This window comes from Amblyomma mixtum, chromosome 1 (genome assembly GCF_055824585.1).
Source record: "Amblyomma mixtum isolate Tamu chromosome 1, ASM5582458v1, whole genome shotgun sequence".
In the NCBI taxonomy this organism is placed as follows: domain Eukaryota; kingdom Metazoa; phylum Arthropoda; class Arachnida; order Ixodida; family Ixodidae; genus Amblyomma; species Amblyomma mixtum.
Window position 1 is genome coordinate 169,149,362 of NC_143012.1, and position 72,089 is coordinate 169,221,450.

Here is a 72,089-nt window from a genome sequence, read left to right on the forward strand (position 1 = left end):
AGCATCAATCTCGGATGGTTGTAAATAAGGCTTCGCGTAAAGAAAAAGCAAAAGCAAAAAGAAACGAGTAGAATTTCTATTCGCAGCCACTTTCGAGGCGTTTATTAAATAAAGGTGGTGTTTATATGCGAAAACATGTGCAAGAGCTATGCCTAAATATACTCACAAACACAGTAAAATGCAGATGAACAATTTACAGCATTAAGAAAAGCTAGCAACCTTGCCTTCGCTGCTCGAAAAGGCAGATGTTTTTTCAGTTTATTTTTTTTTTACCTGTGAGCTATATCCCTCCTTTGTTTCTCGTTACCTGCCTTTAATGCAACAAATGTACAGCAAGTGATCACGTCTTCATATGTTCGTTTGCAATCAAACGTAAATCACGCTTTTTTTTCCATCGTCTATTTCTTGAACGAAGGATTAAAAAAAAAACATGGCGCACCAGAGCTGGGTGCCACCAGCGACATATTTTTCTGTCCTGCGGTGCTCCTCAGAGAAATTTCAGTTCTACTTATTTAGTTAATTAGCTAATATTAATTGCTCAATGGGGTCGAAATTTCCGGAGCCCTTCACTACGGCGTCTCTCATAGCCTTGGTCGCTTTGGGACGTTAAACCCCATAAACCAAACCAAACCCAATTTCCTAGTTTTTTATATTGAGATTAATGACGGAAAAGCAACTAAGATTATGATGCGCCATAAAGGGTTACAGTGTTTCGTGTTAAAGGTGAAGCTTATGATACAGTTTGTTAAACACGGGTCTAAGTGAGAAACTTGGAAATACATGGCAAGTCAACACTTGCTTGATCACCTTGAAGCAACGTGGGGCGTAGTAGCATGAATTCTGTGCAAACTGTTTTTTGTTCGTAATTCTAGTTTAATCCACTAAATTACATTGTGGTTTAAAATTACTGCACCACCACTAACATCATAGAGACGTTTCTCTTGTTGTATTAGTAAAACATTTCTGTGAAAGATGTGTGTGTCGATTGCGTAGACGACATAAACAACTTCAGTAAAACGATCTTGATGTCTACATGACTTCAGTTCCTCTGAAATGGGCCTTAATGAATGCTGTTTGTTGTGTACCTCGTAATCCGATGCAGCCTCCCACTTATTTCTGAGTTTACTATACGTTAGCTACAAAAAATGCCTTTGCGGTATGCTCACGTGTTGTATTTGACCAAATCGTGCTTGTGCAGCGCAAGTATCTGCCTTTTCCTTCCGACAGTTCCGACATAGCTAGGGACCGAGCGGAATTTAATGTTATATTTTTGTGTGGGGCTTAAATTATATGTGTATGATGTTTCCTATTAAGGGTTACAGGAAATCCGCAGAAATGATACTGTTTTATTGTTCTTTTTGACTATATGAGGTGCAGCCACAAAGATAGCTTAATTTTTTCACTTTTGCCTTCAACGACTGTGCTTCCAAAAATTCATTTCTTTTTTGGAGCCATCAGTGTAAAATTCAGTATAGGTGGCATATTTTTCTTGCAGTGTGCTGAATTCTTGTAGTGGGAACTCCTTGGGCGTTTGCTTTTTGTGTAAAAGTGTTAATGGGAAGTGAAATACGGCAAGGAGGCTGTACTATGGCGGCAAACATTCATCCGTTTGTGCATGTTGGGTAGAACATCTAGTACAGCTAACATCGCATTTATGTTCAAAGTGCAGCACTATGGGCCTGATGAAATGGCATGGCAGAGATGTTTCAGGAGATAACGAATTTTTAGGACGTATGTGAATGTAAGCGCAGCTGATTCTTACGGTGGGCTCATTAGCTTCAACGTAAAGGCTGTTAAGCGGCGATGTTCTGTAGGATCGAAATGACAGGCGCAGGAGAAGATCATAAACAGGGTCTACTCGTCTCAAATGGGATGACTTTGCTGAACCAAACACTAAGCACCTGCAATCTAGCTTAGTGCGCGCCGGAGAGTGATACGTTTGCAAAAGGAAGCCTCTATCAGGCGCCACTGGTTTCTTGAAAGCATTTTTACAACATTACGGGCTTGAGAGGCTTTCTTTTTAAGGTTGTTTGTCCGCGGTAGAAATGCGAGTTTCTTTTTTAAAGTGACGCCTAAAATTTATGTTCTCGTTCAGGTATAGATAGGGTGCAGTTGTAGTGCCGTCTCAATCAGAAAATGACACCTGCTGGTTTTTGAGGGGAAAACTAAAGTCGCTTTCTGGCTGCTAACGTAGCCAGTGTATTTAGTGTCATTTGTATCTTTCTCTGAAAGACAGATATCCTGGAGGCGTGCATGCTATTTGCAGATCATCAATATAAATCGAATACCTTATCGACTTGAGGAATATTTTAGGTAATGAATTCATTTTTACTATAAATAGTGTTGTGCTTAGAATACATTCCCGGGGTACGCAAGGCGGCCGCGGAATGTGTGGTTAGCCAGGAAGTCATTGAAGCAGTTCAGCATCCTGCCGAAGATACCTAGCTTAGTAGATGAAGGAGGACACCGAATCTCCACGTGGTATCATAGGACTTCTCCAGGTCGAAGCAAACCCCGATAGAATGCTGCTTTTGGATGACTGCCTTCCGTATGGTGCTTTCTAGGAAAACGAGAAGGTGATCATTAGCTTAACATGTTTTTCAAAATCAACATTGACGTATGTTTAAAAGTCGCCGGGATTAGGGTAAGAAAATTCACACTTCCGAATCATTTTGATACATCTCTCGCGTGAAATAGTTTTGTAATGTCTCAGGATATTCTCATGTTCTGGACCAAGATTGTTTCCCTGAAAAATAAAAGTATAGGCAACTTTGACCCTAGAATATGTGTTGAATCACTGCCATTCCTCACCAGTCTTTTACAGTTGTATTCAAGAAAAAATGATATTTATTTGCTATTCGGCGTGATTTGATGGGATTTACTTTTTTTTCTGGGCCCGTTATTAGGGCCCTGTCTTTTGTCTGCACAACAGAGCTGTTCAGCCTCTGCAAAAACAGGCGGACTGGGGTTTCGATCCGTTACCTCACTAGAAGCGCTGAAGAACCACGCACAAGCAGCGGCTGCGTAGGTTACAGGCCTCTCCAGGCTGCCTGGGTGTCGATGGCCCTACCTTAGGCTCGGCGAAGTTGGTCTGTACAGGTGCCAAGTGCTCTGAGGTTCACCGCTTCTGCTTGCCACATCAGCGAAGCTTCTGTTTGCTGAGTGGAAAGTGTTCGTCGCGTGCCGTTGTGCTTCCTTAGAAGTGACATTTTGTTTTGTTGTCGTTGTTAGCTTTTGAAAAGATGGGACATACCCACACTAGAGGATCGGCCAAGGATCGGAGGTAAACGTTGCTATTCACCTGTACATACTAAGGGCGGAAGAAAAGCACACGGGAGAGCAACACCGGGGGAGTCTACCACAAGGAGGGCAGGGAGTGAAAAAAGGCAGGAGTTTGGATTGGAGAGAGAGAGAGAAAGAGAAAGAGCGAGAAAAAAAAGAGTAATTCGAAATATAATAAAGCATAGAAAAGAAAATACTGGAAGCTTTAGTCAGGCAGTCGATGAGATTCCAGCAAGAAATTTTGAATAGCGTCACAAGCAGACCTGTGACTGAACCCGAGCGTGGTGGCGCCAAATGATAGCTAGAGTGGGCTGCTCAAAGTAAGGCCAAAATGCTGTAAGTGCAACTCCAGCAGTCCTCTTCTCAAGGAGGTGAAACGACGACAATGGTTCCACAAATGATCGATGGATTCAGGCTGACGGCAAAATGCACAGAGGGGAGATAACGCATAACCAGACCTGTGCAGATAGAAATTTAGAAGGGGGATACGGCAGCGCAACCTCGTCAGAGATACTTCTAGCTGCCGGGATTGACAAATTTTCCTGCTCCAGGAATATTGCAGATGCTGATATTCTGCCGATGTTAAACGTACTGTCTTGAACGCTTAATAACGCTCGTCGCCGGAACATAGATGATGTGGTATACGCTGTAGCCGGGATGATGGGCAACACGGGGCCGCCCAGGGTAGCCTCTGCGAGGTTATCCGCGATCTCATTTACTGTCACGCTGCTGTGACCGGTACCCATATCGAATGAACAAGGCTCAAATGCGAAGGAAAGAGCGATAAAAAAGTGCTTAAAGTGGAACAGTCAACATGCGATGCGTCGGACGAACACAAAGGTAAAGAATCGGTAATGACTGCCACTGCAGTAATAGAAGGATCAAGCTTGCGTAGAGCAAGTACTACTGCCAGAAACTCTGCTTGAAAAATAGGGGTGAAATCCGGAAGGCGCAGCGAAAAGGACCAGTCTAAACTCGGGCAGAAAATTCCCACACCTGCCTTTTCGTTGCATTGAGAGGCGTCAGTTGCTATTGCAATTATTGTAGGTAGGGATCTTAAATGATCTTCTAATAGTCCACTTAGAATATGGGGTTTTAAAAGTTTCGCGTTTTGCGGGAAAATGTTGTCAAAAACATTGTGGACAGAGAACCCACTGCGTAGTGCTGGAAGGATATTGTAAATTGGCACGTTTAAAGGCTCAATTCGTCTGCACGAACACACCTTGTGGGGTATGAAAACGAGGCTAGTGGACACCAAAAAAGGGAGTCGGCTGGCAACAGAAAATGCTTGGCGAACGGTAAAAATGGGATTCATAGGTTTTATGGAAAATCTGCACGGTTAGAAAGTTAAATCGGGATAACAGAGGGGGAATGCGGGCCTCAAGGTACAGCACATTGGTAGCCACAAATTTGGGAACGCCAAGGCACATCCGAAGCACCTCCTTCCCCAAATGATGAGAGGACGAAAGTTTGTATGAAGCCGAGGCTGAATGCAACACAGAGCCAAATTATAAAATTGGCCTGACATACATTATGTAAATTATTAGGAGCGTATCCCTTCGCATAACGTACCTGTGACTGCATAACCTGCGTAGCATGCCTGCGGCACGAGCCCATTTCAATGTGAGACCGCCAGGTGAGTTTGTCGTCATAAATGACGCCTAGGTAATTTAGGGATTGAACCTGAAATATTGGTTGAAATTTACATGTAAGAGAGACCACAACAGGATCCTGTAGAGGAAAAACAAGGACGGAGAACTCGTTTACATTTAACCTGAGGTGCAAACCGCTCAACCAGAGCTCAAGAGAACTCAAATGTGATTGCATTGATCACAGAGGGAATGTACATCCGGCGCAGTAGCAACAAAATGCAATGTCGTCCGCATAGACGTAAGTGCGAACATGAAGGTGTAGAGGAATGGAGCTCAGCAAAATATTAAACTGCACAGGTGAAAGGACAGCTCCTTGCGGAACACCTCTCGTCTGTTTGTACCTCTCGGATTGTACATCATTATGGACGCAGAAGAATTCCCTATTATAGAGAAATGCAGATATCCAAGCAACGAAATATTCTGGAAAGTGAAGGAACTGTAACCTATGTATTAGGATCGAATGCTCTACACTGTCGTAAGCTTGAGAGACGTCGAGCGTAACCAAAGCAGTATAAAGGCGTTGACGACGAGCACGGAGAATACGACTCTCATGATCTACATGTGCATTCCATATGGAATATCGTGGCCGGAAGCCGAGTTGACACGGGCTGAGAATAGTCCTCGGGTCCACGAAGGCAGAAAACCGAATTAGTAACACACTTTCTATTAACTTTAGCAAGTTTGATTTTAAAGAAACAGGCCTAATATTTTCCAATTCATCGCCGCCACCCTGGTTTTTTAAGTAAAGGAATCACCTTATCCAGCTTCCACTCAGAAGGGATCCAAGCGTGTGTGATAGTATAGTTGACCAGGTGTAACAAGGAGTCGGGAGACGCCTCAAATAGAATTTGAGCATCTTTGAAGTGACACCATCTGGAGCGGGAGCAGAAGGTGGTAATCTCTGAACAAGTTGGGAAGCTCCGATATATTAACTTTAGCGAAATAATTATGAGACCAACATGTGACGTAAAGGTAATAGAGACGAGAACCACTTATGGAGGCCCGCGGTAGTTACTTCAACCGCGTCGATGGCTTCCTTAGGTGACATAACTAATGATTTTAAATTACTAGAGGGCAGGACCTGTTTTCTAGACCGTAAGAAACCAAATATATAGTGCACGTCGGTTGCCCGACTTTGAAGGATAATCGAAATGTTCTGAGTCATATATTTCTCTGTTGCACGAGAAACTGTGCGTTTAAAGGTGGCTGCTATGAATTTATAATATTTCCAGTTATTTGGGCATTGGTTATAAAAAAGCTTTTTCCATGCTGTCTTCCTCCGCCTGTAACCTCTCGTACTGTCCGCGTTCGACCAATAATTAGAGGAATTCTTTTTTGAGGACCGCACCCGGAACTGCGACTTTTTACGGCATTCCTCTATAAGGAACGAAACAGCGCAACTAAAACGAAGGACCAAGAAAAAGAGAGACACGAACAGCGCGTGTTCGTGTCTCTCTTTTTCTTGGTCCTTCGTTTTAGTTGCGCTGTTTCGTTCCTTAAAGATGCAATACCAACTCGCCCACTATGCTATATTCCTCTATAGCCAGACATATGCGTGTTTACTGGTGGTCCTCGGCGATTTTAGAAACTGAGGCAAAGGCAGAGCGCAACATCGTCTGATATTTTTCATAATTTGCACGCGACCGCAACGGACAAGACGCAGGTGTTACATGACATATGATATTGTTACGTAGCCGTTGGGGCTCGTAACCGAAAGGCGGTGACGTGGACGGCACCGGAGAACAAGCCAAGAGCACCCAGAGAAGTCCGGAACCGATCTTCTTCTTCTTTCACTCGGCGGTGCACGCGACTTGCGAAGAGCAGCCGCCTAGTGGCTGCTTGTGGAAACGTGGCATTACCCCCCTCCCTAAAAAAACATCGACCCGATGCATGCGCAAGAAAAGAAGGTAAGAAAAGCAGTTCACAAGAACATGGCAGAAAATAAGCAGTTCGTAAGCTAGCGGTGCTCGCGCGAAAAGTACGGCTTCATTCGCACGACGTGGACGACTTCGGGCTTCTGCTGGCGGCGATGAGAAGTAGAAGAGCCGGCTGGAAGAAGTTCGTATGTGACGTCACAGAGCTGACGGACCACTCTGTAGGGACCGAAGTACTGCTTTAGCAGTTTCTCGGAAAGCCCTCGGCGTCGAATCGGAGTCCACACCCACAGCATGTCGTCCGGTTCGAAGGTCACTACTCGGTGGCGGGGATTGTAACGCCGAGCGTCTCGGCCTTGCTGGTTCCGGATGCGCGGTCGCGCAAGCTCCCGTGCTTCTTCGGCGCGCTGAGTAAATTCCTCGGTACCAGCTTCGGGGTCATGACCGTTAAGGGGCAACATGGCCTCTAGCATGGTCGACACCTCGCGGCCATACAACAGAGAGAAGGGCGTCATGCGCGTGGTCTCTTGTTGTGCCGTATTGTACGCGAATGTGACGTACGGTAGGATGTCATCCCAAGACCGATGTTCAACGTCCACGTACATAGACAGCATGTCGGCGAGAGTTTTGTTGTAACGTTCGGTCAGGCCATTCGTCTGTGGATGGTAGGCGGTGGATTTACGGTGGGTAGTACCACTCAGCTGCATGACGGATTCCAGCAGCTTGGCCGTGAAAGCTGTGCCTCGGTCCGTTATGACAACTGACGGGGCGCCGTGCCTGAGGACGATGCGCTCGACGAAAAATTTCGCTGCTTCGGCTGCCGTGCCTCGTTCGAGGGCCTTTGTTTCAGCATAGCGCGTGAGGTAATCGGTAGCGACTATTATCCACCGGTTGCCCAAGGAGGAAGTTGGAAAAGGGCCCAACAAGTCCATGCCAACCTGCTCGAATGGAAGTCTGGGCACTTGGACAGGCTGCAGTAAACAAGCTGGCCTTACAGACGGTATTTTCCGTCGCTGGAAATCATGGCACGTTCGTACATAGTGGCGCACTGCCGCCGCAAGTTTGGGCCAGTAAAAACTCTTCTGAATGCGAGCCAAAGTTCGAGCATAGCCGAGATGACCGGCGGTGGGCTCATCATGACATGCCTGCAAGACTTCGTCGCGGAGAGTGTCTGGCACGACGAGGAGATAATCCCTTCCCGTGGGAGAAAAGTTGATCTTGTAGAGCACGTCGTTTAGGAGACAAAACGAGGAGTGCGTTCTGGTGAAGGGACGGGGTACTTCCGTAGTACGCGCTTTCAGGAAGTCGATGAGTAGAGCGAGTCCCGGGTCCTCACGTTGGCGCTGCGAAACAGTGACTGCGTCGACAGTTGCGATAAGAGGGAAGTCGGGCTCTTCGTCTTCGTTCGCCGACTGGATAGGCGAACGGGACAAGCAGTCGGCGTCGTTGTGCTGGCGTCCGGACTTATACACGATGGTCATGTCGAACTCTTGTAGACGTAAACTCCAACGTGCAAGGCGTCCGGAGGGATCACGCAAGTTCGTCAACCAACAAAGAGAATGATGGTCGCTTACGACCTGGAAGCGGCGGCCATAAAGATACGGGCGAAATTTCATCACTGCCCAGACAACAGCGAGGCACTCTTTCTCGGTGGTGGAATAATTGGTTTCAGCACGAGACAAAATCCGGCTAGCGTACGCGATGACTCGCTCAGCGCCATCCTGCCACTGGACGAGCACAGCGCCGAGACCTACGTTGCTTGCATCCGTGTGAACCAGGGTCTCGGCAAGGGCATCGAAGTGGGCAAGCACAGGCGTTGTTTGCAAGCGGTGCCGTAATTCATCGAATGCCTTTTGCTGTTCGTCTGTCCAGGCGAAGGTGACATCATCTCGGGTGAGACGCGTCAACGGGGCAGCAATTCGTGAAAAGTTTGCAATGAATCGGCGGTAATAGGCGCAGAGTCCCAAAAAACGCCGGACTGTCTTCTTGTCGGATGGAGTAGGGAAGTTGGCGACAGCTGCAGTTTTGGCGGGATCGGGCTGAACACCTCGACGGCTGACGACGTGGCCCAGGAACAGGAGCTCTTCGTAACCGAAGTGGCACTTTTCAGGTTTTAAAGTGAGGCCGGCAGATCTTATAGCCCGTAGCACGGTGGAAAGGCGTTGGAGGTGTTCCTCGAACGTTGGGGAAAACACAATAACGTCGTCCAGATATACTAAACAAGTTTGCCATTTAAGGCCGGATAAGACTGCGTCCATCATTCGCTGGAATGTCGCTGGAGCGGAGCACAATCCAAACGGTAGGACCTTGAACTCGTAAAGTCCATCCGGCGTGACAAACGCAGTCTTCTCACGATCCCGTTCGTCTACTTCGATCAGCCAATAACCGCTTTTGAGATCGAGCGAGGAGAAGTAGCGCGCATGGCGCAGCCGGTCCAAGGAGTCATCAATGCGTGGTAGCGGGTAGACGTCTTTTTTTGTGACCTGGTGGAGTTTGCGGTAGTCAACACAGAATCTCAGACTGCCGTCTTTATTCTTAACCAAGACGACAGGTGAAGCCCAGGGACTCCTCGATGGCTGTATGACACCGTCATTCAGCATTTCGTCTACCTGCTGAGCGATGACTTCGCGTTCTCGCGGTGACACTAGGTATGGGTTCTGTCGGACTAGTCGGATACGTTCGTTGGTTATTATGCGGTGCTTGGTGAGGGGCGTCTGCTTGACCGCGGAGGCAGACGAGAAACAGTCTTGAAACTGACAGAGCAGCCCGACAAGTCGATCCTTCTCGGTAGGTGATAGAGCGGGGTTCACATCAAGGGCGAATTGGGCCGTTCGGCTGGCAGATGTCCCGGTCTGGAGTGCGATGCAATCAGAAGTTTCGGCGATATCTTTCAAGTAGGCAACCGTGGTCCCCTTAGCGATGCGTTGTCGCTCATTGCCGAAGTTGGCAAGGAGTACATCCGCGAGGCCGTTGGTCGGATGGACGATACCGCGGGCAACACAGACGCCGTGATGGAGCAGAAGCTCAGTGTTCTGTTCGGCCACCCCTGCAGCACTCGACTGGTGATCGCACCTGACGGTAACGAGAGTACATGAGCGTGGCGGCACGGTTACATCCGCGTCAAGGATGCGCAAAGGTGCGTGGCGTCGTTCGGCGTCTGCGGAAGTCGGCGCAGGCGGTGAAAACGTGACCAAACGGCGAGGAACGTTAATGATGGCACCATGCTGTCGTAAAAGGTCAAGACCGAGGATGAGGTCCTTGCAACAGTTGGGCAGAATAACGAAAACCGCAACAAACACGGAGTCGGCAATGGTGACTCGTGCAGTGCAACGCCCTAAAGGTGTCATAAGGTGGCCACCAGCAGTACGAATTTGGGGTCCAGGCCATTCGGTCCTAACTTTTGCGAGCCGATCCGCGAAATTCTTGCTGATTATTGAGAAGTCTGCTCCTGTATCTACTAAAGCAGTCACTGGGTGCCCGTCAACAAGCACGGGAAAGCACGAGCTGATGGGCGAGTTGGTTGTACATGATATGATTGAAACAGCGCATATGATTGAAACAGCGATATGATTGAAACAGCGTGCCAAATAAATGTCAGTTGCTAGTTCAGCGCTGTGTTGTCCTTTTCCTCCTTTCCTCTGCTCTCTTTTTGGCCTTCGGCCTTGCGCTGTTTCAATCATATCAAGCACGGGAAGGTCGGCGCGCTAGCTGTGTCATCGGTATGAGGGAAGCTCGGAGTCACAGAATCACGCTGCGGCGGCATCGCTGTCACGGAATCACGCTGCGTCGTCACGGGGGGGTCTTCGGGACGTCGGTTTCGTTTTTCAGCAACCTGCCCCCCTGAGGTCGCCGCCTTCAGTTTCCCCGGCGTGGGCTTGGCGACCGCCCCCTCATCGTATCGCTGAAAGTACGACGGCTAGGTGACGAGTAGCGGACGGGAGAAGGTGACCGTTGGCGGCCGTTCGGTGAAGTCTGCTGGGCAGCAAGGTATTCCTCGATTTCTCGAGGTCGCTCACCGAACCGTGGGCGCGGGGCGTGACGTGAAAATCCCTGAAGCCCGAGTTCACGGTAGGGGCAGCGCCGATACGGGTGGCCGGCTTCCCCGCAGTGGAAGCAGAGCGGCCGCTGACGAGGAGTGCGCCAGATGTCGGCCTTCCGGACAGGTGGTTGCATGGCGAGTCCCTGCTGCGGTGGCCGCTGGTAGGAAGGTGGCGGCAGAACGGACGGCGGCTGCGATGAACGGGCGTAGACACCAGCGGGAGTCGGTCGGGACTCGCTGAACCGCTGCGAGAAGAGGTCCGGGACATGGGATCTTGAATGCACCTCCACAAGTGTTACGTAGCCGTTGGGGCTCGTAACCGAAAGGCTTTAATGGGGGGTGACGTGGACGGCACCGGAGAACAAGCCAAGAGCACCCAGAGAAGGCCGGAACCGATCTTCTTTCACTCGGCGGTGCACGCGACTTGCGAAGAGCAGCCGCCTAGTGGCTGCTTGTGGAAACGTGGCATTGTGGAAACGTGGCTTGTGGAAACGTGGAAACGTCGGCCCCGTGTACCGACGAGTTTCCATGGCGCTCCTGCTGAAGACGTCGACGACTGGCTTGAACAGTTTGAACGTGTGGCCAACTTTAATCAGTGGAGTTCTGCCATGATGCTGCGCAACGTATACTTCGCGCTGGAAGACGGCGCCAAAACCTGGTACGAGAACCGGGAGACCGGTCTTCAAAGCTGGGATGCCTTCCGCCAGCAGCTGCGCGATACATTTTCCAGCCCCGACCGCCGCGACCGAGCGCGCCGCCTCCTGGAAGCCCGTATCCAAAAGCCCAACGAGAGCGTCGCCATGTTTGCCGAGGACGTGACCCGTCTTTGTCGGCGGGCTGATCCCGACATGACGGAGGCCGCGAAGTTGCGCCACCTGATGCAGGGAGTAAAAGAACATCTTTTCGCTGGTTTGGTGCGGAATCCCCCCCAGACCGTTGCCGACTTCATCAGTGAAGCAACCCTCATTGAGCGAGCCCTGCAGCAACGTTCCCGACGAAACGAGTGTGCGTGCGTTCAGCCCTTCAGCTCAGTGGCCGCTTCGTGCAGCGCCAGTGAACATTCCTCTTTGCGAGAGTTGATCCGAGACGTAGTTCGCGAGGAGCTCCGGAAACTCCACATCATCTCGCCTGATCCCACAGCCGCTGCCCTCACTGAAGTCGTGCGCGAGGAGATCCGGCAAGCTTTTGCACCGCCTCAGTTGCTGCCCGAGCCACGCCCTCTGAGTTATGCAGCAGCTGTCCGTCAGCCCGCGGTGCCTCCCGCGCAGCCTATCCCGTTCGACTCGCAGCCGCCTAGTGGCTGCTTGTGGAAACGTGGCAATATCAGAACGAATAGGTATATGGTCACTCGAGCAGCCGCAATCAACTGTCTACAAATTCATTGCGGCAATTCCAGGACTGGTGAATGTAAGATCTAAAAGAGATTTAAACCTAAGGTAAGAAGCGAAGGTAAGTGGGCGATCCAGTATTTGAACACATAAGGCTGTTATCTGAAACCCAGTCCCAAAGGTGCTTCCCACATAGATTTGTACGATAGCCCCACGACATATGGTGTCAATTGTGAATCGCCAGTCATGAGAACTGGGTTTCTACAGCCAGCGAGAAGCGAATCTAGCGGTCTAGTATCCTGGACTCCATAGTGGAAATAAATATTCACTGAGGAGAATGGAGAGCACCAAGAAGAACAGAGTCTAAAGCCAAAACCTCACAGTCAGGGGACATTTCCTGAAAAGATAACTTAGCCCTGTGGCAAAGTTTTGGAGAAACTAAAGTTAGCAAACCCCCTCCTCGCGACTGACGATCTAGACGAAATGAACGATAATTTTTAAAATGAAAATGTTTGCCGGCTGAAAGCCACGTTCCTTGAAGAATTATGATATCCGGAGTAGGCCGACAAGAAATACTGTGTAAATCTGTTGAAGATGGAAAAATAGAGCGACAGTTCCACTGTAGAACTCGCAACGACGCTATGGTTTCGAAAGCAGAGCAGCAGTAACTGCCTCCTCTAAAATGGTGTCCTTCGGCTTAGTGCCAAGCTGCTGCTTCTTTGATTTGGCCTGCGGACGCGGAGAAGTAGATGAATGAGACACCAGGGACCCGCTGCGCTTGAGAGCCTGCGCATCAGACTCCATCATCTCAGAATCATAGATAATTCCAGCGTCACTGGAAGTACCCGAAGCAAGTGCAGTGTTGGGGCAGCACTTTGTTCCTGGGGCTGTGATGTTTCAGATAGTGTAGAACGGGCTAGAGGAGGAGGAATTACAGTCGATAGAGAGGCCAAACCGGCCTGCGCAGCATTGGTAAGCTGGGAGGCGAGAACGTTAGTGAGGAGGGGGCAGAAAGTTAGGTGGGCGGATGAGATTAAGAAATTTGCGGGAATACGGTGGCCGCAGCTGGCGAAGGAAAGGTTAATTGGAAGACATGGACGAGGCCTTTGCCCTGCAGTGGGCATAGCCTGATGATGATGATGAGGATGATGCGCATCTTACCATGTGCCAGTCTGTGACACCGACACGTGTCACAACACTGCACTCTGCTTATAGAACCCTCCTTGCCTGGTCGTTCGAATGTAGCTAAACTTCTGCCCTTCACGGAGCGGCTATTCCTTCTGTCTCTCAATTTCTTCAGAACGCTGACCTTTTGGAGCAAGAGAGGGCATGGAGAAGTGATGGTGACGTGGAAGGACAACAGTGGCATGCAAGAGTGGAGAAGCCCAGACTTGCTTGCTGTTGCCTTTGCACCCTTTCCAGCCACGCGATAGACAGGGGTAGAAGGATGTAGTGGGCACTTTTAGAGGCGAATAAGGCTCTATGGCGCCCCTGCCGTTCTTAGGGAGAGTACACATTGAAACGAATATCTGCAGTCTGACTCGAAGTCTTCTTTTTTAGCCACATATCAATAGTGTCCTAACTCCGGAAGGATCGTGAAGCCAATGTTTCCGTGCAGTAGAGGCAATACAGGCAGAATAGTCGGCACTCATTGCACTTCCACAAACAAAGTAGCAGTAGCGTCAGAGGTTACAGAGTCACATGGGCAAAAAGAGAAAATACGATGTGAGGTGCATTTGCTCTTATTTCGCGCATATTAGAGAACACAGAACAGCGAATACAGTAAAAAAAAATATAATAGAAGCACACATGACCCACAAATATATCATTTCTTTAGTGTGAGCAGGAGGCGTGGGATCAAAGGTTCCGGTGTAGTGACGGTGATTTTATTCCCCATACATGCACATTTGGCTGAGCTAATATGCCCCTGATGTTAATAAAAGTATGATCTCTGCACCTGCTTTCCGCGTGAGTGGTCGTTCTTTACACACTTGAATAAATAACATGTGTGTTCACCTGGTGACGCAGCAGGCGGCAGCTTTGCGATATGTGCTCAAGTAAACAAGGTGTCGTGAACTAAAAAAAAACAGCGTCAGAAGAATAATGGCTCCAAGAGTCCGAGAAGGTACAGGCGATCCGGATAACGTCGTTTTCTCAATTTTCGAGAAAAAATTTGCTTTTTCACTTCAGCGATCACGTGGCGCGTTTCCCTATATAGTGTGAGAGCTCCACTCAGGAGTGAACTGATCATCGTAGGTCAGCACAAGCATTTTCTGCAACGTTACTTAGGCTCGGCTAATCGAGAAGATTCGCATCTCTGGTACTTTCAAGTCCTGTGTATTACTGGGTGAAGAGATATGCATCTTTTTGAGGTATGAAAGCTCTAAATGCCTGTAACGATATTTTTTTCTGTTGAAGCTATTGTTTATATTCCAGGCATCTTTTTTCCTCTCCCGCTGCAGAACTGCACGGACTGCAGTGACTGGCTGAAAATTTCCGCGTTACCCCTACGCGGTGACATGATGCTATTGCGTTCGGGTGAAAAGCCAAAGGTTATAGGCTAGATCTCCAGTCGCGGCAACTTCGTTTTGATGGACATCATGCGCTGAGGGATGTCGGTGGAGTTTGTGAATCTTCGGGTGCCAAAAGCAATTCATTACGGAGTCACTCATAGATTACGTCGAGCTTCCGAATGTTAAATCCCTGACTAGCACGATAACTTAGCGTACATAAAATCTGTGGTCAAATCTGCTCCCAAATTTTTCTGGACAAAACTTTCTCTCCACCTGTTTGCATCGATCTTTGTCAGCAGCGGGTGAAATAAATTGGCGGGGTGTGTATGTAGAACAGGCGGAAAAAGCTGGATATGGGAATATGCGGTCATGCTGTTAAGATGAACTTCTTGAGGTGGAAACATTACGCCTGGGTGCTGTGAAACAGCTGCGGCGTTCAACGGCACACAATCAACGGATTCTGTAGCCCAGGTGAATCTGGCTGCATGTAGTAGGAGATTTGTTCAATCCAGTGTACTGAATAATGCAGCATTTAGTCTACTAGCACTAGACGCTGGGACAGAAAAACGTTGTCCATTCTCCAGTTGAAGCCTCAATCTGCCAGCTGTCCCATGCCACAGCCGGAGTGGAATTGCCTCTAGCACAAGGTGGGTCACTAAGAAAAAAACCGTTTTTTGTACTGGTGAAGCCTCCCTCTGCCACGATTGGCAGGTGGTAAACGGGGAGAGAAGTCTCTCCGCTTTCAGAGGAGAGGGAAATGCAAGTAGTAAGGGATGGTGAACACAGGGTGACAGGCGATGGGTGGAGGGTGTAAAAATCAGAAAGAGGGAAATTGCATTTTCCTTCTCGTGCTCTAGCAAAAGGTGGGCAACTACCGAAAAAGCCGTTACGTTTCCTTGTGCCTGGAGGTGTTTCGATGAAGGAAAAAAACTAGTTTAGCGGCAGCTGCCGCCGTTTGCAAACGCACAAACCGGGTCGGGGTAGCTGCCGCTTACAGTGTGTGTAAACCGCTCATAAGTCCTTTATGCAGGGCTTCATATACTGTGTTAGCTCAGCAGCCTTCACTTCAGTTTAACGAAGTAAATAAGGGGTTAATTCCTGAAAGCGATAACGTTAACGCCCACATTTCGCAGAAAAGCCGGCATTGGCGTCGGTGGTCGCGAGCGAAAAATGCACGAAAAATCCTCAGAGCCGCATTGGCAGGTAGGCCACTTTGGTCACATGTGAGCTAACTACCCACAGTGGCAGGTGACCGTTAAACTAATTTTTCTTTGCTACAGATTTCTCGGGAAAAGCAACCTGTGGTAGCACCTTCCATGGCGTGGTAGTGGCGCATCGTTTAACCGCTACTTCCATGTAGCAGGAGTAGCATGGCGATCCCAGGAATCTAGTAGACATATCAAGTACAGAATGACCAATTTCGAATATATGGGCATTAAAAAAACCCACTAGCCCTATCCCGTCATACACTTGAGGTGGAGGCTAAGTTTCTCCTGCGAAAAATTTCTTCCGAAAAGCAGAACCATCCTGGCATGCCACCATCGAAATCAGCACCATTTCTTCAAAGTTACAAATAACGCTGGCTTTCGTTTGTAGTTGCACGGTAGCGTTCAGTCAGATTTCAATGGAAAAAGTTTACAAGATAGTGTTCTGCTATTTAATTCGCAGTTCTGTATGAACTTTGTGTTTCTTCTTTGCAGCAGAAAGGTGCTCTTTTCAGGTCTATTCTTCTCTTTCGTAAGCTCGCTTATGTAACTTACTGCCGCAGCATCTTCCAGAGGAGTCCTCTGTTGAAATCCTCCACGAGAATTTTCTTCAGCTACTGTGTAGATATATGGAAGCTTGGAGGCATTCATTCTTCTAAAGGAGCAAAGAAGTCAAGGATGCTGGCATAGATTTATCATAGGGCTCAATATGAGCTTGAAAGCGCCCGATGTGACCCAACTGAGGTTGCGTCTTTATAGTATATCAAAAGGCCTTTACAGAGATCATAATTTGGCCAAACGTACAGTGCAGTCTGTTCTTTTAGAGCGCAGCTCTTTGGCGTCCGTTCCTGGGTTTCGCGTCGTCGTCGGCGTCGGTCTCGTAACCAGCTCCGCCCCCAATGTCACGCTTTTCAATTGGTCGAAATGCTCGTGACGTCACAGTGCGCGAATTTCAAATGGGGCCAATTGTACTTTGGCTAGTAACCATGCAACCAATCAAAGGGATCGTATAGTGATGCTGCAACTAAGTTGGACTGAGTTTAGTTAATTGCTTAATTAATCAATTAGCCTAATTAATATAGAGGAGAATGAAGAGGTCAGAAGAAAAGAAAAGCAAGACGCGCGCCGCAGCGACAACAGCGTCCGCGGAAGGAGACGCTGCTGAAAAAAACAGATAAGTACGAAGCCGCGTTCCCTCCACCACCACACACTTCCCCACTCAGTAAGACGTTGCTCGTTTCATATACGTTGTGTCGAACATCCTAGACAGTTCCAACAATTGACAGGTTAATGACAGAACACGATGGATAGAAATGCAAGAATATAAATATGAAATAGCCTAATTAACCTTTCTAGTTAGACCGCATAAATCAATAAAACCGAGAACGAAATTGGTCGAGTTGGGGAATCGAACCAGGGTCTCCGGAGTGCGATACGAGCACGCTAGCCACTCCGTAATGCCAGCTGAATGGTTTGGAATGAACAAAGGCGCGTCTAGCTAATACGGCGTCTTCATTCACTCCCATCTTCCCCCTTTCCCTTGCGGCGAGGTGCAGGTGTCCACCCAGATATGCGAGAGAGATACATTTCCTTTCCTCAAATAATAAATTTACCGTCCAGCAAGGCGTACAGCCGAATTGGCGATGGCGTTCTGTGGACTCCCTGGCAGCGTTGCAAGACGCTGTCGCGTTCCACTCTTACAGGCGAAGCTTAACATGTTAACCACACATCAGTAACACACGCAGACAGCCAATGGACGCGTCATTCGCTGGCAGCACTTGATTCATCATTCACAACCACATTCTTAACGTACGCTCCCTTGCCGCACATGCCAAGGACGTACACCACGATCACATTCTGCGCCATTCCTCTGTACTTTGCTTTGCTGAAACCTGGATGGATCCCGAAGAGCCTCTCGAAATCATAGATTTCCTATACTGCTGTGGTGCTCGCAGAGACCACAACAGAGCGGCGGGAGTCGCTATCTACTTGCGCTCAGGTCTCTCTGCAATACCAGTCGAAATGTTTGGCACGTCACATGAAGTTGGCGAACTGTGCGCCGCAAAGTTGCCCAACGGCTTGCTGGTAGTAGCTGCCTACTTCGCCCCTACCGCACTCACGAAAGACGTCGTGCACTTCCTGCAACTCGCATTAACCGTCCATCGATCCACACCGATGTTAGTAGTGGGGGACTTTAATGTTGACATAAAGACAAACAGCAATTTCCTAACACTTATGCGGGAGAACATCCCGTTCCTCTCGCTCGTAACGCGTCCCACGGCTGTGAGAACCTCGCGAGGCACTTGTATAGATCTCGTCTTTGAGAATCAAGCATTGGTGTACCAAGTCGAACATATATCAGTCTATTTCTCCGACCACAAAGCTTCCTTCATGACTGTCAAGAACTGTTAGTGGAGTCTTTGTTAAAGGAATACGTGTGAAAAAAAAAAAAAATTCTGTGATAGCGCAAACATGTGTTGCTCGATTTCTTTGCCTCAATCTATCGAAAAGGTGAAACAGCTTATTTGCTGCGCTCAAATTTCGCATTAGGAAGTAACGTAATCGTCGGTAATTTTTTTATTAGCCAGTAAGTGGACCCGTGTACACCACCGCAGTATTCTTGTAATTTCGAGAATTTAACTCATGCCAAATCCTGTGCGCCGCACCTGATATTGAGCGCAGTACTACACGCGGCGCTCTAGACTGACGATGGCGCTAAGGTACTTTTAAATGGTAAACTATTCGTGAGCGTAAGTTTTGTTCTTGGCGCGTTGTCTTGTTTTCATCTTTTGAGAATGTTCGATGATTAGATAGGGATGGTAGCAAGTGTTATGCGTTAGCTGAATCTAATACGTTTGCGATACATGGCGGGATGTTTATATTGGATTCTAAACAAACTTTTAGTTATGATTGCTCTAAAAATATGCAGTAAATAGGTTCCTGAACTTTCATGTTTAAAATTTTCCAATAATACCTTACTTAAAGCATGGTTAAAGCTCGTATCAAACACGTGAAAATATATGTTTGCGACTTTTGCACCTCACCAATGTATTAAAAGTGTACTTTCCTAAATATGAATTAAATAGATTCCTGAAATTTTATGCTTAAAATTTTCACAAATACCTTGCTTAAATCATGGTTCGATCTCGTATCAAACACGTGAAAATATACCCAGTAGCAAAAACGGGACGGGGCTCTGAATTGCGGGCCCTCGTGGGCCCGGCACGGGCTGCTCAAGGGGGCCTAAAGTGGGATATGTGCTTTATTTGAAACTCAGCATCGCTCGCGACCCACAAGGGCAGCCCAGTAGGCTTGCTACATAGCAGGGGACCCCTATGTCTGCATGTATAGAAACAATAAAGGGGGCATTCCTCGGTGCCTTGTGGGACCCAGAGCCGCTAAGGTATCAGTGCAGCAGAGACCCACTTGGGCTTTTTGTTTTGTTCTTTATTGCCCGTAGGCCACAAAGGGTGGTAATTTCAGGCGTGTTTGAGGGGCACCCATTGAACGCGTGGTGGGGTGCATGACTTAGTAACCTGTGTTTGGGACGTGTTCTGGTCTAACAGTAATGAAAACAAATAATCAAATATTGCGGGGCTAACTACGCGTCAGAAATTGGACGGAATGAAAACGAGGATTTATGATGTTTCACTGTACTCAAAACAAATGGTGTGTATGTGTAGAAGTGGCGCAGTATGCCGTGCACTGTAGGCTAGATAGTGACTGATGATCGGTAATCAATAATTGGGATTGTAATCGACGATAATGATCGGTAATGTGATTGTGGATTGGCAATCGCTACGAAATAAGAAAAGGAAAAAAAGAGGAAAAAGAGGAGTAGACGCTACCGAGAACCTCATGCAGCAGATGTTGTACGCCACTTTACTTAAAAAGTGAGAATGCGCACAAAAGACGACAGGATGAAATGAAAGGCACGGACAAGACAGGCGTCTCATGACACCTGGCAATGCTCAGTGCGGTGAAATCACCGCACCCCTTTCGTAGTTGCCCTAATAACGTTTTGCGAATCTGTGTCATAGCGTTTAGAAGAACTTATGTTGGGGCTAGATGGTTCATTGTACTCGAGAAATCAAAAACTTGTTCTTCCCCAAGTCGTTCTTCAGCTGTGTGTGTTTTTCTTCGGCACTACTGTTTTTCCTGTTTTGTAACAATGGTGTTTTGTAAAGAGGTTGCTCGGACGGTTACAATGCTTGTGGGGTCATCCCGCTTTATTTACGGCACATTCCGCAGCATCGCGTCGATGCGCGATGTTTGTTCACGGCCTTGAGCCGCTCCCCCACAAGACGCTTATCGCTGATTGCTCTCGCACGTATACACCATATGCCTCTGTAAAGAAAGAATAAAAAACACAAAACTAATTTTAGTCATATTACCATGAAGGACAAGTAATTTCAGTATGTAACTGAGAGAAAATTTTGCGGTATTGTTTTCATCTGTGCTGTGCAGTCTACAAATGGCTGGTTAAAAAAAGACACTGAACAATTTGAAAGTTTCCATTGACGCCGAGCATAAAACCGACACGGAGGCAGTACTTAGAAAACAGAGTGATTTCAAATGCGTACTTACGACCTAGCAGCACGACGTCGGCGTCCTAAAATCCTCCGTAACCGCCGTGGCTTTCACCGCTAAAACGTCAGTAAATGTTACTGTTCACCACTCACGTCTTTCGGAGCGAAGTCATTCATCACTGAGACAGGGACGATAGGGTTCCACCATTCTTGCACTCGACGTACGCGTAGGAAGGCAGTGTCATCTTCGATCGTGGATTGAATAAGGAAACACGGTTAAATGCGCAAAGCACTCTATGATACAAAGTGAACGAAGACAGGCGAGTGTCAGCGCGTCTTTTCGCGGCTTCCTTCGTCGCTTCGCGCTAAAGGCTCCCAAAGCATCGCCGGGTGGCGCTGCTGGATGGATGGATGGATGGATAGGAGCGCCCCCTTTGAAACGGGGTGGTGGCAAATGCCACCATGCTCAGCTTTTCATCTTCTTTTTTTTGTTTACTGTGTTGGCAATTCTCATTAAGAATGGCCACCATCTTTTCCTACGGTTTCCTACAATTCTAACCCTATGCCACATCTCTGCTTTTCAGCCACCAATCCTCCAATCGCTTTTTGCTGACTTCCACTGCAGATTTATTTACATGACCATTGTTATCGTTAAACCCTAGGGCCTCAGGAAGAGTGACTGCGCCTGCATCAACATCCGGATGGATACCGTCACATTTGATTATGAGGTGTTCAATTGTTTCCACAGATCTACCACACACTGCACATGTGTCATCTTCGTCGTTAAATTTCTTTTTGTAGCTGCGCGTTCTAAGACACCCTGACCTAGCTTCAAAAAGTAGGGCACTGCCTCTTGAGTTATCATAGAAAAATTCTTTCCTGATCTGCCTTTTCCAGCATCGATATAGTTCTACACTATGTTTCCTTTCCATTGAATGCATCCAATTTTTAAACTTCCGCGTTTTTAACCTGTCGTTTAATGCTCTTTCTTTCTCCGTCCTCATGACCTGCATACTTACTGGTTAGTTTTCTAGTTCTTTTCCGCCACTGTGAGTCAACGCTCTTTCTGTATAAATATTTAAATACCTTAGCTGCCCACCTGTTATCGTCCAATTTCCTCAGGCGTTCTTCATATAGTATTTTACTCTTAGCTTCCCGTGCTTCGAACGATGCCCAGCCCATATCCCCTTGTACTGCCTCGTTTGTTGTTTTGCCGTGGGCACCTAGTGCTAATCTTCCAACAGCTCTCTGATTTACGTCTAATCTCGACTGAACTTTTGCCCTTAAGCACAGAACCGCATTGCCGAAAGTAAGTCCCGGCACCATTATTCCTTTCCAAATACCTCTTAGTACTTCATATTTGTTGTACCCCCATAATGCCCTATGTTTCATTATCCCGGCGTCTCTTCGTCCTTTTGCCCTAAGAGCCTGTTCGTGCTTTTCCGTGTATATCTGCCCTTCGTTTAGCCATATCCCGAGGTATTTGTATGCGGCCACTTTGGGTATTTCGTGGCCTTGTATTGTAAGCACCTGGTCAGTTGTATCGTTAAAAACCATCACACCTGATTTAGTTGCGCTAAAACTGAATCCTAGAGCGTCTCCTTCGTCTCCACAGCAATTAACCAAAGTTTGTAAATCTTCCTGGCTATCTGCTAACAGTACAGTATCGTCCGCATACATTAAACCCGGGAGTCGCTGCTCAACTACATTTCCGCCTAATCTGTACGACAGATTATAACCTAGATTACTTTCTTCTAGCCTTCTTTCCATATTTATCACGTAAAGCATTAACAGCAGCGATGATAGAGGACAACCTTGCCTTAATCCTTTGTGCTGCGCCTGATGTGCAGCCCCATCTATGGGAGTAAAGTAAAAACTGGGGCGCTGCTCGCTGCTCGCGCTGCTCTCACCACGCTTCTTTGCACGCGCGGTTTCTTGCACGTGCACGCGCCCGCGCTGTCGCGATGTATCGCCTGCATGAGCCGCAATAAGATCGTTCAGACTGATGCGCAATTCCGCAATGCAAACTTAATTAAAGGGGGGAAACTGATTAGTAGCGTCTACTATGTGGAGCAGACGATCGACGACGAGGAGGCCCAATTGACTGTAAAATGCGTTTATCGAGTGACTAATACGTCCTACTGTACGACATGTAACTAGAGGTAAGTCCACTGAATAATTATATGCTCGAAATATGCGAAGTACTCTCAGCTCTGCGAAATTAAGCGAGACACTTGATCGTAGTTGTCAGTTGTTGCACGCGATGCGCAGGGCGATCCACTTTTGTGCGAGTCGAAAGGACATGCGACTAGGCAACAGTTCGTCAACATTCTACTCCACCTTGGGGGATTCCGCTAAACATTTGACCACCATTGTTCACACTTGCAATTGCGACCTGCGGGTCACCTTCTGGCTTGAAACGAATACTCTCGGGTATAACATTGCTTGCGCGCTTTCGAGAATTTCGTCTGCGTTGATCGCGTCTCCTGCACTCGCGGTCGTTACGATTCGCAATGCACTACGGCGACCAGGAGGATGTCGTGACGGTATTGATGTACACCGCAGTCGTACAAGCGTCATGATGAAAGCGGCAGCGGCGCGCATCTCAGGGCTGGCCTGCCGGCCTGTTTGCCTGCTGCCGCCGTCAGAAAAATACGCTAATATTGTTTGTTCGCGTTCATACCAAGCCCTGGACTAGAGCAACGTCCAAAATGAATCATTTTTGAGGATCGTTGTACAATACCGAGCCGCTGGTGGAAGTGATAACTTTTATACAAGCATATTTCTTTTCCAAAGCCGCTTTGCTGATGTCCAGTGCTGCTCGCCTGTTGTCACATGGCTCCGCTGTTAAAGGCATCACGGAAATCGACCACGTTTTTGTTTTATTATGTGACGAGGAACATAGTAAAACGGTGACGCGAGTAGTGCCTTTATTACAGCGCGCTGGCCAGTTCCGAAGTGCCCTTAGCTGCAGTATCGATGCGAAATGGTTAGGCTTAGCGATGAATACGGCAGCGAGGGAGCAGCGTAGTTCGTCGCCCGGCGTGGCCGCGGCGACGTCGTTGCCAAAAGCTCGACTGTCTCGCCGATTAGTTCAGGAAAATCGAGCAGCGAGCGACTTGTCTGCGCGTCGTCTGCCACTTTTTTCGTGCGTGGTAGGGACAGACTCACTGGCTCTCCGAAGAGCGCGGCCGCATACTCGCGTGTTCGCGGTAAGAGTGGATCACCGTATACATACGCTTTGGTTTTTACATTACGGCCTTCGTACTACCTCCTTTTTGCTTCGCCGAGACGGCGTCTGTCAGCGCGAAAAATGCGCCTCGCGCAACTCTCCCGTCGCGCGTGCACACTAAGCTAGCAGGGCGTCTGCTCCGGAGGCGCCCCGAGTTTCCGCTGCTCGCCGCTGCGGCGCTGGTGTCGCGCTCCCAAACTTGAGCTTGGGTTCCCTAAACCGAACCGCCGCAGAGAACAAAAACCTATCCCAAAGCAACGCGGGAAAGGTGGGGATTACTTCTGCATGACATCATTGCGCAGTGGCCGGGCACAGTGAACAAGTAGTAGGTCAAAGCCTCCTCGCTACTTCCTGGAAGCGTTCAGTGGGAAGGGAGGCGGCGGCGCCGCTTGAAATGGTCGGAAGTGGGTTGTAGAGTGAAGACCTCCTCGCCATTTCGGGGAAAGGCGTTGGGAGGGACAGGACAGAGACAGGGAGTTGCCCTGGAGGAATGAAGAAAGGCAGACAGAAAAACCGATGATAAGCATGTGTTTCTGTTCCGAGCGCACTAAAGGCAAAGCACGGAAGGTGGTGGAGCGGCGAAAAAAAAAAGATTCAAAACAATTTGCGCAAAAGCGTGACACCCGTGTGAGGTTTCTGCGCGTGTTTCTTATTTTGCGCAAAAGGCGTTAAAACTGTATAACACAAATTCAACGAGGACGAGCGAGTGCTAGCCTGTTTTTGCAGCTCCATTCGTCAGCGCTCTTTACCTTCTTCTCCTTCTTCTTCCTGTGTGGTGTTCGCGCTGCTGACACATATGGATCGCAACCAACTAGCCCGACAGATGGTGTTATCCATTCGTCACCCCGCACTCAGCCCAACCGCGGGAGAGAAGAAAACCTAAAAAAATTTGCAGTCCGCGTAAACATAACTGCCGCATACATACAGCTGCCGTGGAACAATCTAGTCCTTTAAATCACGTTTCGGAAACAGTGAAAGCTGTTCTCCCTTTTATATTATGTCCCCGTTGATTCCGGCGTGCCACAAGGCTCCGTTCTTGCTCCCTTGCTCTTTCTAATTTACATAAATGACTTACCCACCAAAATTCAATCTCGCGCTGGCCTTTTCGCAGATGACTGTGTAATATATCGCGAAATAACCAATCCTAATGACGAAAAGATTCTGCAATCAGACCTTAACGCAGTAACTGCATGGTGTCAGGATTGGCTACTGACTCTTAACTCTAACAAGTGTAACTTAAAGGGATACTGAGGCGGTTTTCGAATCAGCTACTTTTTAGGTTATTGAAGTAGTGTCATTGCTGATCACGTCTGTGAAATTATTTTTTCGATTTTGGCCAAAACAGTGGCGCAATCACCAATTAAAAACGCGATGTTTAAATCTCCCGCGCCCCGCGCGATCGCAGGAGAGGAGAACAGCGGAGAGGGAAACCTCTTCCATGTCGGCCAACGTGACGTCACGTTGAGGAGCCGGGGATGCTTCGGCGCACCCGAGAGAGCTTTCAGCGCGCGTTGTTTCTCGTGCTGCGTGCGTTGTTCCTCGTACTGCGTGCGTTGTTACGTACAAAGCGTGTCACCCGACCTTGAGAATCAGATTCAACACGAGGTACTACTCTGCTTTCGTGTCCATGAACAACTACGCCCGCGACTGTATCGTCTTCCACTGTTTTCCGCAAGATCACACGCTCGCAGCGCAAGCGCTCGCTGCTGTGACGAAGAATTCAAGCCGACCAAAGCAAGCGTACTCTGCTCGAAGCACTTTCGTGAGACCGGCTACATGCAGAGCTTGTCCCTAATGTGATCTCTGGAGATTTCTTTCGCGGCTGAACCATGACGCAGTTCCTTTCATTTCCTCGCGCATGAAAGGCGTGTCACCATTTCGAAGAAGCGCCTCTTCTAAAAGTAGAAACATGCTCACTAAGCCCCTGCAGAAACCTAATAGAGGCTCAAGCATGAGTTGCTCTTGTCAGCTTAGGTGCGGCCAGACCACCTGAGGCGTGCTCAGCAAGGCTCGGTTAGAGATTTTATACTCGGTTCGACCTGTCCAAGCAAGCAAGCAAAGCAAAACGCAATAAAGCAATGCAAGCAAGCATCGAAGCTCTGCATATGCGGCATCTCGTTTAATCGTAGCTAAGCGATTAAAATGAAAGCGTTCGACGTTCTAATTTCGGATGCAAATTTAACAGAGAAATGAATGCCAACCAAGGTTTTGCAAAAAAACACCATGTCTCGCAACCTTAGTCGCTTTCTTGATCAAGTTGTGGCAGCGAATGAGTTGCAGGTAGCTTCGCTTTTAAACACACATATAATTGACCACTACTTCACTGAACCCAAACTGCAAATCTAGGAAGGGCGAACGTTTCCGAGGCAGCGATTAATATTTTCTGACATCTGCTGAACGTGCCACGAGTGAAGCAGCAGCCTTGTGCGCGTATTTAGCTTGATTTCCAGCACATGCCTCGCAGTGCTTGGCCCCTGCGCTTCGCTAATTTTGACATCAGCTTTGTGCTGCTTCATCGTTTCCTTGAAGTACTTTCTTGCCCCAACCTACGCCGGGTAGTGATAATAGGATTTTTTGTACACAGCGCTTTGGGCCTTTTCTTTAGGATGACGCTCTTTCGGGCGAGCCAGGAGGCGTCCGGTGGTGGTAATTGACTTGAGTATTGTTCGCACCCCTTCCTTTCCGAGAGTACCAGCCGAGGTTGTGCTGGCACCTTTTACGCATGGTCTGCATACGTGTCATTCACGCTAGCGTATGCTTGTGCTAGGGGTAGAATTTTTTGCTCGTGTCTTTTTTGCTTTCAGGTGATACGTGGAATGAACAAACTGTAGTATCCTTTTCTTTGGAAGTCAGTAAAGAAATAGTCGCCATATTCGCTTTTACAACGCCACGGAAAGCTGCGATCTGCACTCAGCGCAGCGCCGGATCCGCATCGGCAGCTTCTCCAGTCCTCAAAGTGACGTCATGATCTCTCTTGACCAATCACGGGCGGCGGCGCGCCGCGCGGCGTGCCCCGCGGCACAGGCCGCATATTTCTGGTAAAAAAGGCAATTCGCGCTTGTTGTTGCCTTATTTGGATGCGATATTCGAGCACACAGCATGAAAAACTATAGGACGCCGCTGCCAGCCGGATTTTCAGAAAAAGTGCTTCAGTCTCCCTTTAATGCATGTATCTCGAACTTACTCTAATGTTTCTTCTTATATTCTTCAGGATTCCCCGTTTGAACATGTAACATCTTACAGATACTTGGGCGTCTTATTTTCATCCAAATTCTCATGGGAACCGCACATCAACTGTATAACTAGCAACGCTAACCGATCTCTAGACTATCTCAAACGTAATTTCGCGAACGTTTCTTCATCTCTTAAATTACAATTTTATAAAACACTTATCCGTCCAAAGCTTGAGTATGCTGCTTCTGTATGGGGTCCCGGCCTTGATCATCTGGTAACAACCATCGAAGCTCTTCAGAATCGGTCTGCTCGCTACATTCTCAGTAATTATCATCGTACTGCCAGCACAACTAACATGAAAAACATGTTACACCTACCTCCACTCTCCTTGAGACGTCAGATACAGCGACTTTGTTTGCTCCATAAAATATACTACCACGTCACACTTCACGATCTTTTACTCCACCGGCCCTCTTATGTGTCACATCGCGTGGACCATCGTCATAAAATTGGATCTTTCGCATGCCACACGAATACCTTTCATAATTCATTTCTCCCGCGCTCAATAACAGAGTGGAACCACCTTCCCGAAGATCTCGTGTCTATTACTGATGTTATATTGTTCAAAAATGCCTTAAAAGCTCATTTTGGTGTTCCTGATTAATCGTTACACACTGTATTAATTATTTTTTACCCTCGTATTACTACTTGTATTCTGTTCTACAGTTATATTTTGGTGTTCCTTATTATTTTTGCATTGTTTTTGACACCCATATATATATATTATGTTAATTATGTTGGGTATTCCACTCCCCTCTGTAACGCCCGACCCGGGCCCTGAGGGTATTCGAAATAAATAAATAAATAAATAAATAAATAAATAAATAAATAAATAAATAAATAAATAAATAAATAAATATCGTCCTTTCTTTATGGCAGCTTCTGGCTGGAAAGTAAACACGACTAATTCACAGTAAGTTTGGAGAACGTGATAGCATTACACTTCAAGGGCGCCTTGGTCACCTTCGGGCCCGAAAATGCCAGCGAAAAGGAGCCCGGCTCGCAAGGCCAACCGGCTCCCATAGACGTCCATCAATTTGTTGGTTTACAGATCGACTCCAGATCAATGCTCGATGCACGTCACGACCAGCAATTCGTATCTATGTCGGCCCCAGATTCGCACGCCGGCATGCCGCCACTTGTGCAACGATTCTGGTCCCATAGTCCTGGCGCAAAAAAACGCCTAACAGGGCAAGACAATGTGTCGTCTATCGCGAGGGTATATTGTAGAAATTCCAGTTTGCTGACGCCAATTTTTGTCGGCATTTCCTGTGCGGCGACACCTTTCCCGTTAGAGTTCTGTTACGTGACGTTGCAAAATTGTAGACCTCTCGATAACTTCGCATGGGCTCCTTGTCCTCAACGCTTATAGCCGGCTCAGTCATTAGTTGTGCTGCTCCCATTATTCAGTCTCATGCGGTAAAGACGACTGGTAGACACTTAATAAGCCGAAGTGAATATACTTTTACTGCATTAAATTATATATTTTTAGGGTACTTATCATGTAATATAGTTGTTTAGGCTAATGGGGGCTTCACGTTAAAAAGCGACTCAGACTATCAGGGACACAGTAGGGAAGGGCTCTGGAAATTTCGACCACCAGGGGTTTTTTAACGCGCTACTGACATCGCAAAGCACGGGTCTCTATATTTTGAACTGAAAGTCTAGAGGCGCGTAGGATAGAGTCGTCTGGCGAGTTAGGATCCCTGATGAAGCCAGTAAAATGGGCAGCGCTTTGCTTGATAACACGCTGCGCAGATGCTGCCGGGGAACAGCTGAAGGCCTGCCATTTGTTTTGCAGGGGTAATATTCTGAGACAGAGCAGAATTATTTGGCAAGGAAGAAAGCCGAGAGTCATACCTGTAAAGCATGATAGCAAAATTCAGTTTTTATTTTCGTAAATCCGTCTACAAGTTAGAGTAATTCTTTTAATAATTTCTGGACCACTGTTCTGTGTTCAAGGCTTGCATTCGTGTTCCCAAAGCGGCAAGAATAGGAGAATCGGAGAGTGCGAATTGTGTTAGCAGTTTAGAAATCCTAAATGGTCGGTTTGGAAATAAGTTGGATTTGTAATCTTTATTGTCTGTAATGATAGCGCTTTAATAAGCGGGATAATTTTTTTCGCTGCGTATACCTGCGAAATGCGAGCTAAAATATTGAATATTTGCGGGCTAGCAAAGGAAGCTACATATTAGTCTCATTCAGTGGTTCTACATTATTTTTGTTCTGAGCTTTGGTACAGTTACGTTAAGGCACTACAGCTTCACCTATTTAAGAATATTTTGCACCTCTGCAGTGCGTTCAAGCGCTACCGGCTACAGACATACTGCAGAGAACCCACAATCCTGCTCAAAATTTAGTGAGCCTTTCCGGCTATTTTTTCAGACTCGTGCCCTTCATCGTTCCACGCTGCGACCTATGCCGGTTAAGAGATTGGTGTTAGATTGTTTCCGGCGTCACACAGTAACATGGCCGCGGCCAGTCAACTGCGCCGCTCGGAGCGATCACGATGTTCCGCCCCCTGGAGAATTCCCACGTGCGTTGGCAGCCGGTGGCAGGGTGAAATGGGTGGGGCCGACTGTGCCACGGGTACCTTTCGGTGTGGAAAAAATGACGAGCAGAGAGAAAAAGGCGCGAAAATGCTCAAAATTCAATTCTGACTTGAGACAACTATGCTTTTAAAAAGTATTTAAAAAATTCTTGCTTCAGGATATTCTGAAAGCAGCGTTCTTTAATGTCGAAGAAATAGCAAAGTATTATATAGATTCTATTTTATGCTAGAAACTCTTCAGTGCTTCGGAGGGTTCTCTTTGTTTTGAAATTGCTTTTTTTCTTTGAAGTGTTTAAGAAAAGAGAGAGTCCTTTTCAATGGCCTCATCAAGAGGAAGAAATGGCCTTGGCCAGGACATGTAATGCGAAGGCAAGATAACCGCTGGTACTTAGGGGTAACGGAGTGAATTTCAAGAGAAGGCAAGCGAAGCAAGGGGCGACATAAAGTTAGCTGGACGGATGAGATTAATTAGTTTGCGGCAATATGGTGGACGCAACTTGCAAGACAGGGTTAATTGGAGAGACATGGGAGAAACCCTTGCCCTGCAGTGGGCGTAGTCAGGCAGGTGATGATGATGATGGTGATTTCAGAGAGAAGGCTATGCTGAAACATGTGTTTTGTTCTTACAAGCGAAAAGCAACTTTCACTGTTACCCGTTTGTGGGCATAAATGATATAATAATAGCTTTCATTGACAACTACTACCTTACATTCTTTTTTATTATGGCTGTTGATACTTCTCTTTGCAAAGAAGGCAACGCTGTTCTGTTAAAGCGCAGTTCCAAAGAGCTTTTCTAAAAAAATGTTTGGTGGCGCCACCAATTCCGAATTTTCTCTCCTTCTTCCTTCAGCGTTGATGAAATATTTTTCACTTGTTTTTGCCACCGTGTAGATGGAATTCCAAACAGTCAACAACCGAATAATGAGAAGATATCCCCGGGAGAAACGTTGTACGCTTCCAAAAACGTGGTTTCTTCTGCTTTACACAATACTCATCTGGGGCAGCAGTTTTGCTTGCAATACCCAAATTCCAAGTAAGACATCTCCGTTTTGAAGTTTTACAAGTCCGTCTTTTCATTACAAACAGGACAATTTTTACAAGAACTGCTTTATACTGTACACAGTTCGAAAAAAAAAATGATTTTTAAGGCGGAAGCCTTTAATGCGTCATCGTTGTAAGCAGGAGTTGTCGACAGAAATGTCACGCTTTTCAATTGGTCGAAACGGTCGTAACGTCGGAGTGCGCTATATTCAAACGGGGCCAATTGTACTTTGGCTGGCAACCATGCAACCAATTAAAAGGATCGTTTAGCGATGCTCCAAGTAAGTGGGACTGAGTTTCGTTAATTGCTTAATTGCCCCATTACCCTAATTAACAGTTCTAGTAAGACCAGATAAATAAATAAAAGCGAGTAGGAAATTGGTTGAGTTCGGGAATCGAACCCCGGTCTCCGGAGTGCGAGACGAGCATGCTAACCACTCCGCCATGCAAGCTCGAAGGTTTGGAACCCGCCGCGGTGGCTCAGTGGTAAGGCGCTCGTCTACCGAGCCGGAGTACCCGGGTTCGAACCCGACCGCGGCGGCCGCGTTTCGATGGAGGCGAAACGCAAGAGGCGCCCGTGTGCTGTGCGATGTCAGTGCACGTTAAAGATCCCCAGGTGGTCGAAATTATTCCGGAGACCTCCACTACGGCACCTCTTTCTTTCTTTCTTCTTTCACTCCCACCTTCCTCCCTTCCCTTACGGCGCGGTTCAGGTGTCCGCCGAGATATGTGAGACAGTTACTGCGCCATTTCCTTTCCTCAAAAACCAATTTACAATTTTATATTTTAACAAAGGCGCGTCTAGTGAATACGGTGTCTTCGTTCAGTCCCATCTTCCTCCCTTATCGTTACGTCGAGGTTTAAGTGTCCACCGAGATATGCGAGACTGATACATTTCCTTTCCTCAAAAAACCAATTTACCGACGAGCAAGGCGTAGAGCCAAATGGGCGATGGCGTTCTGTGGACTCCGTGACAGCGTTGCCAGACGCTGTTGCGTTCCACTGCTAAAGGCGAAGCTTAACATCTTAACCACACATCAGTGACACAAGCAGCAACACTGCGCCTAAGGCTTTCGCCTCACCGCACTTTAGGTCAACAAAGTGCCCCCCTGAATTTTTATGCTGCATGCATCTTTGTCATAAGCATCGGGTAGATATGTAAAGATATCCGCAAGAACCATTTCCCTCCTTCCGAAATGTGTCACTGTTTTAGTTAAGGCGGAGGCTTGGGCAAGTTGGTACATCATATATAAGTAAAACAGGGCTAGACACACACGAAGGAAGAACAACAGAGCACACAGCGCCTTGTGCTGTGTTGTTCTTCCTTCGCCCCGTGTCTAGCGCTGTTTTACTTATACAGTTTTAGTGTCCATGAGACTAATTGCCTCCGTCAAGGTGCTGCGCGGGCAGCCTCTACTGGCGGTGCCCGCAGTTCGCCATCATGCAGGCCCATATTTTAGCACTTCAAACCCAGTTTAGGACACAGGCGGAGACGACGTGCGAATAGCAAATGTGCCCACCCTATGCGGGATTGTCGCAGGTCTTGCACAGACAGCCCAAAATCCATGCCTGAAACGCTTCGCCATTGCTAAGCCCAAAGTTTCGCCCCTGTATTTGCTACGCCGGACCCATGTAGGCTGAAGGCAGGAATACTACCTCTTCTACCAACACAAAACTACTATGGCTCCCTCACTGCACGTACGGGCCGCCCTTTTCTGGCTTACCGCCACTTCATCATAATAGAGTCCGCATCTTTGCGTGCATGCATGTATGTGCAGTGAGACCTAGGTGGGCCGTCCAGTCTGTTTTAGCTCATGCATAGCAGACGAGGGTCGCACTCAGGCATGACGTTGGCAGCCCAAGCGTTTCGTGCCAGCACGGTACCAACAGGGGACCCATGTAGGTTTACTGCAGGCAGCCACCAGCCCGCATTGCCCATGTGGGAACCGCACGGGCCCGCCACCTTATGCTACTATGGAGGTGACGAGGTCCCTAAAAGGTTTCGTGGTAGCCATAACAACCGGGAACGCCTTAGGCTGACAAGTGGCACCCGGCTTCTCCTCACAATTTTAACGCGAGCATACGGGATCAAGCACAAAACGTCCTATCCAAGAATACTCCGTTCTTCTGACACCAGTGCGAGAGCGCGATCAGGGAAGAATAACTATAGCACGGAGAATGAAGCCTTGTCGGCGCACAACTTGTGCTCGTTCGTTGATTTTATTCGAGCAAATTTTTTTTGTTAAAGTACTTGCGACCACGTTCCTCATGCACGTTTACCCCTATTCGCATTATGAGAAGGAGCATTGGGCAAGGAGACAAAGAGCTTTATTTTATGTTGATAGTATTTCGGTGATCACGTGACAACACCGTCCATTTAGCCCGAGGGTCATGCCTCGTGCAACCTTCGTTGTTGTCGAGTGGTGCGCGCAGCTCTAGCACGCCACCAAACACCGCGAGATCTCCTTCGGAGAAGCATGAATTTTAATGTGTTAATGACAGGTTTCGAGCGCTGCTTACTTCCGCGGTAAACGCCACTAACTTGCAGGACAAGCAATTCGTTGCCACACGAAGCATTAGAATATTTCAGGCTAACTATCAAACTGATGATCTCACTGCCATCGCTAAACTCCTGCGTAAATATGCATTCCTTCAGGAGACCAAGCTCCGGACTAGTTTGTTAAGCACTTTTCGAAAGAAGTTAGCGCAAAAAGCGGACAAGAGACAGCGCTCGTGAATGTCTTATGTGCCCTTTCTTTCTGTCCCTTGTCCGCTTTAGCGCAAACTTCTTTCGAAAATGCATTCCTTGCCCATTCGAAAAGATCATTCAAGGATTCAGTCTGGCATATTTTTCGTAATGTGGTTTTTCCTTGGTTAAGTCAACAGTAATCATGAATACGCACGCGAATTTCACCTGCGCTCAGTGTACAGTGTTTAAGTGAATTTCGTAGCTTGCAGTTCTGGTTTCTGTTTCAGTAGCAATCAGTGAATACGAAGTGAAAAGCAGCTGAGACAGATATTCAAAAATTGTCTCTGCATCGCTGCTTTGCCGTTTAAATTCACCCTACTTGTTAGCTACAGGCTGCTTCAGAGTCATATATGGCAGCGAGTGAACAAGCAACTGTCATAAATCTAAGTTGTGTAGAAAGCTGTTAAAATGACTAAATATAGAAACACAGCAAACGTTACCGTATACGTTGTCAATTTATGTCCGTGAATGATGCGAGCAAAATATTCAGGGCGATATCGGCATCGTATCAGTATTACCTCGTGCTGGCTGCATTCGTCCCTGAGCATGCTCACGATCTGTCGCCTCCAGCGTAGGTGCAGCACCCGAAACACACTTCGGAGCATTTGCCGGCATGCTAGGATGGCAATAACACGATGAACCCGAAGATTCGCATCGTCCCCTTTCCGCTTTTCTTAGCTGGCGTCACGGTACGCTTCTCAGAGATCATGCTGCATGTCATTCTCATCGTGCGCGTGTAGATAAAGGTGCTGCAAGGTGGTGCGGATTACCAAACACGCATAACTGTCTAGTATAGCAGATAGACCTATTGAGTTAACATTTACAACATTCTGGCCGTACTTTTTAATGGAGAAATGAGCCAATAGCAGTATCGCCTCAGCGCTTTTGTCCCACCCTCCCCTTTTTCGTGTAGCATATACACCTGTTAATTAAAATTGACAACACTTCACCATACGTCATATTGCAGAAACGAGCCAATAGCAGTATCGTCTCAGCCCTTTTGTCCTACCTTCCTTTTTTAGTGTAGCAAATACACCTATTGAGCTAAAATTGACAAAAGTTTTCCCGTGCTTCTGTCGCCTATCGGCAATTGTTGCGTGCGCTCCCAGATGCCCTTAAAGCATGGGGGGGGGGGGGGGGGGCTGTAGCGGCCTAGGCCTCGCGTATCAAGCTTGTCGACAAACCAGCTGTCAAGTGATAAAGGGGGGGGGGGGGTCAATTAGTGGCCAGCGTTCGGCGGTCGCAAGCCAGAGAATGCGTCGGAGTAAAAGGTTTCCTGAAAAAATAAACTCCATGTAGCAAAAAAGACAATACATAGGAATTTATAATCAGTACTGAGGACGCATACAAAGCGATTTACATAACAATACAGCACCTGCAAAGTAACACACGAGAGACACTTAAATATACAAGAGGTCTTGTAAATAACATACGTGGGAGGCAAACAAAACAGATCAGAATCTGTTCACCGAGCATGGCGACGGCCACCGTCCGGAGGATCTCGGCAGGTCCTCCCGAAGACTCGCGCTCGCTGCCTCGATGCTCAGTGGGTGGGCGAGCGGCGTCTACCTATGAGTCACGCGGGAGCGCTTCTCCGAAGTCTGACCTACGGCACGGGCTGAGCGACAGCGCTCAACGTCCTTGCAATATAGGGAACGCCCGTCTGTTCGTAGCTTCGGCCCAAACCAGATGCACATATACACACACACTATTAGGCCTACACCTTTTTACACCCTGCCGCCGAGGCACGCATCGCCATTGGTCAGGCCAGGAAAAAGTTTTCCAGAAAGACCGAATCACGTCTTTTCGACCGGGCGCTGCCTGCCGCTGGCGGCGTGGAGAGGGCATCATACACCACGCTCTAGGTTATGCGCTCTGCAGCTGCAATCGACAAAATTTTCTTCACTGCTCTCGAACAGTCTACGGAGCGCGTAGGCGATTCCATCTGCGCCTCCCCTGATTTCCGAAAGTGCGCCAAGTTTTTCACCGTTTCATGTTGCAGAAACGAGCCAGTAGCTGTATCAGCGCATCCCTCCTGTCCTACCCCCCCCCCCCCCCCCCCACACACACACACATATATATATATATATATATATATATATATATATATATATATATATATATATATATATATACAGTAAATAGTGGGGCCATCCAACTGCTGGCCAACACGACTCTGAGGCTTCTCTCCGATCTTCAGTGGTTATTTGACTGCGCTTTTCTTTGCGTGACTCTAGCGAAAACGATGGCAAGGTCATCCCGGCAACGAACTGTGACTCCCTTCGTGTTGTCGAAATATAGCTGTTGCGTAAACTGACAAGAGTTGCGCCGAAATGCTCAGCACGGATACCAACCGGTAGCGATACCTGGTGCCGATTTCAATGAAGCTTAAGGCTTATTCCCGAGACAAGAGTGAGTTTGCTCAACTAAACCCATAAAGAGGATGGCACTGCACAGGTCTTACAAGGAAGGCCATTCCATTAGCTTGACAGTGGGTGTAATCCTAGGCAGTATTGTGAAGAGAAGGTTAAAACCGGCCCATATGGAAGCAGTTCTCAAAAACGACTGCTCACATATGGGCGATTCGTTTGCAAAGAAGCTTAACACTCAATTTTTTGTGTTCAAACTGGGCATATAATTAGAAAACACTTCCAAATCTCGTCTCAAAGACCACGAGGCTTATCAAACTTGCCACGTACACGATGAAGTCATTCAACAAGACGATGCGCAAAGCGGAAACTCACCGGTAACAGTATCGCGTGGCGATGTTGGTGATTTGTCCGGCTTATTTTGTGGCATAACTCAATATATCAATGTCGTCGCTCTGCCAAAGCAACATTGCGGATAGCGATGCGCGGGTATTAACTGTATAACATGTAACGACATTTCAATAGCCTTACATATAATGGACGTAACCGACGTTACAATAATGGTCGTAACCAGCGTTACAATAATGGGCGTAACCGAACAGAGTAGAGTGAAGAAAGGGGTAATAAAACACGCACATATGGAACGAGTTCTGCGGTATCGGGTAAGCTATGTCGACGTTTTTTTTCCCTTTGTAAGCTTAACATTCTAACTTCCGGCATCAAAGCAGGATAGCAGTCGAAAGCACTTACAAATCTATTCTGAAAAATGGCCAGACTGATCCAGCTTTCCAAGCAGATGATGATGACGTTAAACAAGAGAATATTGATTGCTGCCATTGTAGACGAAAAAGTAGCGCATGCATCAGCAGAGGAAGAAGTTGGTTGTTTCTCCCTCACCCGGTCAACCACTCGGGACCGCCGCACTTTTTCGGCTGTTTCGCGTTGTACGTTACAGTTTGGTGGAGCATTCCTAGGTACGCTTCCCGACCTGCGCACTCCATCCAGCATCAAACGGAACACACCGCTTCACCAGCGACCCAACCGCCGTCTCCGCTTTTGCGGAGAGTCGCCTGAATTTGGGCCCCTTCCCACGCCCAGAAGGACGACGCAGCCTCGGCCGCCGAGACGTGATGACATAGCCACTCACACGAGGACCCCGGTGCCGATACAGCCTAGATTGTCGACTTAAACTGTCCTGGCCACTGATACCAGGGCCTGACGACGATCCTCTGTCACCCACCGCGAACAACGCCATCTTTTCAGGGCAATGTGTTCGAAGGTGCTGAGGATTGGCTGGAGAGCTACAAGAGTTTCGCCCGCAACAAAGGCTGGAGCGACGAGCACAAGCTCAATAATGAATACTTTGCACTTAAAGAGTTTCCCAGGGCGTGGTTTGAAGACCACCAGGCTCACCTCCCTCCTGTGAGATGCTTTCAGGGAATCTCCTGGCCACACTCTCTAACGCCGACCGCCAGGAGAAGGCTGATGCTACGCCCCACTCCCTAAACAAGCGCACGAACGAGAGTGGGCGCGTGTATATAGAAGACTAAGCCCTTTTTTTTTCAAGCGCACCAACCCCAACATCACGGAGAAGAAGCTTCGCCATCTTATGCGTGAGGTTAAGCAGAAGCTGCTCGCGCGCCTTGTGCGCTACCTAGCCCGCAGAGTTGCGGAGTTTCTTACCGAGGCGGCCACCATGGAATCGACGCTGCAACAACGGGTCCGCCATTACAGACGATACATTAAAAGCATGCATAGTGCTCGAGACCTTTTCGTCGTGCCACGGTGGCAATGCAGACGCCTTGCGCGAACTAACTCGCTCGGTTGTCCACAGGAACTCGAACTGATCCATCTGCGACAGGTTGCGCCGCGGGCAGCACTCACCAATGTCGTCAGGGACGACGAGGTGTGGCAGGTTTAGTAGCAACCTCCTGTCTCTGAAGCGCCACCCCTGTTCGATGAGAGACCCTACGTACGCATCCGTTATAAGCCGCACGGCTGACTGCTGTCCCATCACTCCGATTTCCCCCGTGAGTAACATCTCCCCATCATACGCAACCACACTAGCTACAGCCTCTCTGCTATCGCTCTTGCAGCCCCGACCGCCAGAGCAGATGTGCTGGCCGTCGTTCGCCGAGTCCGCTTCATGAAAAGACACCAGCGACCTTTGGAGGCAAGACCGCTGACGTGGGGACGGGTCAAGATTTTCCATCGCGAAGCGCTCGAACCTACGATTCCCCGACCAGTAGATTGGTTTATTGGGGTTTAAGGTCCCAAAGCAACTCAGGCTATGAGAGACACCGTAGTGAAGGGCTCCGGAAATTTCGACCGCCTGGGGATCTTTAACGTGCATTGACATAGCACAGTACACGGGCCTCTAGGATCTCGCCTTAATCGAAATTCGGCCGCCGCGGCCAGGATCGAACCCGCGTCTTTCGGGTCACCAGCCGAACGCCGTAACCACTGAGCCACCGCGGCGGGGCCCCGACCGGTAGAGGCAGCAAGAGTATCATAATGTTGCATCCGATTTTCATGTAACAATTGCTGGCACTGAGGTTACCGTGCTGCTTGATACCGCTGCAGATTATTCTGTAATGAGTCGTGTGTTTGCTCGAAAATTTAAAAAGGTTCAGACACCCTCGACGGGGACCCACACTCGCACCGCTGGTGCCCACCTAATTACCCCTGTGGGCGAGTGCACGGCTAGAGTTGACATTCTTGGTTTCACGTTCGTCAGTGAACTTTTCGTGTTCCTCGAGAGTTCCAGAGGTTTGATTTCGGGGATCGACTTCCTGCAGGCAAACGGCGTTGTGGTTGATCTTCAGGACGCCCGCGTCAAATTCTCCACCAAATAGGCCGTAGCCCGCTTTGTCTCCCGAGATCCCTGAGCAACACTTTTCGCATTCTCGGAAATGACGTCACGGCGACGCCACGCTGCAGTGTCCTGGTGCTCTTGCGGAACAACCCATTTCACGATTACGACGGTTAGGCGGGCGGCCCTACTCACTGCTAGTGCACTGCACGGGCTCGGGCCGGCCCGAATGGCCGGGCCTGGCCGGGACATGATCTGTTTTGCCGGGCCTCGGCCGGGACGGGCCTGAAGTTGCGTGCCCTGGCCGGGCTCGGGCTTAAAGCTGCGGAGCCGAGCCGGGTTAGGGTCCGTACAGAAACGGCTGGTGTCTGACTATTCATTCACTATTGCAGAGTGAAGTACACGACTGCGGCATTGGAGCAGCGACACGGATGAGCTATGGCTTGTTGCACGTGCTGAGAAGAAAGCAAAGCTTTATTCATTGACTTAATTATTTCCTCATTTCCACGCCGCGGTGGCTTCGCGGTCAAGGTGCTTGATTACTGAGCCGGGGAACCAGGGTTTGCTCCTAGCCACGGCGGCTGCATTTGTATTTTGTCGGCAAGCATGACAGCCATGCAGTACTTTTTCGTATCATTGCACTTTGAAGAAACCCAGGTGGTCGAAATGATCCGGAGCCGTCTGCTTCGGTTTCTCTGACAGCCTGTCTCCCCTTGGGCCTTAAAGCCCCAAGAACATAGTTTTTATTTTATAGATATATTTTAGTGTTGTCAGAAAACTCCCAAACTAAACCGCGTTTGGTTTTCGTTTTGATCAGCTGACCGGAACGTCTTGTAAATGAAATAGCCACAAAAGCTCGCGAGAGTTTGTAAATCTCATCTCATAACCATATCTATCCCTCCTCGCTTCTTCAGCCTGGTTGTCATGACAAGTGTTTTGCCCCGCAAGTTATCACGTGGTTCGCGCGTTATCTTCTGCTCCACTAGTAAGAGTAAAATTCAACCGCCCTTAATTGGCCATTGACCGTTCGTCATCCCAAAACATACCTATACACTATTAGAAATGCATTCGCGAAGAACGTAATAGTTTAGGACGCTTATATTGCTCGAACACAAACCGTGAAATGCTCAATGAAGCCTTTTATGTTTTCGTGTCTGCTGAAAGACGACCAGTTCGGCTATGAGTTCAACCTGTGATCGCGTTCACTTAAAAAAATGTCATCCCACTGCTTGCTAGGCAGCTTTAATGTTCATACTTCGCGGGCGCAAAATATAACAGATTAAAATCATGGGAGAATGCAGAGTAGTCTATTACGCGCGTATGCAGCCCTTTTTGTTTGACTCTCGGAACTTCCGAGAGTCAAACACCTTTGCTTGCTTTGCTCTTTCTCACCTACACGATATCACTGTCCAAAAGCCGGGCCTGGCGAGCACTACTGTTAATCACTTCTTCCTGGGTTAAAAACAACCAACTTTCTGCAATCCAAACTGTGGTGTCAGAACCTTTGTCGGCCAGTTCTTTATCGGTCTAGTAGCAGTCTACTTGCTTAGAGTGAGCAGTATACCTCAAGTGTTACTGTGAAACGGGCAGGGCCGGGCCCGGGCTGGGCTTCACTCCGGGATTCACGAGCCGGGCTCGCTAGAGCGATAATTTAGCGGGCCTGGGCCGGGCCCGGACTTGAAGCCGCGGGCCTGGGCCGGGCTCGGGTTTCAGGTCTCGGGCACGGGCCGGGCCTGGGCCTGAGATTGAGGTCCGTGCAGTGCTCTACTCACTGCTACTTGGGCGCGGACTTGCCTTTGGAAGAGGTGCCGTCTAACTACGTGACGACCGTATCCACGTCCTCCTCAGCAACTTTGCAAACGAATAACAGCACCTCGTTCAAAGGCGTGGCTGTCGCCTTCTCCCAAGTCGTGGCTAAGGTTCCAAGTTTGTGCACTGTGGGAGAGCCCACTCCAGAAAATGCTGGCCCACACCACGTTCTTCAGAGGGTCATAACAAAAATACCGCCATGCCATTGGTTCTGAAGGATGTTCTGTAAGACCACTTAGCAGACTTTTCGGAATGTTTCACTAGGTGCTCAAAGTTCGGCCGAACTGCTCTCGACAAGCACCGCATCACCACTGATGAGACTACGCGACCTTCATGGAGCACCCATACCATGTTTGCCCGATTGAACGCGAAGCGATTCATAATCAGGTTGCCGAAATGCTTGCAGACGATGTGGTTTATCCGCCCACCATCCCATAGGCATCACTTGGGGTTCTTGTGAAAAAAAAAGGACAATACTCAGCGTTTCTGTGTTTACTACAGCGAGCTTAACGTGACCAAAAAGGAAGCTTGGCCGCTGCGCAGGATTGATGATGTGCTAGACGTATTGCGGGACGCCCTATACTTCTTGCCATTAGATCTTAAAAGCGGGTACTGACAAATCGATGTGGAGAAGTCAGACTGGGAGAAGACGGCTTTCGTGACACCCGACGGGTTGTACGAGCTCATGGTGTTCTCATTTGTTCTCTGCTCAGCGCCTGCCACGTTCCAAGTCATGATGGACACCGTTCTTTCCGGCTTGAAGGCGCCTTCTTGAGTCGTGTACTTGGTAGATGTCAAATTTTCACCACCTTTGACCAACATTGAAGTGGTTGAGCTCTGTGATACAAGCGCTCAAAGAAACGCAACTGAACATCCCGCCCGAGAATTGTCATTTTGCCTTTGAGCAACATTGCTTTCTTCGTCACGTTGCCAGCGCACAAGGTGTTTACCCGGGCGCTGAACTGACCGCCGTCGTCTCAGGCTTTCCACGCCCAGCTGTCAAGACGGCCGTTTGCCGATTCTGGTGCCTGTCCGTCAAATATAGGCGCTTTACTCGATTTCTCGAAAACTGCTGAAACATTAATTTCACTCACTCACGACGACACGCCCTTCCTGTGGGTAAGCGATCAAGAGGCTGCATTCGTCGAGCTTCGCAGCCGTGTCGATGTTGATGAACACCCGTGTTCATCAAACATCGTGGCAGCGTGTTCGATGAACACGCTGCCACGGACATCCAAACTGATTCCAGCAGTGTTGGCCTTCGTGCGGTACTGATATCATAGCAAGACGGTGCATAAAACGTCCTCAGTTACGCCGGTATAAAATTTACGTGCACCGAGACCAATTACTCCACGACAGAGAGAGGTTGTCTTGAAGTGTTGTGGGCCACCATCAAGTTCTTAATGTACCTGTGCGGGAGACCCTTTCGTGTGGCAAGCGGACTCCACTCCTTATTCTGGCTGGTGAGCCTCAATGAATCCCCAGGACGCTTGGCTACATGAAGCTTACCAGTAGGTGAGGCAGAAATATTTTTCAGAGGGTGTTATATACCGCCGGTAAAAAGAAAAAGAAAAAGAGCCTGCGCCTAGGCACTATCTGTCATTTTTCTGCTTTAATGAACGCGAAGTGTGAGTTGTTTTGTTCACTGTGATATCTAGATAAATATAAAAGCGCACGCAGGACGCCGAGAGCATGTTTGATAAAGAACATTTATCCTCTCACAAACAGCACCCGTACAAAAAATCGCGGCTATTTAGAATTTTTTCACTTAATATATAAAAAAGACAGAAGCTTCTGCTCTACAACAAACTCAGTAACTGTGGACGAATGGCATTTGTCAAAACGTCTACCACATTGATGTCAATGTGTGATTGACTGCAGAGGCGGTTAGAAAAAAAAAGTTTTTTCTTATTTTTGCAATAAATTGTGATTATTTGAAGAAATTGCAAAAATGAAGCCGTAGGCTGTCATGATGCACCATCTGCCGGCCATCTTGGAGGCAGCCGGACACGCGTGGATTCGAAAAAGTACTACTGGCATAGGTTAATCCCATTAGTGCGGGCTTATGCAAAAAACATGCCGAGACATTCCGAGCGTCGGAAGTCTCGTGAATTGAAACCTGCCGGATTTCTTCGTCCCGTATATCCACATAAGACCTCTTTCCACCAAGTGGGCATGGGCCTCCTTGGTCCTTTTCCGAAGTCCTCGTCTGGACAACCTTAAATGGCCGTTGCGGCCGAATACATTACGCGGTACGCTAAGACCACGGACCTTGCCAGAGTCACTGCTGCTGAAGTGACGCATTTCTTCGTTCACAACATTCCCGTGCGTCATGGAGCCCCCGCAGTTGTTGTTTACAGCCGGGAGACTGCTTTCACTGGCCACTTAACCCAGTCGGTGATGGCTGTGACACACACCAGCCATCGACGTGGTAGGGAGTATCACCCACGGCCAAATGGGTTGGTGGAGCGACTCAACCGCACACTAGGTGACAATGCTGTCTATGTATGTTGACGTACAACGTCGAACTTGCGACGCCATTCTGCGGTACATAACGTTTGCGTACAACACCGCCTTGCAGGAGACAACCCGACTGACCCCCTTGCAGCTTGTCTTCGGTCGGCAGGTGACCTCTGCGTTGGATGCTGTGTTACTCGTTGACCTCTACTGCGACTCTGACGCTGATCTCGACGCAGACACCTTCGTTCAGCGTACTCAGGAATCGCGGCAACTGTGCAGCCTGTGAATTAACCGTCAACAATAGAGTGACGCCGCTAGGTATAACCTCCGACGCCACTTTGTCAGTTAAGCGCCCGCTGGCTTGATTTGAGCTTGGACACCTGTTTGTCGCCGCGGAATTTCTGAAAAGTTGGAGATCCGTCATGACTGCCGAGCGGTGCGGACGCATGTTGCATCGCCTCTGCGGTTTTTTATCATTCCGAAGCGTGCCAATCCACATAGCCAGCAAATTTTATTTGGAGCTGAGCGAAATGACAAACTGGACCACCTGAACACCAGATTCCGAGCGGTAGGACCAAATTTTGGCTTCTTAACGGACTTGGAAGCTGCGATTCGGGCGGCGTCCCGCCAAGCCTACTGGCAGGCCTAGCTTCGACTACGGGAGCACATGAGCTGCCAGGGCTAACAAGGAAAGGGTGGTGCAGCCTGGCATCGACCTCGCTCTACGAACTATGCATCCCATCAGACTATGGAAGGATTTCCGCAAAACTTCCCAGCCGCCCAGGAGAAGGATGAGGACGACCTCGACACCACTGACTCCGAGAGCTCCGCTACTCAGGAGCCGCCCAACTCTTACAACAATGATGTCAGCACGGAATTCGCATTGTTTAAACGCTTGAAGAAACTCCAGAGAAACAGCAGACGGATCGCTGCGTGAAACAATCCGACCGCCCAAAAAGAATCCCGGTGAAGACAACTCAACTCAAGCCATCCTGACCGACGGAGGATCTGTCGCCGTCAGCAGTAACAACGTACAAGGAACACGACACAAGCCTAGGTGCAGGCTTCCTTCGCTCCCTAAAACGGCTTCGAAATTATATTGTCGCGAGTGGAAGATAAAGACGAGGTGTGTTTTGCCGCGCGCCGACGACGACGTTGCTGCTGGTGGACCTCCCTGTTTTTCTGTGCTCCCTGTCTTCACCCGTTCTCGCCGCCGGCCTGTACGTCAAGCCGTGACATTTGGTGGAGGTGCGGCGGTGAGCCTGATCACTGCGGTGAGCCTGATCACATGTATCGCTCCTGTCCATACCGCGAACTCGGCCTAAGGGGTTTTCACCGGGCCGATCCGTGCCCCCGCTACGGTGAGCAGCCCCGCGACATACAAGACTACCTTCGACGTTCTCCCTCACCGGTTACAGCTGCTCCTCGCACCTCTCGGTCGCCGCCACCTCGCCGCCCACCATCCCCTTCTCGCGGGTCTCGCCGTGAGAGCCTTTCGCCACTTCGGGAAAACTGAGTACGGCGACGCCTGGAGGTGGCGTTGCCGGAGTCGCACGAAGCAAAGAACCTCCGTCTACGTTAGTGTGTCCCAGCTCGACCGATGGTATCCTTGGAAACGCAAACCGTTTTGTAACCTCTAGCAATGTGAACATTCTGATCGACGGGCGCGACGTAACGGCGCTTGTGGACACCGGCGCTGATTACTCGGTCTTCAGCGGCAGTTTCTCTCGGCGTCTTCGCAAGGTTACCACCCAGTGGGACGGACCGCCCATACGTACCGCGGGCGGCCACATCGTAAACCCTGTTGGCAAGTGCACTGCCCGCGTCGAGATCCACGGTGAGACGTGCCCCGCCACTTTCGTGATATTGGAGAATTGCTCTAAAGATGTTATTCTGGGCATGAACTTTCTCCGTGAATATGGCGCCGTAATCGACATAGGGCAGAACAGGTTGACCCTCCGCGCACGTTCTTCATCGCCAGTACCGCCCCGGGCCACAGGCTTTGCGATGAAAATTTATGCCGACCATGTCCACTTGCCGCCGTTGTCGACAGTTTTCCTGCCGGTCCGAGCCGATACAACAGCATGTGGAGAAGGCGTTCTGGAAGGCAATGTCCAGATGTTACTTACGCGCAGCATTGGTGTTGCGCGAGGGGTCGCAAATGTTCAGCGAGGGCGAGCCAACATCTTCGTGACCAACTTCAGGAACGAGCCGCAGCACTTGACGAAAGGGTCAGTAATAGCCCAAATGGAAGAGCTTAGCGACGTTCGTGAAGCAGTTGCGCTGCCTAAGGAGGCGGCCCCGCCCGGGTCACGAGACCCTACAACGTTGCCCCTGGATATCGATCCCAAACTTGAGCCTTCCCAAACACGCGAACTGCTCTCCCTTTTGCATCGGTACAACGACTGTTTTGCGACGACATCTCGAGTTCGACAGACGCCAGTCGCCAAGCATCGAATTATTGTCGACACCGCAACGCACCCGATTCGCCAACCGCCGTACCGCGTTTCCTTGAAGGAAAGGGAAACCATCCAGGAGCAAGTGCGCGAAATGATACGCGACGACGTCATCCAGCCATCCAACAGTCCGTGGTCCGCACCTGTAGTGCTGGTCAAGAAAAAAGATGGGACCCTTCGATTTTGCGTTGACTACCGGCGACTCAATAAGGTGACCAAGAAGGACGTGTATCCACTCCCACGCATCGACGACACCCTCGACCGTCTTCTTCATGCCCGCTATTTTTCGTCCATCGACTTGAAGAGTGGATACTGGCAAATTGAAGTGGATGAGCGCGACCGCGAGAAGACCGCATTTATAACCCCGGATGGCCTGTACGAGTTTGATGCCGTTTGGCCTGTGTACAGCGCCCGCGACATTTCAACGAGTCATGGATACTGTGCTAGCCGGCCTGAAGTGGCAGACATGTCTCGTGTAGCTGGATGACGTCGTCATCTTCTCAAGCACTTTCAGAGACCATCTGGTGCGTCTTGAAGCAGTTCTTCAAGCTCTTCTGAAAGCCGGACTTACGCTCAAGCCTTCGAAGTGCCGCTTCGCATACAGTGAACTGAAGTTCCTTGGTCATATCGTCAGCCAAGTGGGTGTGAAGCCAGATCCCGAGAAAACGGCTGCCGTTGCATCCTTCCCTCCACCGTCGGACAAGAAGACCGTCAGAAGCTTTCTCGGTCTTTGCGCATACTTCAGGCGTTTCGTTCGAAACTTTGCCCAGATCGCGGCGCCACTTTACCGCCTTACGAAGGATAGCGTTGCGTTTGAGTTGAACGAGGAGCAACAATCAGCATTCCGCCAATTAAAACACACCTCGTCTTTATCTTCCACTCGCGACAATATTGCGACCGAAGAAGGGACTGGGTGTCAAACTGTTTCCCACCCACCAGGTAGCCCGCGCTGTAGTCGCAGCGTGTAACCACCAATGCAACGGTGAAGATTTGATTATAAGGCTGTCGCCGGGATCTAATATCATAATCATGAGCACCCCACATGAACCAGCAGCACAGCTCGTGAGATGCATCACCAGCATTAACTTTGCGGGACGCACACTTCAAACGAACAGCTACTTGGTCGCCCCGGAAGATGTCTAACGTGGCGTGATACATGGAATTGATTTCAAAAGGGTTGAAAATTGGGCGAGTTGGTACGAATTCATACTGGTGTGGCACTGGTGGTGAGCACTTGTGTTGTTGTCACTCTGTCTCTGTCCCTGTCCCTGTGGTGCCACACCAGTATGAATGGAATTGATCCCGGAACGACACCGGAAGAACTCAAGGCCCATTTACGACTGCGCACCCAAGGAGTCACCATAATCATCGCATAGAGGTTAGGAAAAACCAAGACGGCCGTCATCCCCTTTTAAGGACCCATTATCTCAAAATATGTTATCGACTATGGGGGTGAGACGGCATTCTACCAGTACCGCCCCACAAAACATGTCTTCAAACGTAGCAGTCAGAACCGAGCGACCTCAACTGCACGTAGATGGCGTCCGTCCACGGACCTTGATAAAGAGAGCGATCTGGTAAACCGGGCAAAGCGGACGAAAGCCGGTGCATGATCCCAAAGCTTAAAGGGGCTATGCAACGAATTAAAAGTCGCTTGCAAATGTGTTCAGTGCATGGAAATGTTGCTAAGAAGCACTCACACCACGCAGGGGTCTTCGGAGCTGAGGCGGCAATTTATTATGAACTTTTCAAAACCAGCTTTTTTTTTTAATTCGCTGGCCGATCGGAGTCCTCGTAGTGAGCGATTTGAAACTAAAATCGGAAAAATAGACCTCATTAGTCCCGTGACGTCGGCAGGCCACCACACACTGTCAATCGCTGGAGCGACAGCAACCACGACGTCATGGGAACACTTCAGGTAGCCGTGAAAATCGCTTGCTCGTGCCGCCGCGCGACCCCGTCGGGCGAGTGCGAGCCAGGGCATTTGCCTTCGTGCATATGGTTTCAGTATACCTCTGCCGCCTCTTTCTGTGGGGATTTCGGGAGCCACTCGCAGTGCCTTTGTCGGAGTGACAAGCAAAGAAATCCGACGCGCACCGCAATCCAGGAGGGCGAAGAGAGACCGGAGAGACGCTGCCGACGGTGCTGCTCGAAACCATCAAATCAGGGGATTCACCTATCTCATTTAAATGCCTAAGCAGACGTCACACTTCCCTCTTGAAAATTTTTCACCGAATTCGCTAACATAGAGAAGCACGAGCAGCGATGTAAAGTTTAGTACGCAGTTCAATGAAGAAATCATTACGCCCATATCCACATATCTTTAGGACAAAATACCACGCATAGAATCTAAAAGTAATGCTTTGAAGCAGCACAAGGCCAACAAACGCTCTTACCGAACACAATAGCACATATTGTTATCCGAAAAACTGCCATAGTACGTTACGATCAAGGCAGAACGCAAGCGACACAAGCCCAATTCGCATTGTGATTGCATTCAACGATTAACAGATTGTCTAGAGCCCGTAACTAAACCGCCTCCCTGTCTCATCCTTCTTTCACTCCCTCCCACGCGGTCCGCTCTATATTGAGGCTCGTTGAGGGAGAGACTGTGGATGTTCCTTTGCCTACCTGATTTGCACGTACCCCCCCCCCCCCCCCCCATAGTGCACAATAGCAGCCATCACCGCATTCTTTTGCGCTGCTTCACCAGTTGCCACCTACCTAACGCTGCCCCCTTGCAGCGCCATTGCGATTTCTAACAGTGATTTTTTTATTTCCTTTCCAGAAATAGGACCACGTCTTTTCGCGGTAAAAGATCTCTTTGGCCGAACAGTGAAGATGTGTCATGCAGAAATCCTTGTTATTGCAAAGATAGTACCACCCAACAAAGTGCTACCGGTAAGGTGTTGCTTCTCATCAACAGAACCAAGCTCAACTCTCAAGACATTTCCGTATTATAAAAGGAGAGATCCACGAGCACTCCAGAGCTTGGTATTGTGGGTTAGGCATTAAAGCACTACACGTTAAGAAAGGACAAATGCTTATTTTTCATCCCTATGCATTGAACTTGTATTATTTTTGCAGGTAAGATTCCAGTGAGATAGATTTCGCAAAATCACATACAGAACTTGCTCTAGTAGTTTAGTTCTCACTTTTTCACGGTATCGTCGCCGTCGCTCTTCTTATCTCTGGCATATGCCTCCCAGCGAGCGAACGCACCAGCGTAGGAAAAGTGCCAATACCATATAGCGTTGTGGCCTCAGTTCTCCAGGGAAAGCTAATTTTGGCAACAGAGTTTACACCGGACGAGCAAACCGAAGCAGTGATGCTGAGTATACTGCCCTCGGAACGATCGGCTCAATCATTACAGCACCACTGCGGCTATCTCTCACTACGATCGTGCTTAGCAGCGCTAGTTGTAACTCTTCCACTACCTATACACGGTAGCGTGGTGTCACGTCATGCGTGGTGTCAGTTTTTTATTAATCATTTCTTGAACCATCCATCGCTGAGTGCTTTTAATGTAATGAGGGTAAGCGGCATTAATTAATTTTTGGCTGATGGCTCTCAAACATTTCATTGCGAAATATTCGCCGCGTGGCAGTTGAGAAGCTGCACGGCGTCAAAGTTAGCGTGAAGAATTTTTAAGCGCGTGCTTTAATGCGGCGGCAGTGCTTTTCGAAAATTGATAAGCACATCGATGGCTAAATTTTGTAGCATAGGCCGACAGATTGGCATTGTGAATTGGGCAATGCGCTGCACATATTTCTAAAGCTTTGGTTTGGTTTTTGGGGTTTAACGTCCCAAAGCGACTAAGGCTATGAGAGACGCCGTAGTGAAGGGCTCCGGAAATTTCGACCACCTGGGGTTCTTTAACGTGCACTGACATCGCACAGTACACGGGCCTCTAGAATTTCTCCTCCAAAGAAATTCTAGCCGCCGCGGCCGGGATTGAACCCGCGTCTTTTGGGTCAGCAGCCGAGCACCATAGCCACTGAGCCACCGCGGCGGCATTTCTAAAGCTTTGCTTCAGTTTTAGCTTTCGAAAATGGCAACACACAAGGAGAACACATTACTTGCTGTGGGCTGGGCATCGCTCTGATGAGCATGAAAGTGCTAACGCTAAGGGGTGAAATAAGACAGTGCGCGGGGCAAAATAAGGCCACCCTCCAGAAGAACCGAATTATTCAGCTTTGCAATGAATAATCACTAAGGAAGCTCCGTGTACACCATCACGATCCTTGCGAACATTTTCGCATGACAACAACTATGATTGGTCAAATTGGCCCTATTTTCAATAATGACCTCTTTCAAAACTCCTTGGCTGCATAGCCAGGCTTTGCGAGTGGCCTGGGTTCGATGTGTTATTGAATTTTCTATCGCCTTTGCAAAGTGTTCTGCTTTGGTATCATTCACTTCCTGTTGATTGGGACATGATACTGCTCGATTCGCAGCAGCTGCCTCTGCGATTTTCGACGGAACACCAAGACATACAGGACTAAGGTCCACAGACCATCAACGCACTTGTAGCACAAATAGCCGTTCTGGATGGCTGGAAGCAGTTCGAAGCTTAAATTAGAAAGAAACGCCGGATAGTCGCTGCCCTTCGCATTCATTTCATTTCTTCTTCTACGGAGGGCGTTTTCTTGGGCAGTAAAATGCTTAGACGACCTTTGCAATCAATGTTGCAATATAATTGAAATATTGCAATTATATTGCAATCAATGTTTTTCCATCGTACATTCGAACCAACATAAAGAGAGTCAAAATAAATGCACAGCTTCGGAGCAAAGCCCGAACCATTACGTTGATTTCTGTATAAGAGTGTGATCCTGCGATCTGCCCTAAAATTATCATGTTCCTAAAATATTTTTCCTGTAGTGACGTGAAAAACCGACACAGCTAAAATTTTCTTGAGAGAAGAAAGCGAGCAATCGCTGTAAATAAAAGCTTAAAGCAATCCAAACTGCTTTATGGTCATGCAGCGCAGTACTGAAACTAGTGCTCTGCAGAAATTCCTTCACTCTTTTATACTTTCTGGTGCATCAAGGCTGACTTGGGAGTTCCTTTGTGCGCTCAAGAAATTCCACATCTCTCAGGCTGATGGTGATTTTAACCGGCCACGCGGCCGAATATATAAGCTAAATTTTAATTGTTTAAAATCGGTTTTATGAATTTGGCGACGGAAAGCAAATACAGGTCGTTGTTTGCTCCCATACCGCAGTTTATTCGACTATACAGTATTAGCCTCATCTGTATTAGCCTCATCTTGCCATGCAGCTGAGCTTCAGGCACCATGATGCCATCCGAGACAGTAACTAGACGTCTGGGATTGATTCTCGGGCGTAGGGGGAAACTCTTGAGGCACTCCCCGATACGAAAGGACGCGAAGGGAAAGTAGAAGGGTTCTCCTTGCACGAAAAAAATTAGAGCTGAAAAAGTGACATAGGTATTCCACTAGAAGGGTCAGAAACAAACCACAATGCTTTGTTACTTTTGGCAAAGATTGTAATTGCGCATAAAGTTAAGGTTAGTCGCCTTGTCCGCAAATGCTATTGCAAACTGTGCGAACACTTTGTTGGCCTAAGAAAGGAAGCCTTATGATTTTCATCTATTTTGGAGTGCTGTCTGCTAAGGCCAGAAGTTGTAGTCTCAGTATTGTCACATTAAAGAATGCGTTCTTCCACAGACCACTTTCCTGATCTGCAAAGCTATGAACGCCTGCAGAGAATCAATTCCACCTCACAACGGGTCTTCTATGTTGGCTGCTTTAATGGCATGTACATCTCTGTGATACTCTTTGCTCAAGCTCTTGTACTATGTGCGGGAAGGATCTAGAAGCTAAAGCATAGCATACCTACGTCTGAGGCAGACGTTGCAATACGCTTAATAACTGGGCAAGAATAACTGCCGTGCGTGTGTTTCGTCATACTTAGGAAGAAATTGTGGTGAAATTCAAGGAGTAAATTGTGATACGATTGTGAGACTCACTGCGCCTCTCGCCGAAGATACTGAACACCGCGTAATCAGTAAAATGTTCCTCCAAAGGACCGACTTCTTGTTCAATCATTTGTGCGTGACAGTGTAACTTTTATTGCACGCGGAGGATAACCTCCGTTAACTGTCACGCTGGCGGAATCGCTTACAAAAAGAAATTGGAAACAAACTGAACAAAACGAGAGAACCTCAAGACAACAGACATTCAGTGAAAACAGGCTAGTAACAACCCTGTCTTCTGGTGACTAGTCTACTGGTGAAGGACGTCCATAGTTGACCTAAATTCAGCTATTCAACTTTAATCAAGCAAGGCGGCACTGGTGTACAGGTCAAGAATTAGTCTTTCTTGTACTATTCCTTATTTAGCTACAAATTACAACGTACATTAGCCAGCCAGGCTACTGGCAAGCTTCCTCAGGAGACAACTCAGCTGAAGAAAAGATGCCCCATGAAATACTGCTGCCCTAGAATATACAAAACTAGAAGAGTCAAACAACCAATTAGAGCAAAGTTAACCACACGCACATAATAAGAGATAATACGGACGGCAAAAAGCAGATGCATGCATTCAGAAGGCAGGAGGACATTGCCATTACCAGTTAGGATGAGATAGTTGAATTAGCAGAGGAATTCAAATTGCATCTGTGGAACAGCCCACAGATACATGCTGTAACAATGAGAAAGCACGGAAAATGACACCAATACTCCGTAGGCCCCGAAATAGGAAGTGAAGGTGCTTTTATAAGAAAAGAAAAGCGACGAGCGGCCGAGAAACATGAAAAAACTGTGGCTGCCTTAAAGGTGGGCAGACAAATTCTGCAGGAAAAACATGCCAAGGAATATTGCAAGTTCTTCAGGACTTTCTATTTACCGCCAGCAATAAAAACTACAAACATCATTATAATCTAGAAGAAAGTGCACCCTGATGATTTACAGAACTATTGACAAATGAACTGAACGCCTACTGATTCCAGTGTAGTTACTAGCATAACGTTTATTAGAATCAAACAAATCTTATACATATTTAGTGTATCAAGAACAGCACAAAGTTTAAAAGAACACCTCTTGCCAGCGCCTCTCAACCGTGAACTGCCTCATGATAGAAATGCCTCTACCCATGATTTCAAACGCAACTGCCCGAATCGAAAGCCCGTGTCCCACAATGCTGTGGTGCTCGCTGTATAGTCAGGGTACTGCGCAACGAAGCTTGTTCTGCTTCCCCTCTCACTTGAGATGCGCAATCGTCTTATCGCACAAGTTCTTGAAGGAAATCAAGTCCCCCATAGTCGCGAGAAAGATGTTGATAATCCAAAAAGAGAACACCACTCTCGCCATTTGTTCGAAGTGACCTGAAGATCAGCGTAGCGCGTAATGCGTGGTTACTTTACTGTGTATCAAATTTTTACAGTCTGCACTTGTATTCATTATTATATACACAGTTCAATATTTAGATGACATCTACGTATATCAATAGGATAGATATGAAAACACTTTGCACACAAAAGGTTTTGAGGTGCTGCATACTTTTCAGACCCTATACAACACGCTTTTGAGACGCGAGTAGCCTGCGACCAGTGATAAATGCGATCGTAATTTGATAGCTGGACACGGTCGTTATAAAAAGCTCGCGGCAGGAAATGCAGTGATCATTCAAAATAACCACTACATAGGTCGCCAGAGCAAAAAACTATATTTACGGAGTTTGAAATTCTAATATAGCAAATTATATTGTGTCATTATCATTAGACGCCGAGATGTATGTGCTGCACAGCTTTCAAAAATAACGTCCGCATGAGAATATGTCATTGACGTCTGGATAATGACGGGCCCATGTGCCTCAGAAGAGTCCGGAACTGGTCTAGATGGCATGCACTAGCAACGATTCAGTTTCAGTTTCAGTCACTTTGGATGTAGGTTATACAAACAGGGTGATAAAAGCATCTGGGCCCTTAACACGCTGCTAGTTTGGCCCCATGCAATAAGTGCACAAAATAGCGTACCCAGGCGTCAACATAAAAAAAAGTGTCCATCTTATATGAATAGAAGATGTTACACAAAACTAAAATCAACTGAAGCAAGCATATGCAACCAATGAATGAAAGAAAAGACTGTTAACAGAGGACGTTCGTTACAAGCATTGAATAATACATAAATACAGATTCAAGAGTAATAGCTCATTCTATACAAACTAAGTAATACACTTTTTAGTAGACTAAATTTCTGCTAGAGATTGAAAGTTATTTTTATATATAATGTCCTTACCAAGCGAGAGAAATTTTGACTTCTTTTAAGCATTACTATAAGAGCGTTCCAGATTTTCGTACCAGTAGATGTTAATAATCGCGTGCTGTATGTGTTGTAAACGGCGGGTAAGTTAAAATCTTAATGATCCTCACTTCGTGTATGCCTTTTTGTGCGTATAAAGACGGTGAAGGGAAACGGGTTATTGCTTGACAGAATTTTATGCACAGCTCAAGCTGTTTTATAATCCCGTGCGACTGTGAATAGCATATTCTGCAGTTCGGGAAATAGTGCTGCAGTGTGTTCTCTGTAACATGAAAAGGTTAAATGCGCAGAGCACGTTTCTGCAGAGAATGATGAGTGGCTCTAGATATGAAGGGTAGGTATAGCCCCATGATTCAACGCAGTATGTGAGATGAGAGTGAAAAATTGCGAAGTATATTACTCTGAGCGTTTTTAGGGAAAACTATTGTCGGGCTTGAAAAAGTACAAAACATGCATGGTTTAGTTTCTTGAACACGTTACTGATGTGCTCCTTAAAATGCAATCACGAGTCCAGCGTTACACCTAGGTATCGGCATGATTCGACTTGATCAATGTCTTTCTGACCAATCCTTAAGTTAATACAACCTTTGTTTTTGCTGCCTAAAAATGTGAAAATTACGTAATTTGTTTTTGTGCAGTTCACCATTAATTTATTAGCAGTAAACCATTCCGCGATATTATTTAATTCTTTATTAGCAATTTCTTCTAGTCTATTAATATCTTTACCGGAAATCAGTACAGCTGTATCATCGGCGTATATTACAGCATCACCATCTTTTTAAGCAGTTGGGAAAATTATTTATGTATAAGGAAAACAGAATTGGCCCTAATACCGATCCTTGTGGTACCGCATGTGAGACTGGCAAAAAGTCTAATGTGTCTGTTTCTATGTGTACTCTTTGCTGTCCGTTTGTGAGATAGCTTCGAAAGAAGTTTAACGCTACGTCGCGGAACCCATAGCAACCTCATTTCATCAATAATAAGTTATGATCAACCGTATCAAAAGCTTTCTTTAAGTCTAAAAATATGCCAATAACTGTTTCTCTATTTTGTAATTTATTATATACACTATTTACAATGGCTGTAACGGCTGTGCTTGTTGATTTGTTGGGTCGGAATCCGTGGTGATTAGATACAATGAGATTGTATTTTAATAAAAAGTTTATCATTCGTTTTGTTATAAGCTTCTCAAATAATGTATTAATTGTAGATAGGACTGATACAAGCCAGTAGTTTTCTATCCTATCTGGATTCCCATACTTGAACACAGGAGACATCCTTGCCTTTTTCAGAATATCAGGGTACGTGCCGGAGTGAAAGGCGAAGTTAAATATTTTTTAGAGGAATGAACAAAGTATATCTGTATGCGATTTTGGAAACTTTGTGGTTATAGCATCAAAACCGGCGGCTTTACCAGTGCGTAATGACAACACCAAGGACCTTATTTCGGTGGATGTTATATCGAAAAGTGCAAAGGTTTGAAGAGAGCTGGCAGACAATCCAAAATGACTAATTTGACGGATTTGTAGAGCTAGGCTACGACCAACATAAATGAAATATTCATTAAAGCTATTTGCCATCTGCAGCTTTGAAAATTCATACAGGGAGCAATCTGGGAGCTTCGGTAGGTGCATTTCCCCTTGATAACCGAGTTAATTACCTGCCATAGCTTTTTGAGTTTTGTTGGTTTTCCAAAATAATTCGGCTGTAGTATGCTTTCTTGCAAGCGCGTAGCATTCCAACTAGCTTGTTCCTGAAAAACTTGTATTCGTTTCTGTAAAAGTAGTTTCCTTTGTGTTGCTTGTGCTTTTTGTACCGGTAATCTTTGCTGCGGGAAAGTTCCAAAGCATTGCGTGTTAACCATGGCTGAACCGGCTGCTCAAAATACTTCTTTCGAATGGGTGTAGTTATTACAGATTGGGAAAGTGCATTTTCAAAGCAAGCTACATTCTGTTTATGTCACTGTCGCGTAGAATCTTATCTCCAACTGCAGTGATATTTTCGCGCAGTAAGGTGCTGTCAAAGCGGGTAGCCGTGCGAATCGCGGCTTTGGGTACATTAGACGGGAAAGAGGCTAGCAGGAACGTAGGAAAATGGTTGGTTATGTCTGCATCGATTACTCTGGAGACTGTACCGACACAAAATATGGTCAATAATCGTAGCAGAAGTATCACTAACGTGTGTAGGGTGTGTTATGACGTTAAAAAACCCGTAAGACTCAAAAAGTGTTCTGCAAGCATCGTTAGAACTTCCAAGCAAATCTAAGTTAATATCACCACACACCATACGCTTATTAATCCTTCGCGCTAACTGTCCAAAAACTGTTTCCAGGCAATCAAGAAACGTGCCCACATTAGAACTATTAGGCCGGTAAATTACTCCAATGTTTATTGCGTTAACTAGTTCAACGATTAACATGTCATGTTCCTGCTGTACAGATCGAGCGCCGTACAGGAGCGTCGACAAAGGCGCCTGAATCGATTGTAGACCCTGACGGCCAATCATATCACCTCTAAACTCGCAGTATAGTTCAATTTTCTCCGGCGAGAAACTACAAACTTTTTGAAAGCACTCGTGATAGAACGGCGGATACGTAATTCCGCGCATAATAGATGCAACATAGCCCCCATTTAAAGCTAAATGGTATCAGCGGATGCAAAGGAGATTTTTTCTCATTCGGCATTTTTGGTTCGAAGCGCTTGGAAACCTTATATAGAGTAAAGAGCCAACTCTCAGGGTGTTGCTCGGCCAAGCTGCTTTTTTACAATGAAATGACTGTTAACTATTATAGGCCACATTTATCGTTTCTGCGTGAGTTATAACTGACTATTTTTGCCTTTCAGCTCCATTACTGCACACAAAGTCGCGTCGAAAGCCTGGTATGCCCTCCCTTTGCTTTATAATTGTCTTGGTCTTGAAGAGATCCCTGGATAATATTGTAAAAGGAAAACATAACACAAACATCTGACAAATCGCAAAACCAAAGGAGCCTTTTCCATATAGAGAGATCACCTAACTCTCCATTGCGTACGTGGTATTTACTGAGGCATGTTTAATATAATCAGTGCAGTCTTACACTGAAATGAACCAATGACAACGGAGGCGGTGTTAAAAGCTATTGGACTAGAGGCCTTGTGCGCATTAACAATTAGGGGATAGAGGAATGAGCCGAATATATCCGTCCGCAATATATGGCCCTCATAGATTACGAAAACCACTTTACTCAGTAGAATCATGAGCAGTGATACAGGTACCATGGAATCATGGTGTGGAACAATTTCGTGTAAAACAATGAACGATAGCTATAACGGCACCACATCCATCACAGTCGCGTATAAAGACAGCAATAAAATTCACATAACAAAGTGCGCCAGGCGTGGAGACATAATATCTCTCAGGCTGTTCACTGCCTGTTTACAACTAGTATTTAATGACCTGATTTGGAACTGCTGGGAAATAGAGATAATGAAAAATTCTTCTGGAATGTGCGATTCTCTACTTCTATTATGTTGGTAAGTGACTGAGCAGATGAACTGCCAAGCTTGAATAATAATGAGTCTAATAATTATTAAGATGAAAACTGAAGTAATGTTCAACAGCCTCGGAAGGAAACAGCAGCATAAGATTGGCAGCGAGGTGCTGGAACTGCTAAGAAAAAGTGCAAGTAATAACCACTGTACAATTGCGTATTTGTCAGGACAAAACATTATAACACGATGATTTTACCTGTACTCATCCACTGGATAGAAACATGGAGGCTAGCGAAAAGGGTTGAACTTGAATTCAGGACTAAGCAGGAGCCTGTGGCAGTAAAAATGTTGGGTATAACGCCAAGAGAATGCAAGAAAAAGATTGGGACTGAGAACAAACGTGGGTTAAAGAGATTATATCCGAAATCAAGAAATCGGCTCTGATGGGGCATGTAATATGAAGGAGAGATAGTCAATAACCGTTAAAGGTTATACGCGGAATCCAAGTAGAAGCTAACGCTAGCAGGAGCGGCAGAAAGTTAGGCGGGCGGATGAGGTTATGAAGTCTGCAGGTAAAAGGTGGCAGCGGCTGGCACATGACTGGGCACACTGGAGAACCAGGGTTCCGCTTTGTCCTATAGTGGGAGCACCCATGCTGCGGCTGATGATGATATAGATGATGAGAATGACCTCAAATGAAAAACGCAAAGTGGACAAACAGCCAATGTCTAGAGGAAATATCAGCAAAATGCTTGGTGGAAAACAGTGGTTTCTTTCTGTTTCCAGTTTGGGCCCATTGGAAGTAAAATGGTAGCCTGATAACCAGGGAAACACTTTGGATGCCATCGTATTGTTGGCGCTTGCTATGCCCAAATGAAGGCGGCTAGTTCGATCTAAATTGAAGGCCTGTAACCGAAAAGATTACCGTTTTTTGAAAGCTCCAAAACGATATTCAAAGATGTAATTTGGATGCTTCGACTGATTATGGTCGCTTTGCATTTGCTCTCAATGCCGAGAAAAAGCGAACTCACGAAAGTAGCGAGGTTCACATTTTTACTTTTCGCTTTTCTGTCTGACTGCAACGGCACCCTATAAGCGCGACGAAAATATCTCTCCCTTTTACAGAAGCTCCTCTCGCACACCCAGATTATGCATGCTATGAATGAAAGTTATCTCTTTTGAACCCAAGAATTCACTAATTCTGAACACTAAGTTTCTGCACCAAATTATAACAGATCTTCCTTGTTCCAGGATTAGTTATTTCTGTATTACCTCCTCGTCTTCGTGGCACATATGCTCCTTTCCTTTCTCAGAGTCTATTAAGCATTCAAAGGAGACAGGGGGCGGAGGCTGTCGACCTCAGGCAGTAAAAGATACATGTGCGTAAATAACTAGCATGATTTTTATGAGTAAAATTGACAGTTAGGGTAGCTTTCGCTCAGAAAGAATACCTCACACTCTCCCAGTTTGGGCGGTCCATCATATGGGTAGGCACTATAACGAAAAAGCGAAAGTTAAAACATTGCATAGGACTTAACTAGGCTGTTCGTCCCTAACATGCTATTAAAAAATTGGAGGCGACCTTAACGTCTTGCTTAAGGGTATGACAGGATAGCTTAATGCGCTATTCCTAGTATATGCAGAATTGGTCATCCTCTGCTTGACATTCATAGGTTCCTGGGAGCCCCTAGCTCTACTGGAGGAGTGGTGCAGTGGTTAAGCGATGCGCTACTGCGGTTCCACTGCATTCGGTGCGACTGGTCGGGTTTGCGCGACCCAGTTTGCTTTTGCCGAGCAACCTCGGCCGACCAAATATTAGTTTAACAGCCACCGGACATGGTGCACCGTTTGCTCAAAATCCTTTGGGAAAGTTTTGATCACACTACAAGGTTACGCGACCTAGGTCACCCACCTCCCTCCTAGGTTGCTTCGCTGCGAATTTTCAGTTGATTTTTCTAGCACCTTCAGTGACAGCGACGCCGACGACGGATTTTCTGCGGCCGAAGCTCTTAACGCTGTCGAAATAATGGCCGTCATGGTTCATTGCATATTGGTGAAACAGCAGCGCAATGCACGTCACCGTAAAGAGCACCAGGCTGTGTTCAGAGGAAGCCGAACCACAAAGATGCACTGTGTAACACAGCAGAAAATGAAGCCGCCTCTTTCTGGGTCTGTTAACATTTGAACACAAACTACAAGTCCGCAAGCTAAGCCATTTTATACATCGAAGACGGTAACTTATCGACTCAGTTTGCAGTATCAGTGACTAATATTTTGTCTTCTCTGCTATGATAAAACAAATAACCTCAAAACTGCTGCATAGTTGGTGTTTACTCGACCGTATTTCAGTTCAGTACAGTTTATTTTCGTTAAAGGCCCCCTTGTGTCGGAGCTATTACATAAGGGAAGATTGCCGTCAAATTTGGACAACTGCCGCTGCGGAACATTACTGTAACGCATACTTGCTTAAAATCCGCCATGGTCCAAGGAGGTGGTCTCCGGAGTTTCGGCCTTATTTTTAAAAGATCTCGATGCCTCCAGTTTGACACCTTAATAATGTGGAGGTCGCCTAGGAGGCGACCACGGCCACATTTATCAGGCGATTTGTCGAAGAAGGGAGAGCAGTGGAGCGGCGGTGGCAGCGTCCTGCGTGGATAAGTTCCCAAGCGCTCGAACTGACCCATGCCCACCACTTCGTCTTCATTGCGCCGTGCGCTGAAACATATTGTTGTTGAAGCATATTCTAGCTGTAAGAATACGAGAGTGATATAGAGTAGAAGATTGATGTTAGTTGGGGCTGCGTAAAATTTACGTCTCAATTATCCGAGCATGCGATTATCTTTGTTAGCAATGAACTCAATGCACGCGCAAGCTAAGGTTAGACGTAGTATGAATTCCCAAGTACTTATATCTTGGAACTGGTTCAAGTAAAAACCATGAAGGCTACACACGGGCAAATCACTATTAACGGCAGAAATACGCATAGGTTTGCACTTTTCAGCATTCAGTGTCATCTTCCGAGTTTTACATCATAATGAGATAGCGTTAAGGGCAGTCTGAATCATGTGCTTGTCACGATAGTTTGTTATTTCGTGAAAAAGAATACCGTAATTAGCAAAAAGATGTCCGGAAGACGAAAGATTACCTTTTAAGTCGTTGATGATTGAAAGAAAAAGCAAGGGCCCCAAGACAGTGCTTTGTGGAACACCGGTAAGAACAGGGTGAATGGTGGAATTAACGTTGTTGACTGCAAAAAATTGCTAACGATGGGTAAGAAAAACTTTCCGCCATTTTAGAATTTTAATGTGTATTCCTTCCTTGCTCAATTTTATTAATAAAAGATGATGGGAAGCATTATGAAATGCCTTCGTGATATCTGCGAAGATGCAGTCAGCGATAGAGCGATGGTCTAAAATTGCGTGGTTTGTCTGGGAATAAGAGTACCTCAGTTTCACATGAGAAGGATTTGGGAAACCCGCGCTGGGAGGGATGAAAAAACGAGCTTGATTCAAGGAAAGTGCAATATGTGACAAGAGTATGTGTTCCAAAATTTTACATGGTATACCGGTAATAGATGGGGGCTGGTACTTAAACGCGACTGTTTATTACCAGATTTACCCACACGAACCGCCTTACCTGTCTTCCAATCGGCCGGTAGTTTATCTTTGTCGGGTGGCTACTGAAATATTTCAGGTAAGGCAAGGGATGAATATATTATAGTACTTTTTAGGAATTTTGTAGTAATACAATCAACATCAACGAAAGAGGATGTCTTAATGTTGTCAATTATTTTAGCTGTGCCGTCAAGATAGATGACTGCCGGATACATTGGAAGGAAGTTGTTATGAACCAGTTGAGACAAATCCGTAGTTCCTGCACTTGAAAAGAAGCTGGAAAATACATAATTCACTACATTTGCATAGGCACTATCAAACATCGGTCCATCACTAGAAATCGTTAGTATTATTCTTCAGGTTTAAAAGGGGTTAATGACGCTCCAAATTTTTTTCAGCATATTTAGCAACATACCAGCTACAGTGCTGTTGAGGTAATTTGTTTTAGCGTTCTTAACCTCAGAATTCTGTCAGCTGCAGAGCGATAACGAGACCAATGATGTTCGGTACGTGATTCTTTAGCTCTTTGGAAGAAACATTTCTTTCGGTTAGACAAGTCTTTCAGTTGTGCACGATACCATGGCGCATGCAGATGGTCAGATATTAGGCGAATGGATATGAAGTGGCTGGTGAGATATAAGATTTTGTTCTCAAATAAAAGTCAGTTTGCGTTAAGAGTTTGCCAGTGGAATTCGTCGAACAAGGTGGCTGAGAAATAACCTAGTTTATTAGTGACTTCGCTGAAATCCATGCGATGATGCATGCGCATTATCTCAGTGTGACAAGTAGTATTTTGTATGGCAATGATCGCAGAAAATTTTATCAAAGAATGGTCGCTTAACTCGAGCGTGCAGGTTATTTCTGAACACAGTTATGGGCTTGTTGTTAGTACGAGGTCTCATGTCCTAGCTGTAACCTCAGTAATTCTTGTAGGCTGCGTAACCATTAAGGTAAGCTAAGAGCGAGCATAAATTAATGAATTCCTTGCATAGTGTCGAAGATGAGGAAGGTTGTACCAAAGACTAGTCGATGCCCTAAATGTTGAAGCCGCCCAATGGAGAGACAGAAGAAGAAGGATACCTCGTTACGACGACAATAATGGTATCATGAAGCTTTGCAACAAATGTAGTAGGTGCACTGATCGGTCGATAGCTTGCATCTAGGATTATTATGTGGTATCCTAGTTGAAGAGATACCCATATGATTTCGATGCTTCATGTTACGTGAAATGAAGACTATTTTTGTTACTGACTGCTAAGAGTACGCCAACACCTTGCCCATCTTTCGAGTCACAACGATAAAAGTGGAAGTGATTTGATGAATCGAATATTTCAGTCACGTGTGCATTCATGCAGCCAAGTTTCAGTTAACATGGTGATGTCAGCGCAACAGACACTTATGGCAGAGGAACGTTCTGTACGTCTGTTGATGACACTTCGGATATTAGTAAATAAAACACGTTTCACCTAGGCTTAGACACCGGCCACTACCCATCGGTACTCTCTAGTCAGATTTACCAAGACTCGATGCAGCAGGGGAGACGAAGGAGCGTATTGGGTTATAGGCTTGGTGCGTTCTGTGTTAATCTGAAATGTTCTATCGTTGACAGGGTAGTATAAGTACTATCTCTCGTTCACGACCAATTGTTGTAATTTACCTTAAAATATGGGGAGCCGGCCTCTTAGATCTTTTTCTTTGCATTTCACAATTTTTCTTTGGTTTTGAAACTCTTACCTTCTCTTTAGGTGAGACCTCGGAGCCTACATATATTGACAGGCCGCTTAGAAGTTTTTCTCTCCATCTAATCTCATGTTTCATGGTCATTGTCATCAGCGATGCCATGAAACACTCAATTATTTCTACGAGTCTGGTCTTCTAATTCACGAATTCTTGCCTGAAACAGTTGATTGTGTCTGCGCTTATCGAGAACAGTGCATTGGAAATGCTGCTTTACTGAAGTAATGGTAACCTTTCAATATTTAGCCTCCAAATAGGTACGTCAAGGACGGTGAGTTCAGGTCAACAGTTCAGGAAGGCCGCCGTGCGAGGAAACAAGATAAGGCCGCTAAGCCTGACTGCTTTTTCAACGGGCGAGGGGTGCATATATATGAGAGCGATGACGTAGGCAGCAGGCGTGAAAAGTCACTCAAGAATTGTAGGCGAGATGTTCGTGGAGCAGTCGTCAGGGTCAGCTTGTGGGTATGATTGTGTGCTCGAGGTTCGCCGGAAGATCGACCAGCGGCCGGACTTGCATGCGTCTGATGTGCGTTGCCCCAGCCAGTGCGGTTCAAGTTCAAGTACAAGTTTGTTTTCCTTTCTTACAAAGGAGGAGCCGGGACTAAAAGCTGTGGTAACGGCTTGACTGAAGGTCCCGACCCCTTGAGACAGTGGCAGTACAGAAGGAAGGCGAGGGTCACATCATCTACATCAATTAGTAATGTCATGGGTATGCGATGCAGATCTACATTTACGCGAAGCGCGAACACACATGCAAAACGAAAATCGCAATACACACATGTACTCAAAGCAAAATGTTATACATAACTAGAATATACAGGATAGATGTCCCAAACTTTGGACAAAAAAAAATCATGTCTGCTTCTTTCACAGACTGAAATTGTCTCGGCGGTAAAGGTACTAGTGCACTGCACGGGTTCTGGCAAGCCCGAAAGCCCGGGCCCGGCCTGGCCCGCGGGCAGGGCCGGGCCCGGATGTGTTGTGTTTGCCGGGCCTTGGGCGGGCCCGGGCCTGAAGTTGCGGGCCCGGGCCGGGCTCAGGCTTAAATCTGCGGACCCGAGCCCGGCTTCGGTCCGTAAGAAACGGCTGTTGTCCGACTATTCATTCACTGTTGCAGAGTGAATTACACAACTGCGGCATTGGAGCAGCGACACGGATGAGCTATGGGTTATAGTACGCGCTGAGAAATAAACTAAGCTTTATTCACTCACCAATTTACTTCCTTATTTCCACGCCGTGATGGCTTAGTGGTCAAGGCACTTGATTACTTACCCAGGAGACCAGGGTTTGCTTCTAGCCTCGGCGGCTGCATTTCTCTTTAGGTGGCGAGCATGACAGCCATGTACTTTGTAGTATCATTGCTCGTTGAAGAAACCCAGGTGGTCGAAATGATCCGGAGTCCACTGCTTCGGTGTCTCTCACAGCCTGACTCCCCTTGGGCCTTTAAGCCCCAAACATATAGCTTTTATTTTATAGCTATATTTTTCTCATGTGAGAAAATTCGAAAACTAAAGCGCGTTTGGTTTTCTTTTTGATCAGCTGACCGGAACGTCTCGTAAATGAAATAGCCACAAAAGCTCGCGAGACTTTGTAAATCTGATCTCATGACCACATCTATCCCTCCTCGTTTCTTCAGCCTGGTTGAGATGACAAGTGTTTTGCCCTGTAAGTTATCACGCGGTTCGCGCGTTATCTTCTGTTCCTCCAGCAAGAGTAAAATTTAACCGGTCTTAATTGGTCAGTGATCGTTCTTCATCCCAAAATATACCTATACACTGTAAGAAATGCATTCCGGAAGGACATATATTAATTTAGGACGCTTATAGTACTCAAAACACACACTGTGATATACTCAAGCCTTTTAGCTTTTCGTTTCTGCTGAAAGGCGACCAGTTTGGCTATGAGTTCAACCTGTGAGATCGCGTTCACTAAAAAAAATGTCATTCTACTGCTTGTTAGGCAGCCTTAATGTTTATACTTCCGGAGGGCAAAATATAAGTGATTGAAGTCATGGGGGAATGCAAAGTTGTCTATTATGTGCGTATGCAGCCCTTTTTATTTGGCTTTCGGAACTCCCGAGTTTATCTTTGTGCATCTACACGAGATCACTGTCCAAAAGATGGCCTTGCGAGCATTACTCTTAATCACTTCCCTCTGGGTTAAAGAGAACCAACTTTCTGCAAGGCAAACTGTGGTTTCAGAACTTTTGTTCGCCAGTTTCTTATCGGTCTAGTAGCAGTCTACTTGCTCAGAGTGAGTAGTATACCTCAAGCGTTACTGTGAAACGGGCCGGGCCGGGCCCGGGCTGGGCTTCAATCCGGGATTTACAAGCCGGGCTGGGCTCGCTAGGGTGATAATTTAGTGGGCCTGGGCCGGGTCTGGGCTCAGGCTTCAGGTCTCGGGCCCTGGCGGGCTTGGGCCTCAGATTCAGGCCCGTACAGTGCTCTAAAAGGTACCACCCGAGGAGACGACGGCGCAGGCGCTGAAGACGGCAAAACGGCGTCAAGGCAAGCGAAGCCGCAGCGAGCAACGGGTGAGCTCAACCTGATATGAAGCCCGTGGCCGCTTTATACTGGACGTGGTGGCTGGAGCCACAGAACGCAAGTCCGACACTTTAGCGTCAGAATGAGCGGGACGCCTTGGTGCTGAGAGCACAAGCTGCGTTGCACGGGACGTGTTGTTGTGCGTGGAGGTCTTACGCATAGCGCCTCTTTCGGCGGCTATCTCATTTTTCACGGAGGCAGAGCCACTGGCTGAGTCGTCTCATGTCCAGTCAGCTGTGGGCGCAGCAAAAGAGTTTGGAGTCCAGGCGCCGACAAGTGGGCGTCGCGTTCTGCGGGGCTTCACCGGAGAGAGATTACCAAAGTGGTGGGAAGCAGTCATGCTCGACAAGAAGAATGTCGCGGAGAACCAGTAATTCCGGTGAGTGCCCAGCCAGAGGCAGATACAAAGGCAGAAAGGTGCAGGAGGGGTGCAGGAGGTGTAGCAGGGCACGTTCCAAGAAAACCTGATATGTCCTGACATGGTACAGCCAGCTAGAGATGCTGGCGAAAAGTGTGAAGGAGACGGCCAGTGGCTGCTCAGATGGTATGTGTGTCGATGGAGACCGTGAAGTAGAGAATAGGACTGGTGCTAAGCAGGTATTTGGCAGCATCCAAAGTGGGACTCAGACGCCATAGAGCGGCAGCGGGAAGTAAGAGTCAAAGAAGAGTGCTTGAATGGCCGCCCGCAATTCATTGTAAGACCAGCATCCCAAGACAGAACAGGCGATGCGTAGCAAGCGAGCCGGCGGGACGACGTCGCAGAGTAATGCGTGTTCGAAAGACTGCATGGTGACACCGCTCAGCACAGCCTGCAGCTGAGCCAACTATCCACAGTCACCTTGGGACATGAACGCCGGAAGTGGCACTTGGAATTCCGGATCCGGAGTGCTTGCAATCCTGGCACACCGCTCATGGAAAAGGTGCGGCTGTCCGTGACATGATAGTGTGGAGGTCGCCTCCAACCGCAGCCAACGAAGACAACCGCAGCCGTAGATGACTTGCCGAAGAAAGGAGAGCGGCGTGGCGGCAGCGCTAGCTTTCGTGCGAAGCCAAGCTCCCGAGCATTGTAGTTATTGTTCTGTTCGATTTGGTTTCGTTTATTGTTGTTTAATGTCCCAAAGCAACTCAGGCTATGAGGGACGTCGTAGTGAAGGGCTCCGGAAATTTCGACCACCTGGGGTTCCTTAACGTGCACTGACATCGTACAGCACAGGGGGATCTAGAATTTCGCCTTCATCGAAATTCAGCCCCACAGCCGGGATCGAACCCGCGTCTTTCGGGTCAGCAACCGAGCGCCATAGCCACTGAGCCACCACGGCGGGAGTTATTCGAGCATTGTAACTAGCGTGTGCCTACGTCTCGGTTATGGCTTTGTCTGTCTTGCGCATGCTTAAATGCTGGCGCTACAACATTTTTAAAATTAGCTGGCTGCTTACCATCCGCCGCGGTAGCTCAGTGGTTAAGGTGGTCGGCTACTGAGCCAGAGTACCCGGTTTCCAACCCGGCCACAGCGGCCGCATTTCGATGGAGGCGACACATGAAGGCGCCCCTTTGCTGTGCGATATGAGTGCCGGTTAATGACCTCCAGGTAGTCGAAATTATTCTGAAGCCCTCCGCAATGGCACCTCTTACTCTCTTCTCTCACTCCCACCTTCCTCCCTTCCCTTAGCGGACCGTTCGGTAGTCCACCCTGATGTGAGACAATTACTGCACCGTTTCCCCTCGTTTAAAAGCAATTTTTTCTCTTTTTGGTGGTTTAGCATTAATAAGCATGAAATATCGTGCGAAAGCGCACTTTGTTGAAGGCGGACCCGCTGTCACGTACCTGTAAGAGCGGTTTGGGTGTCTTCTGACCCAGGGAGCCAGTTTTGCATATCTTCAACTTTGTCCTCCTCAGTGCCAATTTATCCCACGTACGACGCGTCGTATGCTCCAGTTCTGCGTTTCTGCAGCAATGTTGTCACTGCCAACGCGTATTGCACTGGTGCCCTGTTTCTGCCACAACGTTTACCACGCCAACGCATGCAGCGCACGCCTCTCTGTCACTACCGCCGCATTGCTCAAAGCGCGGTTATTAGTTGTGTAGTAGAAGCACTTTATGAAGAACTCGAGGTACAATGCATAGCGCGAGAGTGTGTTGCCGTTTAAGAAGAGGCATGATCAGCTGTGGTTATAGCCTAGCGCTCAGGCAGTGGGCAGCGAAGATCATCTAGTCATGCCACCACTAGTTTGAATCCCAGTTAAGTAAATATTTAATAAATTTATTTATTTATTTGCGAAAGTGCACCTCAAGGTCGATCTTCACATAACCCGATAGACCGGTTTGATCTCGAGAAGTAGCGCTTTCCCACTAAAATTACAGTAAAATCTTCTTAGTGCCCTCTTGGACCAATTAATTGTAATGTAGGAAAATAAAGCCGCTGCGATGACTCAGTCTTTCTGTTGGTCGGTGCGAACCCGAAATACACCTGTACAACCCCTGCCACAGCGGTCTAGAGGCCCGAGTAGCCTGTGGTGTCGGTGCACGCTAATGAAAACTAGGTGGTCGTAATTATCTGTTGCCCTCCACCGCGACGTCCTTTTTAGCCTGAGTTGTGGCGTTAAACACCATAAAGCAAACCAGTCCAAAATGATGAAATCATAGGGCCTATAGATCGTCACAAGTGCGGATGCTGTTTATGCATTGTGCTGAGGGAAAAGTGAAAACAAAAGGGCTCAAGCAGACCGAGGTGAAAATAAAAAATAAAATATGGCTGAACCACGCCCACGTCTCTCCGCTTTACAAGCTTGAGCCAATGGCGGTGGAAGCGATGACAGACGTTTTTTCCTGAAGTTCGAACCCCTGTCAAAAATTGCAGCATTATTTAGTACTGAAGCACATCTACCAGATTCCATCCGAGGCCGTTCGACCTTCCCAACTATTATTACTCCTTTTAGTTTGTGCACAAAAACAGAGCCTTTCTTTGACACACGTCAACCTAGAATCCTTTATAAACATTTTCACTGTCTTCCATAGCCTTCTCGTGCACCCAAACTGGTATAATGTCTGGCACCTGTGGCATTAAATTCTGGAAAACGTGTCTACATCTTGTTTCGTTATCCTTTTCATACAGAACGGGCCTCTGTATACAAAACTAGGACTGCCCAAAGAATTTGCTGTCGCTGTTTCAAACTTCTCGGTAAGATTTTTCCATCACCTCTTGTGAAATATAACAATGAATGAACAAAAATTACGAATATTTGTGCTTTAACAGTTAAGCGTTGAACCAAATGGCAAATATCGTCAAACCTGATGCGAGCAGAATAATTTCGTGTGCAATGAAGAAGTCGTCAGTTGCGATTTGATGTTAAGAAGAAATGGAATCGCTCCTAGAAATTTTTTCTGCTCTAATGAAAAGTATATAATGACAGACAGGTATTGAATTTGAGATAATTATCTTCAAGTGGTCTGACAACACGCTTGGAGCCTGTAGTTACCTGGTTTCATGGTGCGTTTTTATGGAACAGTTCTTAGGTTCACTCTAGGAGCAACAAATATATGTTAATGTCTTGTAGAACTAGATGATCGTTTTAATATGGAACACCTAATTGGTGTAAATACAAATTTTTGTTAAACTTTTAAAAACAGCCCCAGGCCAGCCCATGGAATTCGTTGCGGTATAAACCTGCAGTTTTAAAACATTAAAATTTCGCTCTTCCAAATAAATCGCTGCATCTTCAGTACGTTCCTTATGCATAACAGCTATAAATTATCAGCGGCGCAGCAGTAGTACCGCAGCCCTACCTACGGTAGTGGGGCTATTGCCATGGTCACTCGATGGACCTTCAGAAAACGCTGACCTAAACTTTCTTGAATAGTCAGCAAACCATGCGTATGGTTTGCTGACCATGGTTTCCAGCAAACCATGGTTTCCATGCGTACAGCAAGAGCAGCAACTGAAGAGACGGCAGAAGATTATATGCGCTCTGATTACTTTTATATGATACAATAGCGTGTTAAATGCTTTCATGTATTCCTTATTGGCCATACGGAGGAATGCTCCCAAGTCCCTTAAGAACAAAGAATACTGTACAGAGAACCGAACGTACCCTCAGTCAACAATTAGCGCTCGTTCATTGTAAGAACCAAGTAATAAGTATTCATAAGAGGCTACGCATTGCCCACTTGATTGTTTTAACCGGAGCCGTATTATTGTTCTGTTTCAGCGATGCATTAGGAACATCAACGTCACATCCCTTCCTATCGGTGCTGTCACAGATTATATCGCAGTTGTGCGCAGCGCTGTTTTATCGTATGGATAAAAGCTAAGGGCAGAATCCTTTTGCCGGCTCTGCCACCTCGTTCTGCATTAAAGTTCTTGCATTGCTCCCGAATGAAAGTGATGACACCCTGCTATATTCATGAAAATAAAACTCCCTGGTTGCTTATTTGTTTCACGACTCTTAAAGGACGCCTTTTGGATGTCCCTCTCCTAGCGTTCGTTTCATTCTAGACAATTTCTGTGCGGAAAAAAATGTCCGACTCAACTAGCTGTAATAGTAACATAGTTGACCTATTCACACGAATTATTTTCGCGCATCTCACTATCTACAATGAAATGCGGTAATTACCTTATGACGACCTATGAAACTATTTTAAAAATGTTTAGCATTTTATGCCTTAGCAGAATAGTCCACTTCACAGCATTACTCATCCTGCGCCACCAGTCGGGTGGTAATACATTTGTGTCTGAGATTGTCGTGATTAAAAGCTGTCCATACCAGGCTGCGGCTATGTTCCAACATTTCGCGAGAGCCTTGGTAAGGTGCCAATTGACAACTTTGTAAATTCTGCAAGCCAGCTTAATCAGAAAACCTTTTCCAACAAAAGCTGTTCACCGGCTCATTCATGATACCAGGCCTAACTATAAAATAATCCTCCTGCATTCTATTTTTGTTCACAAAAGAGATCGTTTGCTCTCGGCAGGTAATGTTTTCACTAGCAAGAAATGTATAACTGTGTTTCTTAGTTGTAAACATTAAAAATATATGTGAACTCAGCAATACATTTATTTCAAATTTACTTCTGCATTCAAATTTTAAATCGGGATTTAAAAAGCGTATTAAAAGATAAAGGTATTTATTTCTAATTCAATTCTAATTTAAGGTACTGAAATTTTCCTACTTTAAATATCTAGCTTGTCAGTGTTTAATTTGAAACGTATTTTATTTTGCAATATAATTTTGGTTTCAAAATTAGGATTCCTCAACTAAAACTTTGTATCACGTCTTACTTCAAGTAAATCTATATTTGAATTTAGGTTCCCATTTTAGATGAGATAAAGCATTATCTTCAAAGAAATTTCAATTTGCTGGAACAAATAGCCAAGGTGGTACTGACTGCAACGGATTTGGCATCAACGATTGTTTAGGGAGGATCCCTATAAAAATGCCGCCGAAAAAAATATCGTATGTTAGGCAATTATTAAGAACGTAGTGTGAGGGGAGGTATGAAAAGAAAATTATAGGCGTAACGTTAGGAGACCGGAAGCGGGCGGAGTGGGTGAGGAAAAAAGGCGGGTTAAACACATCCTAGTCGAAATGAGGAACAAGAAATGGGCTTTGGTACAGAATTCAATGCGAAAGCAAGGTAACTGCTGGGCCTTAAGAGTAACGGACTGGATTCCAAGAGAAGGCAAGCGTAGCACGGCGTGGCGGAACATTACCCGATCAAAACGCACGACAGAATTTTTTGTCGCGTATCTGTCGCGCGACAAAATTTTGTGTCGCGCGACAAGCTCTCTTGTAGTGCATTGTGTCGTGCGACAGGGGCTCGTGTCGTGGGTTCTTTCTCGCGACAAAAGTGTTTGTAGTGGGTTCTGTCGCACGACAGTCATCATTCCTGTATTTTGTAGTGTGCAGAAGGTGCCTGTCGCAGGATTTGTCGCGCGACAGGTTTCTGTCGTAGGTGCTGTCGTGCTTCAGGGAGAGTCGTGCCGCGCGACAGGGCCTGCGTGCCTCGACAGAGTTGCCTGTCGCGGGTTCAGTCGCGCGACACTACAGCCTGTCGAGGTATCTGTCTTGCGACAGATACCTGTCGTGGGTCTGTCTTGCGACAGATACCTGTCGTGGGTTCTGTCTTGGGACAAATATCTGTCATGGGTTCTGTCTTGGGACAAATATCTGTCGAGGCAAGTGTCGTGTTAGAGGTTGCAGTCGATGGTAATTGTGGTTTTCTACAGAAATCTCGAATTTCTGTAGCGCCATCGTGGGATAGTGATAGGCGGACATTCACCAATTTCGTGTTAAATCGCTTGCACTTTGGCGAGCCACGAAGACGATGCGACTTGCTTTGATCGATTGGCGACGATCATCAAGGGAATTAAATGAAGTGTTAATTCACAAACGCGACTCGAGTTTGCAACTCGATTCCCTACCTAGCTACCGGCCGCACGAAAATTGGCGGGGATGAGAGGCGCCGCTCGCAATCAATCTTCCCTTCAGTTCGCACATGACAGTGTGAGCGAAAGAAGACCATGCTCAAGAGAAAGCATATGCACCAGCGAGAATGCTAGCGGTGCCTGTGAATGAGGCAGTGCTTGCGGTAGTGGCATGCTGCGAGCCACGCGAGCGTCTTCATTCCATCCGGCGCGAGCATGACGAATAGCGCTACTGAAGGTCAGTGTACTCGTGGCTGCTGTGACCTGTGCGTCTCGCAATACCCACTACCACATGCGGAGAAAAGGCTAAGGTCACATATACGCGTCGCTTAACGTCACGTAATGAGAGTAACCTGATGGCGAAAAAGCTGGAAGATTACTCGCAGTAATCGTCCTGCTATCACAAAGGCAGCATGTATGTTACGCACGCATGACCTGTTGCCTGTATAAATGATCAAGGCGACTCCCATATCAAGTTTCCACGTTTCAGTTTTTAGCCCCGCATGCTGCAAGATCATCATAAAATATGAAAAATATATATATATATATTCTTACGTACGACTTCGTTCATTGCTTCCATTGAAAATTTCATGACAGTGACACAACCATCTCGCTAAATATAGAGAACAGCGTACGAATCCTAAGGCCCAGTACAGCCTTGAGCGTGTTTGAACACGGACGCCTAGAAAGGGCGCGCGCGTGGACCGTTGCGTCGCGCCTGCGCTGTAATTTCCCGGAGGAGCAAGAACCCGAATATTTGCCAGTCGACGTGGCGTTACCCCGCGACGCCAAGGATTGGGTGGCGAGTTCTGCGACATGAAGTCGCGCCGCAAGAATTCGGTCAGTGAGTGACTTCCCCATGAGGATGTATTAGTTCGGGGCTCC

At 47.2% G+C, this 72,089-nt stretch overlaps 1 long non-coding RNA gene across 1 annotated transcript; it reads left to right on the forward strand.

Moving 5' to 3' along the window:
- Positions 1 to 14,410: 14,410 nt before the first annotated feature.
- LOC149369744 (uncharacterized) lies at positions 14,411 to 48,036 on the forward strand. Its single transcript, XR_016289577.1, has 3 exons — positions 14,411 to 14,547; positions 30,331 to 30,472; positions 47,924 to 48,036. It is a non-coding gene; the product is annotated as an uncharacterized LOC149369744 (long non-coding RNA).
- Positions 48,037 to 72,089: the final 24,053 nt, after the last annotated feature.